Consider the following 72,089-nt stretch of genomic DNA (forward strand, 5'->3'; position numbering starts at 1 on the left):
GGTGCTGGGACTCTAACAGATCAATACAACCCATAAAAAAAGAAGTCGACTTTTATAAGAAAAACGAAGTTGCTCCGTTGAAACTGTTTTGGATAAACTTAGTGAACCGGTGCTGAAGGAAGAATGTGCAAAATTTCCGCTGCCACTATCACATATTTTGTGGCGATGTCGCAAGAATAAGGCGGATGAGGGTGAATACAGAGGCATATCGAGAATCATGTTCCTCTGACTCAGTACCTGAATATAACAGAACACAGAAGCACTAATATTAATACGAAGAGCCCTCTGCCACGTTCTGTAAAGAGGCTTGCGGAGTATATATGCATATATCGATGTAGGTATAGTTGGGGAACAGCGAATGATATATAGTCAGAGATGTACTTGAGGAAAAGAAAATTATCCAAAGTCGCTCAAAGGATGCTGTACTTGTGGGGTATCTGTACGACCCCATTTACACTCATTCCTGTCCCCTCCTCTTTCCTGATGCACTTTATCGTAGGACGCCTGATAAAGCAAGCGTTTCAGCCGACTGAAAGAAAGTTCTCAGCAATCCCGAGTTAATGTAAGAGCATCGGACAAATGTACTTTACTAAATGAATATCCCGCCAATTTCAGTTTATTGTAAGAGGGCGTGCTGAAAAGCAGTGATTCCTAATTATTTATATGAAAACTGTTAAAGCATTTTAAATAAAAGAAACATTATTCATATTCGACATCTTTGATGTTCATGTCTACATATTTATTTCTCAACATAGTCACACTAACGATGACAACATTTCCCAACGAGAGACCACTTTGTTGATATCGTCAGCATAGAATGATTGACATTGTTGACGGAGTCACAACCTCGCCTCTGCTTCCACCGCCTCATCATTATCAAAGTGAAGTACTCGAAAGTGTTCTTTAAGTTACGGAAACAGATGAAAATCGTGGAGGATGATCGAAGACACTGAACCCAAGGCGTCGGATTGTTGTAGATGTCGCAGCACACGTGTTTGATATGGCTTTGTCATGCTCAAAGGGAGAGTGCTCCATGCGTGGACGAACTTATTATTCGATTTAGAAATCGAAATTTGGCAGAAAACCCAGTAGCTTCTGGTCGTATGTGAAGTATGTTAGCGGCAAGAAACAATCAATGCCCTCTCTGCGCGATAGCAATGCTGCCAAAGCAGAGTTACTAAACACAGCCTTCCGAAATGCCTTCACAAAAGAAGAATAAGTAAATATTCCAGAATTCGAATCGAGAACAGCTGCCAACATGAGTAAAGTAGAAGTAAATATCCTCGGAGTAGTGAAGCAACTGAAATCACTAAATAAAAGCAAGTCTTCTGGTCCATATTGTATACCAATTAGGCTCCTTTCGGAGCATGCTGTGGCATTAGCTCCATACTTAAAAATCATATACAACCGTTCGCTCGACGAAAGATCCGTAACCAAAGACTGGAAAGTGGCATAGGTCACACCAATATTCAAGAAAGGTAGTAGGAGTAATCCACTAAATTACAGGCCCATATCGTTGATATACAGCAGGATTTTGGAACATATATTGTGTTCGAACATTATGAATTACCTCGAAGAAAACGGTCTATTGACTCACAGTCAAAATGCGTTTAGAAAATATCGTTCCTGTGAAACACAACTAGCTCTTTATTCACATGAAGTGTTGAGTGCTACTGACAAGGGATTTCCGATCGATTCCGTATTTCTGGATTTCCGGAAGGCTTTTGACACTGTACCACCCAAGCGGCTCGTAGTGAAGTTGCGTGCTTATGGAATATCGTCTCAGTTATGTGTTTGGATTAGTAATTTCCTTTCAGAGAGGTCACAGTTCTTAGTAATTGACGGAAAGTCATCGAGTAAAACAAAAGTGATGTCTGACGTTCCCTAAGGTAGTGTTATAGGCCCTTTGCTGTTCCTTTTCTATATAAACGATTTGGGAAACCATCTGAGCAGCCGTCTTCAGTTGTTTGCAGATGACGCTGTCGTTTATCGACTAATAAAGTTATCAGAAGAACAAAACAAAATGCAAAACGATTTAGAAAAGATATCTGAATGGTGCGAAAAGTGGCAGTTGACCCTAAATACCGGAAAGTGCGAGGTCATCCACATGAGTGCTAAAAGGAACTCGTTAAACTACGGTTACACGATAAATCAGTCTAATCTAAAAGCCGTAAATTCAACTAAATACCTAGGTATTACAATTACGAACAACTTAAATTGGAAGGAACACACAGAAAATGTTGCGGGGAAGGCTAACCAAAGACTGTATTATATTGGCAGGACACTTAGAAAATGTAACAGACCTGCTAAGGATACTGCCTACACTACTCTTGTCCGTCCTATTTGAGAATACTGCTGCTCGATGTGGGATCCTTACCAGATAAGACTGACGGAATACATCGAAAAAGTTCAAAGAAAGGCAGGACGTTTTGTATTGTCGCGAATTATGGGAGAGAGTGTCACCGAAATGATACAGGATTAGGGCTGGAAATCATTAAAAGAAAGGCATTTTCGTTGCTATGGAATCTTCTCACGAAATTCCAATCACCAACTTTCTCCTCCGAATGCGGACATATTTTGTTGACACCGACCTACATAGGGAGGAACGATTACCACGATAAAATACGGAAAGATATAGATGTTCGTTCTTTCCATGCTCTATACGAGACTGAATAATAGAGAGTTGTGAAGGTGGTTCGATGAATCCTATGCCAGGCACTAAAATATGATTTGCAGAGTATCCATGTAGATGTATATGAAATCTGATTATAATGCGCTGTCCTTGACGCACCGACATAGTAAGATTACACACCGTCATATTACAGGCTACAGTTTGGAACCCTCTTGCGGAATAGGGTTGCAAATGTGTAGATATGAAATATAAAGATGTAGAAGTTAGTAAGGTTAGTTTTATTTAAAAATGGCTCTGAGCACTATGGGACTCAACTACTGAGGTCATTAGTCCCCTAGAACTTAGAACTAGTTAAACCTAACTAACCTAAGGACATCACAAACATCCATACCCGAGGCAGGATTCGAACCTGCGACCGTAGCGGTCTTGCGGTTCCAGACTGCAGCGCCTTTAATCGCACGGCCACTTCGGCCGGCTGTTTTATTTAAAAAGCATTCAGATTTTTCACACAAAAATGTCGGATGCATTACTTTTGAGGAAGTCCTCGTAGGATCATGAAACATGTTCTAATAACTAAACTCCACCCGAAGAGGCCATGAAGGCCTAACGGTACTGACCGGCCGCCGTGTCTTCCTCAGCCCACAAGCGTCACTGAATGAGGATATGGAGGGGCATGTGGTCAGCACACCGCTCTCCAGGCCGTATATCAGTTTACGAGACCGGAGCCGCTACGTGTCAGTCATGTAGCTCCTCAATTTGCATCACAAGGGCTGAGTGCACCCCGCTTGGAAAAAGCGCTCGTTAGACTGGATGGTCACCCATCCAAGTGCTAGCCCAGGCGACAGTGCGTAACTGCGGTGATCTGACGGAAACCGGTGTTACCACTTCGGCAAGGCCGCTGGCAATGGAAGGTGTTCTACGTTCGAATATCATAACCATTTTGGAGCAGATATATCTCTTCTTAAGAATCATCATCGATTCCACAAACAGCGGCCGTTTGAAACAGTCTCCTCGGCTTGACCATGACCGCCAGAAGGCATTAGACAGCAGATGCCTACTTCCTCGACTAAGAGGCGTTTTATTAGGCCGATACTGATCATGTTATATATAAATAAACTGAAGAAGACTTCCGTAGCTCCATATGGCGCATAGTGTGGCTGTATGTAGCAAGTCCAGCTCCAGATGGTTATAGCGAAGTGCAGGAAAAACTTCAGAGAATTGATGAATCATGCAGGGAAGGGGAGCTGACCCTAAATATGAAACAGTGTAGCGTATGTTGCGTAAATAGGCGGAAAGATTAAATCCTGATTATACGAGTACTAAGCAGTCATTGTTAAGTACACATTGTGTAACATACATTCAAAAAGGAACGAGCCACATGCTGTAAAATGAAAACTGCAAAAGGGAAGAGAGTGTGATCGTTACCAGAGCACTGAGGCTCATAACTCGCCTCTAGAAGGATATTGGCACACACACAGTTGTCGACAGAGCTATTACGTGCTGACGTCGACCCTCGAGCTTAATACGAGGAACTGGAAGTTTCAAAAGAAGAGTAAAGGGGTGTGGTGTGTTCCTTGACAGCGGAAGGAGTGCGGGGAACGGAAATTCATTATGGAGTGGTACAAGTATACGAAGAGCACTGCATGTCCGTTAGAAACGCTAATGTATGGCACAAGCGATTGAAGAAAGCACGGACGTCGTTGGCGATGACGAACGATCTGGCAGGCCACACTGCATTGATGATACCATTGCCTAGCAGATGGATGCCCTCATTAATGAAGACACGGGAGTTAACGGTGGTAACCATTGCCCCAGAGGTCAGACTGAACACCGGAAATGCAAGGGAATGTCCAAATGTGTGTGAATTCCTAAGGGATCAAACTGCTTAGGTCATCGGTTCCTAGAGTTACACACTGCTTAAAGTAACTTAAATTAACTTATCTTAAGAACAACACACACACACACACACACACACACACACACACACATGCCCGAGGGAGGACTCGAACCTCCGGCGGGAGGTGCCGAATTGCAAGGGACATGTGTTGCTGTCCATACACTTGTACCATTATTTTCAGCACTATCGAGCGGAGTGGACGGTCGACCCGTGTACGTGCTCGCTCTCTCGTCTCGTGGGTGTGCGGCCATGGCCCTCTAGCAGTGAGTTTGAGGTCTCAGTGCTCTTATAGGGACCACACCGTCAACCGTAGGCAGTGGTGTTAGGATTCCGTTAGTAGTTTTCTTTGTTACAAACTTTCGGCATGCTACAGTTCTCCAATGCCTGTCCTGTGTGGCCTACTTACTGTAGTTGAGTCGGCCGTAGTGCCGCTTTGATATTCAGTGTTGGGTCAGTTTTTGTACAAAGACTTTCACCTGTAATGTCACACTTACGATACGGATGGTTAGGAAACACACATAGGTGTTCGAAACTATACTTTTTAATGAAACTTGCGACGGAGATACAAGCATTTATTTCATTTTTCATTTTACTGCCTCCAGCACCTTACATGTTTCATACTCATTTGAAAAGTATCGATAAGAAACAAGGAAGTATAATCTTTCGTTGTAAGTGAGGTCAAGCTCATTTAAACTATAGTTGTATGATGATGATAGAGTTTTACTGTTTCCATACAACGCATTTTTGGTCGATAGAGACGGAATAAAAACTCGATTTGGAAAACAGGACAAAACGTCAGACATCACCTCTTCAATGAAGCTGCCCTACCATTCACAGTAGGTTACTTACAAAAATGATGGAACACATATGCCTGTATGACCATACGCTGAGTTGAAATCTGTTCGTTCTGAATGCAAGTCTGGTGCTCTGAACACTAGTTAAGACTCTCAGTATGGAAGTGTGGAGTAAAAGTAATTGAATGGTTCGTCTGAGGTCCAAGAACTGACTAAAAAGATGATTAGATATTTACTTTCTAGATTTACGCCTGTCTGTAACTTCTCTAGTATGATCACTCTACTTGTACACATCATAATGGTTTAAGCTATTCGCCGTTTCTTCTAACATACTTTACTTTCCATTTGACTTCACCATACGTACCAAAAAATACCGCCAGGATCATTTCTGAATTGTCAGGACGTTTTCCTATGACCTATGCTCAAAGACAGTTGTTTCCTTAATGACCACAATAAGTTTTTCTGCCTTGAACTAGTGTTGGGAATGGGCTTGTACGGGATGAAAGATACCTACATTTATGACAAGTCTCTCTCGTAAGAATATCGCAGCTGACGATGGAGAGCTTATTAAGAAGTTACCAATATCTAAAATGTCTTTCGGAGTTGTGCTGCGTCCGTAACAACTTCTATATACATCAGGAGTTGCTAGTAATGCCCCTACATAACTCATTTTCTTTTGATAACTTCCAGAACATCATCGTGTATCTGATACCGAGAGCTGAAAGGCTGTTAACGTGAGGTAAATAAAGATTGGGGTTGGCATTTCAGAAAATAGATCTCTGGGTCGTTAGAGGTAACAGATTCAGTTTTTAAGTGAAGCAATCGTAAGGATAAACTACCTCCACAAGCGCTACTCGTGCAACTTAAAATTTTGATGCCACGCCCGTAGGCCATATGCTAGTAATCTGATGGTCAGCCATAATGAACTGCATGTTGAGGATTACATGCTAAACGTGGGACTTTGTGAACATAGTCATTCTTCAGGCGTGTACGGCTTCATAATTCCTTCTCATTAAATTAATTACCTTATTCTCAGTAGGTAATACAATCTAGTCAAGCAAGTTGTTATAAAAGAACCAGGTGATTTATATGGTTTCAGCAACAGCATTTCCCCATAGTTGAAAAATTGTTACTGTACATCGCTGTGCATTGGCATCTGAAGTCTTTCTGCACTTGTATTCATGAATACAAACCCGAACGCTCTACACAAATTTTGTCTGCGTTTTAGATTTCATCTCCTATAGCATAGAAGAGGAAGTAGTAGGTTATATTGGAGAGGAGAATCTACACATTGAGAATGAACGCAACGACGAAGCTTAGATACCACTGAGAGTCGTTTCTGAGAGCTTTAATTAATTTCATAGGCTCTTCGATTGGTAATGTCCACATATGGATTCAGAACAACCAAAAGAATTGGGAATTGTAGGCGATGGCCCTTCAACCGAACATCACAAGTCTACTGAAGTGATATAAGAATGAGATATATTTCTTGCAAAACTATGTGTTCAATAATTTGCATTTGTTTCAAGGTAAAATGTTAATCAGCTTTCATCAGAGAAAATTAGCGGTATTGTGCGGAATAGTGCCTTATACAGGAAATCTGTACGCTTCACCGTGTCCCTCAACAGAACCAGTAGTGCACGATGTCTTTTTGTTAGTCCTAATTCCGAGCTCTGTAGGAAGACCAGAGTCACGTTGCTTTAGTCAAGAAATGTGGAACGAAAGGGCTTTTCTGCCCATTGTGGAGCAGAGGCGAGTGGGTATCCAATCCCAGACCACCATACGGCACGCAATTAAAATTCACTTTCCCAAAAATAATAGCTACTTATATTGCCTCTGCCTGCTGTAACACGCTGCAGTCCCCCGAAAACCGGGAGATATATTGAGCCAATTTACTTAAAATCCTAACTGCAGTCCATTTTGGCTCCACATGCCGTCATTCCGTCCTGCTACCGTCTCTTCCCCCTCCCTCCCTATCTCTGTCTCTCTCTCTCCCTATTTCTCTCTCTCTCTCTCGTTTCTTCCCATTCTCCAGTTAGCTGCTCTTTTCCTTTATTTTCACTGAGTTAGAAATAAATTTATGTGGTTTCGTCAGAACGAAAAAGAAATATTTTCGTTAATAGCAGTTAAAATAAGTTATTTGCTAACAGTATGAAATGAATAAATGTGCAGTGAGTTGTGGAGAAAGAGGAACATAATATTAGGTGAGGTAAATTCCCTAGACCTGCCACGTTAGTGACGTACTTCACGACGCAAGCATCGGCAGTAGTAGCAATAAACAGCAGGCTGCAACATTTTTGTGTTTTGTATCAGCAGTAATATTTATAACTGGAAGAACCGTTTAACTCTTCTTGGCTTTAATTCACAAAATAAGCAAAATAAACATAGCTGATTATCTTTTGGACAAAACCAGCCAGAACTATTATTAATTTGTGGTTGCCCGTTGTAGTTAAAATCGCGTTACAGTCTCACGAGAACAATTTTTTATTTCTGAGTGTAAGTCGCGCATTCCATGTAAATAAATTTTTGTTATTATTATTTTCAAAACCACCATAATTTTTTAAGCTGTTCTTCTGATGTAAGTCGTTGAAACCTAGGTACTGTTCATCAGTAAACTCAGGAGAAGTAATTCAGCTGTCGATATCCGGAAGATGTGTAGGAAGGTATCGTTTATCTAGCAACTCAGCAAAAGTTTCTACAGCCATCAAATGAAAAAAAAACTAAGGGGCTGACGTGTTACTTGACGGTGCATTCAGGTCTCTTGGACAAATATGTATCTTCCTGAATTTAGCATTGCCTCCACTGTAGTTCCACGTTCAAAATCTAGCACTCCGAAAAGGTCGTCGTTGGCACCAATACTACGCACCACTTTAAATACTGCACGGAACAATAATTCCCTTCTAATGGTGTATTACTAGCTCCAGATTAGCGATCATCATCAGGTAAAATTCAATACATAAACTACAAATTAAAAATATATAAACGAACTAAAACTAATGAATCTTTGGGAAAATCGCTGTTTCTGTAAACCAGTCCACTCAGTAATGCACAAAGTTGCTATTCATGTTGCCCTCAACACTTAATAGCTGAAAATGAGTTTTCTATCATCTGGTACACAAACCACGGCCGGCCGGAGTGGCCGAGCGGTTCTAGGCGCTACAGTCTGGAACTGCGCGACCGCTACGGTCGCAGGTTCGAATCTTGCCTCGGACATGGATGTGTGTGATGTCCTTAGGTTAGTTAGGTTTAAGTAGTTCTAAGTTCTAGGGGACTGATGACCTCAGCAGTTAAGTCCCATAGTGCCCAGAGCCATTTGAGCCAAACCACCAAATCTGACGTTTATCCAATGTGTCATTCAACAACAAAGACTGCGGTAACTTCAGTGGTGTCTAAAACGCTGTGGGCCTCTCTGTACTACAAGTAAAATCCTAACTCGTCCTAAGATATTACGTTTTGGCACTCAGAATACCACCTTTGGCGTATACGTGCCAATTACAACATAAAAACAGTTTTGGTCACTGGGCCGATGGGCAGTGGAAGGTGACCCATTGTCACTAGTTCAACCCACGCCGCACAGGGTTGAACCGTCTGTAACGACTGGTCGACGCTGTTTGCAGTACTCAAGTGTAGAGCCAAAACTGTGGGTGAAATAGTACGGCCCAATACAGATATGTGGACTTAACGATGGCCATCCTTTTGGTGTTGTGGCACTGTGTGGTCCAGTACTCATTTGTCACTGTGCAAGACACTATTCTATCCACTGTTTCCATCCGCCCCCCTTCGCCCTCCCTTCCCCCCCCCCCCCCCCCCCCCCACACACACACACACACAATCACCTCCCACTGTGGTTCTGAACTCTGAAGACTAGCATCTTAAAGATCTACATTTATTAGAGGCTGATACATACCGGAAGCTTAGTTGCAGTCCAATAATGGCCATCGCCAGAAAAGCTGGGATGGTGTTATAGGGCTCTGGTATGCCAGACGAAGTGCTTAAGAAACAAATGCCATGTGCTGCCAGACCTCTCAAATACACAAGGATGGAGTCTCTCTTGGGTCCATTGTTAGCGCAATCAGTTCTGCCACCTACAGATTGGCACAACATCTGGTATGGTTGTTAGTACCCAAATTAGGACGTTGTGAACACCACATTGTTAACTCGCAAACCTTGGTTGAGACACTCAAGAAAATGAGGATAGGCCAAAACAACACCATGGTTAGTTTGCATATAGTATCAGTTTTTACGAGGGTGCCAGTATAAGACATGCTGGAACGTTAGACACAACAGTTTCCACTCGGTATTGTCAAGTTGTTCCATTATGCCCCAACGACGACGTACTTCTTGTACCACCACGAATATTATGAGCTGATAGATGGCACGCAGATGAGGTGACAACTTTCTCTGGTCAACTTCTTTATGGAGTACTTTGAGGAACATGCTCTGAATTCTGCGACGTTGTGTCCGTTTTCCTTCCTACTGTATGTCAACGGCACTTTCATGGTGTAAATACACTGCAACAGTTCGTCGATCACATGAACGGCGTCCATAGCAGCATTAAATTTACTATTGTGACGGCGACTGAAGTTAAGCTACCGTTATTGGATGTTTTAGTTAGGCAGAAGGCAGGAGGCTAGTTTGGTTATTCGGTGTGCAGGGGACCAAGGTGCACTACCTGATAGTTGGACGCCAATAGTATTCAACATTCTGTACACAAGAAAAATGGCACTAAAAACGATAATACAAAGTGCAAACATTGTTTATGACGACATCCACAGTATGAATTGCAACATTTGAGATTCGAGTTCAGAGAGAATAGTTAAAACAATGGAGACACTGCACATGATTTCAGTTGCCACAGACAAAAAAAGCCTCGTGAATCGCCCGAACAGGCCAAGTTGGTTGCGTTCCTGCCATACTCTTGGGCAACGAGCAGCATGTTATAACGTGAGCTGCAGAGACATAAGCTGAGACCAGTGTCCTGTCCCGCCTCTGTTACGCCCTCTTAATGATGATATAGTTCTTCGAGTGCTCCGTGAGGATGGTGTCTCCTGCGAATGCAGCGGTAGCTATAGAGATCAAACTATTCGTGCTGTTGTTGAATGTTTTACTGAGCACAGGTAACATTTTAGAAGAAGAGAGCTCGAGAAGTCGGCCATAACTGAATATTACCAGAAAACTGATATGAAACGGAATTTGAAAATACGATAGCCTTGGCCCGTTGTGTCACCTCATTGGAATTCCATTATAAAGGAGGGAATTGAGGTTAGAATAAACCGCAACAATTTTAATAGAGCGATCGGGGGTTCAGCATTCGCTTACTGTGCACAGGCTTTCCGACCCTGGAGCTCCTGATCTGGGGGCTGGTAAACGCCGCCAGTCCTCTGTCACCGTAAGCTCTGGGCATGCTTCGGCGACCAGTGTACGGTGCGGCAGGGGAACGATGTGTTCCACAGGAAATGGGGATCTTGACGTGACAGCCAGGATCGTGAGGATGGTAAAAACCCCTACAAAAAAAAACGTCAATCTCAAGGTGGGCTGCTCACCGATGACATGCGTGGCTATTAAGGTGGAACTGTCGTTAGCGCGCAACCTCGAGGGAAACTGTCGCACCCCGGTTGTATAATGATTTCCTATGCATGCGTGACTCCGTCTAGGTTGACCCATATTTTCGTAACTAGTCATTGGACTAAGATGGAACCCTCAACATTTTCTCCTCCTCCTCTCAGGGGAGTGGGTGGGCCACTGGTGGCTACCAACACACAGTCTAACAAGAGGCCTTGTTTAGCCATTCCTCCTGATTCACAGATTATTCAGATTTATTCAGTTTATTTTAACAGGACTCATGCTGCTGCGCAGATTGTGTTTTTGATTGGTAGAAGGAAAGTAGACGGCTTCGAGAAAGTTTCCCCCTTTTATATTCAAGAAGGTTTAGAGGGCATTGTTCGTGCTTTAAAATCAGTCAAGCGATTGCGAAGTGGAACACTGTTGCTTGAAATGTCTAGTTCCCAACAACCAAAAAATCGCTAGGAAACGAAATACATCAGGAAATATCCAATCGAAACGGAGCTCCACAACACGTTCAACTACAGCGAAGGTGTTGTGTCATGCAGGGATCTTGTATAAAATTATTTGTTTTTGCTTTAAAATTTTCGCATATTGGTACTATATTTTCTGTAGATGTAAAGTAATAAATACTGTACTGGAGTCTGAAGTTCTTTGCGTTGTGTGTGAGTTATGTATGAAAAATACTATCTAAATTGTTTATTGTGTTAAATAATTTTCTGATGACATTTTGTATTTAAAAATATTTGTGTGTAGAAACTGTGCATGATGATGTAAATTTGACAATTTAGAAATGGTCACGCATAGGAACAATGGAAGAAATAGGTCTTATATAAGAGCCAATGTGCTTTTGTTTGGAAAGAAAGTGGCTCTGGGGAGAGGAAAAGGTGGCAACGGCAAATTGACGCGCTACCTACACAGTCTGTGGGCAGCAGTGATTGAGGAAACATCCTTGTGGAGCAGGAGAAGCTTCGCCTGCAAATTTGCTCAAACATTGCCTTGGATGAAGACTGAAAATGGCTTACAGCATACCTGCGTGTTGTTAACTACTGTATGTAAAATTGAACGACGCCAAGAAGAGAAATTAAGCCCATACAGCAAGATACTTGCAGGCCGTACTGTGGGTAGTGAAGCCGTCATAATTGTTCGCCATACCCAAGCCTACAGCCACCAGATAAGACTTTTTTTATATTTTACTCTTGTACAGCGTGAACCATTAATTTGAAATCTGTTTTAATAGCCATTCTTGAACTTTAAAGAAACTAGTTCACCCTGTTACTTCATCCTAATCATACACCTACATAGGGGTCCTTGTTGGTGTTTCATTAATCCAAGTATCCTGTTTTACAGAATTATGAAGCGTCAAGTTAATATAAAGAGGTACCATTTTAATTGTTTCTTTGTACAAACAACGAAAAAATTTTCTTAACTATTGCAAAGTGTATTAGTAAAAGTTTGCTTACGTAAAATTCAATCAGAGTGAAGCCTAGTTACTAGAATGTGTTAAATGACTAAACATAGTTAGTTCAAAGAATAATAGCTTCTGAAAGTAAATTACAGTAATAAAGAGGTTTTCTTGAAGTGAAATTTTCAGCATTAAAAGTGTGAGCTTTGGTATCTAAGTATTTTAGTATTTAAGTTTGTTTATTATGGAAAGTGCTTTTCTAAAGCTCCCCCCTTGCCAAATTGTTTTAGCTTCCTTGAAGTTATCTACTGGGCTTTTTCTCTTTCAAAAACGTAACGTGTAATGGAGTAGTCCAACACTGTTTACGTGGAATAATATCTATTTGAAGAAGTAACTTAAACAGTAGCAAGAAAGGAGGCAAAATTCGTACTTCGGCTTTCCAATACTTCACTTTTCATTGCCTGGATAGGCTGGCGACCATTAGTACTTGTTTTAAACCACTAAATGAACTTGGAAATGAGTTGTCCTAGCTTCAGTATAATATTATTCATACTGGTTTGTCTCTAACCGCTGGGTAAGATCTTAGGAAAAGAAGTGAATAGTCTGATTTACTTATCCATTAGGCGCAACACATGGTCAAATACTGTAAACAGGATAACTCTATCGATTAGCTTTTCCTATTAACATAACTACCCTCCCACAGTGTACTTTATTTGGAAAATAAACGAAATTTAGTAAGAGGGTTATATGTGGCAATAAAGAGGCAGAGTTTTCTGTTATTTAGGTAAAAGCGTACTAAATTATAATAGTAGTAGTAGGGTTATACTTGCTGACATTCCCAAAGTAGAACTGAAAGATGAGTGGGCTCAAGAGGTATTGTCGACGTGCAGAATGTCATAAAAAGTGTGGATGGGAATCTGGTAAAATCCGACTGCTTTATCCTTACTTCCAATAGCATGAAACTCCCAGAGCCTACCACATACAGCCCTATGGCCCCAATCCTATGTGCTGCTTTAAATGCCAGTATTTTAGGCGCTCGACTCTAGGATGTGAGGGGGAAGCAGCTTGTGGAAAATTTGGTAAGGCCACCTAAGGAGGTGTCATTTGTTCACCCCCCTCCCCCCAAAAATGTGTCAATTGCTTTCGGCACCACCCTGTCTGGAATAGAGACTGCAGCATCTATCGTGACGAGCGGAACACACAAGAGATTGAAACAATAAAATGTATTCCACATGGAGAGGCCATCCAGCCTCTCAGATTCATGCATCTTCCGCTTCAGACCTCAAAAAGTCTATGCCGACAGCTGATCGCTTTACGCAGACTGACACTGCCAGTATCAGCACCACTACTGCGTCAGCCACTGCAAAAGTGGCAGTTGTTTCAGAGCCTATATCTGCCCCACCCCCCTCCCTCCTCCCAAGAACTGCAGATAAAACCACAGTTGCCAGCATCGGGAATCTCTTGGCACCTCCAGAGGCAGAGTCTTGTAAATAATCCAGCAGTGCCTCTACTGCTGCTGCAGTAGTTCCCACAAATCTACCCAAGAAGAAAAATGCAAGCAAGAAGCTTCCAGCGCAGGCAAAACCGCGCAGTAAGCCGTCAGATCGTGTCGATGTCGCTCGATCTGAAGATTCTACTGCTTCTGCTTCACAGTCAATGGAATGTGAAGGCTGCTCGGGCCAACCATCTTGTTCCAATACTTAACATCCACCAGATGCAGGCTTCCCACTCCAGTAGAGATATAGGGTGAAAGTGCAACCCCTATGATAAATGGCTCCTGTACTACAGTGGAACATGCATTCAGGATTCATGTGGAGGAACTGAAACTCCTAACACGGGCACATGCCCTGTTCTTGTATTTTCATGAAATTCATTCTAAAGCCACTGATGCCCTTGTGCTACTGGGCTATAAAGCACACCACTCCTCTGCTCTTTCCATGGTTTCTGATCTATGAGCAGTAACTGCTGAAGTGCATGTGAAGCACAAGATCGCTATCTGCTCACTGTCTTTACCTCCCTTGGCAGCCACAGACTCTGAGGCTCTCACAGGTGTTACCGACTAACTTCCTTGCCCATTTCTCCTACGAGATGACTTCAATGCCTGCAATGTATTATGGGACTCGAACTCAACTTGCGCTAGGGCTCGGATTTTGTAGAGCCTCATTATGTCTCAGGAGCTGTGTATCCTCAACACAGGCAATCCTACTCATCTTTTAGCTGGTGCTGGTTCACCCTCAGTCATAGATCTCTCTTTCTGCTCTCCAGCCCTCCCAGACTCTGCTCAGTGGGAAGCAACTGATGAGCTTCCTCCCACTGACCACCTCCCACTGAGGATCCACTCAGTGGATGTAGCATTAACTGAAAGGCAGCCACCGAACTCGATGGTCAGCAGGGCTATGCCTGGTGAAAAGTTGTTTTGTTATATATTTTATCGCACTGTATAGCGAGTTCCCACAACCAGGGAAACTGCGACCAAGAATGAAAACAAAATATCACTGACAATTACCAAAATGACAGAAGTGTTACATCTTTAACAGCCATTTATTACATAGAAAGAGTTTATGAACAATATCAATATTTTAATCTGGACGTAAAAGTTGGAGCGCAATGAAATAAAAGAAATCGAAGTTCTCCAGTTCTTCCAAGGATGATGTGGGCTAAGTGGTCCTATGTTGTGTATATTAATGTACCGACATTAGAGGAGTAGGTAGAAGAGAATAAATTTTCACATATTTCTGTGTTCTTTCGCACTATGAGGGCGAACTCTAAACAATTTATATAACTTTTCGCTTTGCGTCCGCAGAAAGTTGACGTAAAAGAGGTTCTGAGTATAGCATTTCCATTATTATGTTGTCATGTAAATATTTCTCATTTTAAGGCATTCCCTGGACCCACGTCATGTTTTCTTCTTCTTCTTCTTCTTCTTTAAACAGTCCGCCCCATTAGCTGAATGGTCAGCGGGTTGGATTGCCACGCACGAGGCCCCGGGTTCTATTCCCGGCTGGCGAAGAGATTTTCTCCTCTCTGGGACTGGGTGTTGTGCTGTCGTCTTCATCATTTCATCCCCATTGTCAACGCGCAGGTCGCGTCGTACTCAATAAGACCTGCACTTGGCGGCCGAACTTCCCGACTGGGAAATCCCGGCCACTGACGCCATACGCTCATTTCCGTTCTTCTTTAAACACAGTAACAAAGTCAATGCTAGGACTGCTTTGTGTGCATTTCTGGTCATTCTCACTACCGTCAACATACTGACACGAAGAGCGACTGCTTCAAGATGAGATTAAACTGACAAACTTTATTTGTACGTGTACAGGCTTGTTTGACATAACTGCAGCTAGGCAATGGCTCATTTGAAAAACACGTTTGCTCGTTTACGGGAGCCTTTAGCATCACTGCGTATGCTTGTGTGTGTGTGTGTGTGTGTCTGTGTGTGTGTGTGTTGTTTTTGGTGACGTTTTCGTGTGTGAGAAACACGAAATATAAGGGCCAGACCCAGAATTCGGGCTCCAAACACACCAAGAAAGATAGCAAGACAAGGAATTGGAAGTAAACTGACTAACTTTTGTGGCACTTTGGCAATGGCAAACGGTCCGCACAAGAAGTTGAGCACTTGGATTGGAGGAAACCAAGTAAAACGCGTAAAGTGTTAACTGTGAAGTAATTTTAATAGGATTATAGTTACGATCGCAGCTCAGTTCACTAGCGTTTAATGAATAAGCGGTGGGATTTCACAACGAACCCAGCATCGAACATGACTCAAATGACCCTCCCGTTACCAAAAATCACAATTGCTTCGAAGTTTTTTCAACTGCAGATTATTATTACTTAGAGTCTGTGAACGAGTATCTCGCAAACGGCGAAACTGGTCGAATGTTCACGTGCTGCTGTCTTGAGTTTCTACGCAAAGAGGTAGAAGGACAGTGAAACTAGCACTATAGTTGGAGTCGCGAACGATGGTGGTCGAGTTTAGGCTTGTTCTGCGCACCTAACGTCACGTATGCTCCGACAGCCACTTAACGTTCGTTATGTTCTGAGCTCTCCGCTGTGAATACCATAGCTAATGGGAGCTTTAAACGTGATCGTAGCGAGTTGTTTAGTGAATTTCGATTCCATTTGTAGCGAGTTGTCATCGCTGATTGTGGTGTTAAGTGATAAATTCTGCCTAATTAACAGAGAGACATACGAGGGCTATTCGGAAAGTAAGGAACGATAGGTCGTGAAATGGAAACCACAGTGAATATCCGATGAAGTTTTACACAGTTGTGTTGGGCAGTGGCTCTAATATGACCGTCGATCGCGTTTCGGCGTTCTTTTTAGTTCTGAGCACACAGGGAGCACATAAAAATACCTAGAACAATAGTGTCTCCCCCCAAGTACGAGGGCATGGTGAGAAAACTCGAATGAAACAATGCTACCAACTTTACTTAACTGTCGTGCGGTTTCTTCTTCAAGACAATCCTCAACCACATTCTGCAGAGGCAATGAAGATTCTCCTGCATCGTTTTCAGTTGGAAATGTTTGATTACCCACAATACAGCCCGTAATTGTCTCCCTCTGAGCTTCATCTCTGCTCACATGAACCGCTGGCTCTGAAGACAACATTTTGTCACAGACAAAGAGCTGTAGGCCAGCGTAGAGAATTGGCGTAAAGCACTGGCGGCTGCCTTCTATTATGAGGGTATTGGAAAGTTGGTACAACGCTACGACAAACGTCTAAGTCGGATCGGCGATTATGGAGATAAGTAGCTGGAAGTTGTAGCTAACTGTTTCAAATAAAACAGTTTTGATTGTCACTGTGGTTTCCATTTCGCGATCTATCGTTCTTCAAGTGGAAAACACGCGCGTGCGCGTACCGTACCTGTCGCCTGAAATCGCAAAAATGTAATCCTCGCCATTCCTCGACATGTGCGAACCGCCATCGTTCATGGATCGGACTATAGGCGCTACATGGTTGGACGTCCACGACTCTTCACAGAACGTAGGGTGCTCTGTAAAGCAAGACATATGGTGGTCTGTGGCATCTAGGCCGAAAGAGCACAATGCTGGTGCACTCACAAGTGTTTCGAAGCACACCGTTCAGTATATTCCCTAGCAGAGAAATCCTGCATGTTCATACATTGACCCAACGACGTATCAGCTACCATTGCAGTAGGCGGGGAACCATTAGAATTAGACCGTCGATCAATGGAAACATGTCGGCTCTTAGTGTGAATCACATTTCTGTTACACTAGGTCTATGGACGTTTCCACAAACTCCGTCACCGAACCCTGCAGCGCGCTACGGATGCAGGCTGGTGGGAGCAATATTATGCTATGGAAGACACTCTTGTGCCCTTGCGTGGGACCCGTGGTAGTAATCGAAGACAGGCTGGCAGCTGCAAACCTGCATCCCTTCATGTTTGATGTACTTTACCGACAGCGATGTCATCTTTAAGCAGCATAGTTACCCGTGTCTCTGAGCCGGTACTATACCACATCGGTTTGAGGAGCATTATAGTGAACTCACTTTGATGTGTCCGCGACCAAATTCGCCTAAAGTCAATCCTATGGAACCCATCAACAGCGGAGAAAACGGATTTCTGGCGCAATCTTGATATCAAATTAATTACGCAAATAGTTTAATTGATCAGTTAATTAACCCACCACCCATTGATAACATCATGTGTTTACCCAAGGTGACGCGTGACCCTTCCTCCACAACCCCTCCCCCCAGCCTGGAAATGGGGCGAAATTCGCATTTTGGCGGGAAAATCAGAAAATATTTGAAAATTCTAATTTATTGGTGGGAAAACCAAGTTTTTTCTGTTCACGTTGAGATTCGGAGACCAACTGGCATAGTTCACAGCTACACCAGCTCCGCCACCAGAGAGCACTGTTGGTATGTGAGAGGCTCTAAAATGTTGGCCCACAATGCTTAAAAGAAACACTATAGAGCTCGCCTCTCAACTCGCCTACCCACCATATTCTCATGAATCTTCCAGCCTTTGACATATAGCATTTGAATCCACCTGATTTCGATGAGTAAGAGATGACCCCTGCCAAGTTACACACCCTTGCTGGTAATTCTTTCGAAATCTCATCACGTTCCGACACAACTGTTCCATTCTCTAGGAGGCTGACGGGTAGGAAGCTATCATAACAAGAAAAATAGCACACTTTCGTGCAGGAAAAATTAACTACCACGCAGCTTATACAGAGGGAGTGTTTCTTATTGATAAAAATGTGGAAGGCATCACAATATATAGAAACTGGAAGAGTTTCCGGTACTGTGGGGCGTTTATAAACAGCTGCCCAAAAGTGAGAACCTCTACATTTAATCTCATCTTTCACAGTGACAGGGTGTCAGTTATCTAAGCATTCCATTTCATAGAGACCAAGAGCACTGATACCTTACATTGCAGCCAATAAATGAAATCACTGTTTCGGTGCTGGCAATATGCGGAAGGTGCTGCTTCCATCAAGACTCTTTCCATCTGAAACAAGTGGTGTCAGTCAATCATTATATGGTAATCAACAGTGTTCCAGTGAACGGATGGGATGGAAATGACACTGTCGATGTGGGAAAATGTACTGTAATAAGCACCACAATTGATAGTGCGATCAATTTTAGCAATTTTATCAGTTTATCCATAACTCCAACGCTGACAAATGACATGGCAGAGTGCTTCTCAATATGTGTTTCTGGCAGTGGTAGTAGACTCAAAAAGCTACCAAAGTAACAAATTATCTAATACCACACATATTTCAAACAAACAGTGTATTAACAAAAACCGGAAAACTATTTCGGTATAACCAGAAAAACATGTTTTAACAAGAGTGTGAAGACGCAGTTTCTTAAATATGTTACCTTTATGTCAAGGGGAGAGTAAACCAAGATTGCAAGAAGTTTTAAGGTGGAGAACTCTGGAAGATTGCAGCTTCACTAGGGAGCAAAATGAGGAGAGAAGTTGAAAACCGTGTGAAACAAGACTCATCCGACCAAATGATTTTCTTCCATTGCTCCACTGTCCAGGCTGTATGACTTCAGTGCCACATTTTTCTCTTATGGAAATTAGCATCGCTGATAAGTGGATTTGGAGTTGCAGCTCGCACGGCAATTCACTTCTTACTGAGCTTCCTTCCTGTGCTTTTGGTGCTAACAACCTTAATGAATGCGACATTCAGATTTGCAGTGACTTTTGCCACTTCCGTCCTCATATTCTTCGTCACAGTTCTCTTCAAAGACGATCTGTACGATCAATCGACATAGATTTTAGTCCACGTTGTGACTTAGATGGTGATATCTTTCCGTTCTCCCTGAACGCGGTATAATATTCTATACGGTGCCTCTTGAAACACACAACACTTCGCCGTCGACTACAAGCGCCAACAAACTGTCTGCTTTTGAATTAATTTAGCTCCGACATTATGATCTAAAAACCAAATGGAACACTGTCCTGAGCACGAATAACACTTGCAGCATATTAACCACACTACACAGGCGCCGTTCGTGGTCAAATATTACATCGCAACCTGCAGGATTAGTTATGTGCATTTACACTATGTGATCAAAAGTATCCGGACACCTGGCTGAAAATGACTTACAAGTTCAGTGACGCGGTTCGGCTTTTGTTCACATTGTTGGGGACATTTAATCTCTGGTGTCCTTACGGAAGCAAGAACTAAGTTTGATCTCAAAATTTTTAATATATGTTATCAACCTCATTGCATCTAAAACCGTTGACTTACTAACTTTCGAAGTTTTCAAGTTGTTTCTCGGTGATATCTTGATTTACTACCCCCTTGATAGAGAGGCAAAAAGTTTAAGAAACTGAAACTTGGCACCCTTGTTAAAATGTGTTATTCTGCTTAACCGAGATAGTTTTCAGATTTTTGTGAATACACCGGTTGTTTGAAACATGTGTGGCATTACGAAATTTGTTAATTCTTTTTTCTTTTGGGTCTACAGTCACTTCCAGAAACACATATTTTAACATGTGGATTTGGAGTTGCAGCTAGGGCAGTTGGGTAGGACATGGGACTTCACGTAGATGAAGACGACATTGAGGCCAAGAGTGCTGAGTTTCGGCCATGCTCGTATTACGGATACCATTTGTTTTATTAAGCTAGGCTTTAGTCATGAGATTATCATGATAAGATGTAATTCATTTGTATTAGAAAAGTATATATTTTTGCAAAGATTCTTATTGGTTTATTGAATATAACAGAGTCGTGTAAGAGAAAAATTAGTCATTAACAGTATATTCTCTCACATTAAGCTACAACAGTCTGATAATGCTTAGATAATTTTCAGATTCCACGCCTTTTCGGAGAAAAATATTTTCTCAATGGAAGTACATTTTCGTCCACAAAGAAAATTTTTTGATGGTAGTTCCGTATGGAGCGAGAAAATTACGCGTTTCATGGCGAAAGAATAAATGTGGTAGGGATTGCTTTCCACCTATGCTCTTCTATACGTTCTGCAGTGAAATCACCAGGGTGCAGACGGGCGTTCTCGTCCAGCAGCAGCTCCTGATGCAGTTTCATTAGTCGCTTTTCTTTTATGGCGACCGTATTTGTAGGAAATAGGTGCCACCTATGATGGACAAACCCCTGGAACACAGTTCTGAACAACTTCTTTGTGCCAGCAGAGGCATAAAATCACATTTTTCGCACTCACACTGCCCCTTTGCTTCTGATTTTTTGTTTTCTTCTTCTTTTTATGAAATTAATCTGTAGTTTTACAAATGTCCATCTGTCATGTTGATTTAAGTTTTCCGTTATTTCCTTAAATCGATTAAGAGAAATAATGGGGTATTTACTGACGCAATCAAATTGCTTCTCCACCCTTCCTGTCTTTGCTTCCGCTTCTTCCCTTATGACCTCGTCGTTGGTGGGATGAATAACGTTAATCATCCTTCCTTTCATTTTTACCTGCCATTTCCCTCTGAATTCAGGTGTCTCATGACGGTTAAATGCAGTTTTTCACACCAGTGATTGGGTAAATCATAGCTGTAAGCCGTAATAGGTTCATTCGGCAAAGCCCGTTGGTTTTCTTAAACGTGGAATATAATTCTCCTCGAAATGGTCTTAACTGAAACGAAAAAAACGACATATATTTTATTGCGCAATGCTTGCCACCAGACTACTAATCAGTACAAGACCACAGCAACTTAAATGCAAAGCAATACTTTATACAGAAACGTCCGTGTACTACCGTTTTGCCAGTTGTGCAGATGGCCGTTTCGTTATTTTATTTCAGTTTTTACAAGATCAGGTCCAAAATACACATTAGGTAGACAAGGCTGTCGGTGGATGTCGATGCAGACGAACAAGGAAATGAAAGTTTTGTACAGGCTACAATTCACTTCCTGGGAGTCAAAACTCTTATCCTACGTGAGTACTGTTCATAACGAGAAAATCATTTGCCAGTCATATGTCTAATCTGTTCGAATGGTTCTAGCTTTTTAAGTTGTGAGTTCGATTTACTCTTCAGATAACGATTTTTAACAATCATGAAAAGACCCAGTTCACCCCTGGTGACGCCATCTGAACATCATAAGTTTGCACCGTTGTCTTAAACCCACATTAAACAAGATGTCCGTTCCCTACCAACTTCATTGGAGTTAGTGTAGGCTGGGAAAAGACAGAAGCGGAAGTCACGGCAAGCATAATCTCTCTCTCCAGTAAGCATTCTCAAACGAAAAATTTTATGTTACAATGAACCAGTTGTAGTGTAAAGTAACAAGGCATTTAACTCTTCTTGTTGAAAATATTGGTGCTCGACTGGGATTCGAACTCATATCTCCCCTTTCGCTGGATCTGATCTCTTCGGGATTAGATTAGATTATATTAGATTAGTACTTGTTCCATAGATCATGAATACGACAATTCGTAATGATGTGGAACGTGTCAGGTTAATAAAAGGTGTCTATACAAGATAGTACATTAGACAAAATATTACATGACACTCAATTTTTTTTTTTTTTTTTTTGTGGAGGTTGGGAAGTTACCCACTTACTATAACCAAAAATTCATCTAATGAGTAGAAGGAGTTGCCATTAAGAAATTCTTTTAATTTCCTTTTAAATGCTATATGGCTCTCTGTCAGACTTTTGATGCTATTAGGTAAGTGACCAAAGACTATATCCTTTCTCCTAGTGTTGTAGCCATGTGCACTGCTATTACTTTTGTCCGCAGCTCGAGGTCGTGCGGTAGCGTTCTGGCTTCCCGCGCCCGGGTTCCCGGGTTCGATTCCCGGCGGGGTCAGGGATTTTCTCTGCCTCGTGATGACTGGGCGTTGTGTGATGTCCTTAGGTTAGTTATGTTTAAGTAGTTCTAAGTTGTAGGGGACTCATGACCATAGATGTTAAGTCCCAGAGTGCTCACAGCCATTTGAACCATTGCTATTACTTTTTAATTCGTTCGGATTGTTAATAAAAAATTTCATAAGTGAATATATATATATATATATATATATATATATATATATATATATATATATATATATATATATTGTGAGGTTACAGTGAAGATTTCTAGCTCTGTAAATAGGTGTCTGCAGGATGATCTTGGATGAGCTCCAGCAATTATTCTGATTACACGCTTTTGTGCAATATACACTCTTTTACTCAATGATGAGTTACCCCAGAATATGATGCCGTACGAAAGCAGAGAATGAAAATTGGCGTGGTAAGCTAATTTACTCAGATATATATCGCCAAAATTTGCAATGACCCTAATAGCATAAGTAGCTGAACTCAAACGTTTCAGTAGATCCTCAGCGTGTTTTTTCCAGTTCAACCCCTCATCAATGCATACACCTAGAAATTTTGAATATTCTACCTTAGCTACCAATTTCTGATCGAAGTCTATGTTTATTAATGGGGTCATTCCATTTACTGTGTGGAACTATATGTACTGTGATTTGTCAATGTTTAATGAGAGCCCATTTGCAGAGAACCACTTAATGATTTTCTGAAAAACATCGTTTACAATTTCACCAGTTAATTCTTGTGTGTCGGGTGTGGTAGCTATACTTGTATCATCGGCAATAAGTACCAGACGATACAGTTCCATTATTTAGTTGTTTCCCCAAGACTTAAAACTCCTCTAGGTCTTCCAATGGTACGTGTCAGTATTTGAGTGCTGGTCTGACACAAAGCCTTTCTTCATGACATTTTAATCTGTAATAAGTCCACATCAGATTATGACTGGAAAATAGTTATGATTTTTGACGTTTCTCTGTGCGTTGCCAACAAAAATTGTTGGTGCCTTTTCCGACTACCAGTCAGCACAGAACTATTCATTGCGTTATTTCGAGCTCAAACACACGCACACCTTACTTCCAGTGAAATTCACCAGTACTTTAAGTTTGTTCGTGACTGGAGAAACAACAGCGATAGGTGCCGGATTCGAGCACCGGCGAGGCAAAGCTTTTTCGTGTGGTCACTTCTGTTTCAATCATCTCGCTACTGGTAAAAAACTTCGGATTCCGACAGCTGCTTCTGCTTCGATGACAATCGATTAGGTTGTTAGTGGTGATTGAAACCATATTTAAGATACTATGTGGTTAATTAACAGGGAGAATAGTTACTAGACAGGACTCTCAACTCCTGAGTACAAAATTTTGGTCGAGTAATTTCAAGTTGAACCTTTCTTGTTCAAACGTTATTTATTGTAATAAATCTAAGTTTACAAGTGTTAAAGAGTGTGTCATTTTCATCCTGATATTTTGATTATCGTGGCATTAATTTTCACATAGGCTGGTTATCATATAGAGCGAAGTTCTCTAGTGGTTCTCTTGTAGTACCTAGTTTGAATAGTCAAATGGCTTTACCTAAAAAGAGTTTAGAAGACCTGCTAGACGTATTATGCATAAAAATCATGAGAATTGCAATTCTGTTCGTTCGGATACTTTTGAGTGTGATAGTACATACATGTGTTCATGGCCTTCTAAGACTGCGTTCCAAGTTAAATAACCATACACATTCTCAGCTAATAGAGACGTATTGGTTTGGCATGCTCACAACTGTTTCTTCAACATATTATTACCTCAACGAATGTTACCTTATGTCAATTTATTCCAGCTTCAGTGTAAACATTGAACAATGTGGGAGGAAGACTGAACTACTACAAATCTCGCTTCACAGTTTATTGTTCTGGCGAACCGCTTTCTCATTCTTTCAGTGTTGGCGAATTACTTTCCTCTGTCTCTAATAAAGCTCAATTTGCGATACAGTATCTTTGAAGACATTTCCTAAGTGAAGAGAGCCTTCAAAATTTTATTTGTTTGATTTAGAATTTTTTGTTTGCACGATACACGTACGATAGTTATAGGTACTATGGTTTCTCCGGCCATCACAAACGGTCATGAATTTGTGTATACGAATACGTGTGTGCTGAAAAACACTAGACGATCGTTCCATATATATTTGTGACTGTCTTTTCCCAGAACAAGCGATTACCAGACCATGTTTCTGATAAATTTAGCCAAGGATAAACAGCTGATTCCCTTTTGGTGTTGAAGAATAGGAGCTCCGGAAGGAGCATCCTTAGCATTTTTGGTTTGCAGATCTGAAACAAGCGTGTGTCTGTCATCCAAATACAATAACGGGGTCTACGATATCTACAGCATTTCCCCCACCATTTTTTTATTTTCTGATAGCTGTTTCTACATCTGAGGCAGTGACAAAGAATAGGGAATTCTCGAAAGGTGCCATATATTTCGGATCTCGGTCGAGGATCCAATTTGGTGTTCTTTGTTGAGTGTCCGATTGAAGCACTTAGCGATTCCTTGTTTTTTTAGTTTCTTTTTTACTGACCTATCATCCGTTGTATCGGGACCTCAGGGCCGCGCACCGAACGCGGGCAGGGAATGGCTCCGAGTGGGTGGGGGAAGAGGGGCGAGGGTGGAGAGTCGGTAGGCAGGCTGCAGCCGTCGCATCCCAGCGCCGGCCCCTTCCCAGACACTTCCTAAGGTTTATGGCGGCTCACTTCGACCCTCGCTCTTTCACAAAATAATTTATTGCCCCTGTAATCTTTCGCGCGTTAAAATTCCATTTCTAAGTTAAAAGTTTCCCTCTGAAATATGTCCGTGAATGTTCAAAGGGTCTCGTGCTGAGTCGGCAGGCATAGTGAACGCATTTCATGCTCCCACACTTTTAATATCGGCCTTACTCAGTTCCTGATTTATTTGCGCTGGCGGAGGCAGCGCTTCCCACATGGCACTCGGCAACGAGCGTTTTCATAGACATTTGTGATATCGATACGTGTGCGCTCTTCCACTTCTTTCAGTAGTTGGTAACACAGTCTACAAAGATTTTGAATTAATTCCGCCCTTAGCCTATACTTGAGGTTACCTTCAGTTGATACATAGCACTTCACGAGTGGATTTATTTTCTGTAGCAACTCGACGTGCTCGTGCAGCACAGCACGTCCAATGCATGTTTCTGCAAAAGTGGAGGAGAGCAAATCAGCAATCTTATCTCTCTACAAATAACTATCTGAATTCAATCTGTACATTTCTGCTCTCTGGGAGTGGTTTCTATTTGGTATTGCACACGGACTTGCGATAAATCTCTTCGACCACAGCATAATATCCCGGAAGATTTTATTAATTGTGACAGTTCCGGCCGTACAGTATACATTTTACAGGTTCAGATATCGGCTTCCAAAACAATGTCTGCTCTCAGAAATATTTTTTAAAATCTATGTTGCCTAATGATAATCTCTATTGTGCACAGCATTGGAGATATTTAAAAAATAGACGAGAACTGACTATTATTTAAAAACCCTCTTCAACTACATTCTGCAACGTTCGATGTAGTATTCGCATCCTCGCATTGAGAGAAAAGCAGTAAACACATCAGGCATTTAAAACGAAAATAAACTTTATGTACCATTTCATTTAACGTGAAAATAGTGACGTGAACTGTTTTAAATTTATAATTAAACATTTTCGTACAACAATGTTTAAGAACATACACTGAAGATCCTTTTAAGTAAATGCGTCATTCTCACACACATGTGTTTTTAAACACGCAAACGACAACTGTGTTAATTACAAATGACACACGTTTACTGAAAATACACCAGAGATTTATTTATTTTTTATTTATAGTATAGCAATACATATACAAAGATAACAACACGTCAGAATTTAAGCGCAGCTCTCCAGCATAAAATAATACAAATCACACCGACTATATATGGATATCAAGGTCCTCTATGTATTTTATAACATCACTCATCGTTGTTAGGAAATCTTCGAAAGGACGCTTACAGGCACTTACGGGACATATCGATACAACATAGGAACTCTCTGTCGTTCCGCACCACTGCCACACTATGGTGGTGAATATTTGCTCCACTTGGTGAGAGTGTCAGCACATCGTCCATGGCACGTTCGGATACGGTTCAAGATACTCCAACTTGACCGAGGCTGGTCGAATCCAGGGGATTTCTCCCGAATGCACGGGAGCTGTAGGCATTGTGGAGGACAGTTCTGTTGCCAGCAGCGTTCCCATTCATCAGTGGTATTGAATTCAGTTTGTCGCTCCTCAGGGAATATGTCGTCCGTTACTGGAAGGTCGGTGTTATTAGCAAGCTTCTGGTATTGACGCAGTAGTGCCCAGTTCCGTCTGATATCAGGAGGTGTAACGCGGCTCAAAATAGGCAGCCCATTTGTGGTAGCAGATCGTGTTGACCCACTAAAAATACGCATGGCCTCGTTAAGATGTACGTCTATCTTTTTTACGTGTGGAGTAGTAAATCAGACAGGCGCGCAGTACTCTGTTGCTGAGTATACCAATCCGAGAACTGATACAAGAAAAGTGTCTGCTGACGATCCCCAACAAGAGTCACAGAGCTTATGGAGAATGTTGTTTCTGGTTTTGAGATTACCAGATGTTCGTTACAAGTGCTCCTTAAAAGAAAGCGTCCTATCTAACGTGATTCCAAGGCATTTTGGATGCATATTATGATTAAGTTCGTCTCCCTCAAAACAGACATCGACGGATCAGTGTGCCAATCTATTAGAAAGGTGAAAAAATGAAACTTCTGTTTTATTCGAGTTCGGTTGTAACCTCCATTTACGGAAATAATGGCTTAAGATGTCTAGATAAGAAGTTAGGATTTCTTCAGTTGTTTCAGAGGTCTTGTGTTTGGTAGCTGTTTCCCAGTCGTCTGCATAGTCAAACTTGCTGGACAGTGTTGGGCGAATATCAGATATATATACAAATTAAACAGGAGAGGAGCAAGGACGGATCCTTGTGTAAGCCATTATTCAATACTTTTGGGGAGCTAGTGTCTTTTTCTGTAGTTACTATAAATGTCCTTCCACCTAACATCTTGTTAGTAAGTTTTGTTGTCCGTTTTCATGAGTCAAGTTGTAATAAATTATCAAGGAAGTCCATGCCTCCAAACCCTGACATATGCTGCACTTAGGTCACCGAAAGAAATTGATGTTTGCTGCTTATTTGGTATCGACCTTCAATAAATGATGCTAAAGATAACACTTGATCAGCGCAACTCCGCCCTAGTCGGAATCCAGCTTGCTCAATAGGAAGTTTCTGAAAGATTATTGAGCTAATCCAATTGTATAGAGTTATTTCAAGGAACTTATAAAGCGCACTCAAGAGTGCGATTGGGCGATAGTTCTTAGGGTGGTCTGATACCTTGCCGGGTTTGCCACACCATAACTCACAAGTGTCCAGTGGATGAAGCTAGAGAACAGTCACTTCAAGGCAAATATCTAAGGCCAAGAAGCAGAGGCAGCCAGATGTTATGTAATGTTAACTGGGGACCTAGAAACGACGGAGAGGCTCCGTCCCCGCCGCAGCCGCAGTGGTCCGCAACCCCAGGACGACTACCGCAGTCCACTTCACCCCTCCGCCACCCCACACCGAAACCAGGGATATTGTGCAGTTCAGCCCTCGGTGGACCCCCCAGGGAACGTCTCACACCAGACGAGTGTAACCCCTATGTTTGTGTGGTGGAGTAATGGTGGTGCACGCGTACGTGGAGAACTTGTTTGCGCAGCAATCGCCGGCATAGTGTAGCTGAGGCGGAATAAGGGGAACCACCCCGCATTCGCCGAGGCAGATGGAAAACCGCCTAAAATCCATCCACAGACTGGCCGGCACACCGGACCTCGACACAAATCCGCCGGGCGGATTCGTGCCGAATCTGAACACAAAAATCCTCTCAGGGCGCGTCCTACGTAAGCGACAGGAGCGACCGACAGCGCGCGACAGCTTCATACGACGAAACATCACAGCAGGTACGGTTACGGAAGTGTCCTACGCGCTTCAGTCTGGAACCGCGCGACCGCTACGGTCGCAGGTTCGAAGCCTGCCTCGGACATGGATGTGTGTAATGTCCATAGGTTAGCTAGGTTTAAGTAGTTCTAAGTTCTAGGGGACTGATGACCTCAGCTGTTAAGTCCCATAGTGCTCAGAGCTATTTGAACCATTTTTGAAGTGTCCTACGTGGGCGACGTCCGTGGCGTAGCCTATTCTCTGCTATAACTAGCGACGTTTGAATTCAAACGTGTTTGAATCTTGTTTCTGCAGCACGCGAACAGTGAGAGCGACAGCCACGCGTCTTCTCGGCAAAGCAGTGGAGCGGACGCGCCGGCAGCTATAAAATACTTATCATCCGATTTTAAGAAAACTATTTGGTGACAAAATTTCATTCTTCCGCATCTTACAGCCTGATATATTTGCTCTATAAAGATCTGAAAATATTTTCGTTATTTGTCATAACTACTGTGCTGCACGAAACTGAATACTCGGCTGCACGAAATTGTTAACAGTTTGCGGAGGTAAAATCTTATTGCGTAGACTTTCCATATAGTTCATTTTAGGTTATCTATTATTGCGTCTGAAATGTAACTAATATATCTAAATTATATTTGAAGTTTAGAGCGGAATGATATCTCTTTTCATTCTTGAGATATTGGTTGTTATATCCGCGGACGGGTCGCTCGCACCGCGTCTGAATTCTTTTAAGCGGTTTGGGAATCAAGTGGTGGTAATAATCGTCTTATCTCATAAACGGTTAAAATATCGAACCGACGGTTTTTGGAAATGACAGCACGCACAAAAGGCTAATGTATCATATGAATAACACTCGATACGTTTTTGTCAAACGTGTGAGCATAGCGAAAACAAGACTCCCTATAAATTACACCATGAGGTTTTTTTCAGAATTTTCATAGCCATTCAAATAGAGATAAACAAGCAAACGGGCTATCAAAGCCAGCAGCGTGAGATCTAGTTTTGCATAAAAATATTAAATTGCTTGAAAGTAATCAGGGTAATTAAAGATAACTTAATTACTGAGCTGAAGAAAAACTGAAATATTTCACGAAAAGCTGCTGCAAAGGTATGTAAATACCAAAAAGTTCATCTGTTCATGGCCAAGCTAGTTTGCACATAAAACGATTTGTTGGTGCGGTATTTAAATGTCCAAAAGGCTACCTTTGAATCAAGTACCAAAGTTAGGATTTTCGAGACCAGAAGACGTTAGGAAGGCAAATGAGGTGTCAGTAAGATCATGCTTTCTGAATAAAACTTAAAAATAGAGAAGGAAAAAAATCGGTCAAACATTCTGTGAAATCATTTGTGTAAAAGAAATAAATAGATCAGATATACATTCTATGGGCCTTTGAATGGTGCTCGAAATCATGAACAGAAAATGAGGTGCAATAACCTTTCTCTAATATTTTTTATTTCATACTTTTATACAATTCATTTCGCAAAACGTTTGACTTTAGTTTCAGAAATTTTGTATGCTATGCTTTTACAGACTATTTGGATTAACTGGAACGCTTAGTCTTCACATTGACTTTATTAGTTATTTAATGTGTGGGATATACTGGGATATGTGTATATACGCTTAAAGATCAAGCACTTTGGCAAGACCTTAAAAATACACTTAGCCATGCATTGTAAACAGTATACAAAAAAAAACTTAGTGTACAGAATTTTAGCTGAGTCACTTAAAATATATGAAGTATCCTCGACCAAACCCAATTTCTTCTATTAATTACGATTTCTAATCGGTGACGCTACTGTTAAACCACCGCTAATTAACCAACGCTTAGTTCAATCTTTATTTTTACACTAGCCAATCATTCTTCCTCATTTATCTACTGTTAAAAGTTCCTTATCATTTAAAGAAACATTCGTCTTTAATTTATTGACAAGGTAGTCGAATACTCCTCTGCGCATTCACCTGTATTCGAAGAATTTGGCTGGTGATCTTCGCAGTTGATGATTTAAATTATAATGTTCTCCATGAAGATTCCTTCCCTTGTAAATATCATGCAGAGCGTTCCTTCTCGCTTTATTTTCCTAATTAAAGCAATTTTTGTGGCCTTACTCTCCAGGTACAGTATTCTGCAGTTTAAGGGCGTCGTTTTATAGAAACAGCCGGTCGACTATAAGCAGCCATCTTGCACCGGGAGATTGCCGCTCGCACAGGACACCCGAGCTTTTCACCCGATGCTGTTGCTTGTTGCTGGAGTGTCGCGTATGCAGACGTCGCTCGCTGTCGGTCGCTTCTGACACTTACTTATGACACGGCCTTATAGGCAGTATATAAAGGGCTGTCAAATGAAAGCAGGATATATGGAAAAATAAGTAAATTGTTTGTTATTTCAAAGGGAATCGCCATGATGGTTGATAAGGTTATCTCACAAGCAAAACTTCCGCAGCATAGTCGAAACAACCTTGGCAACATGTGGTGGGTAGTATCCTGTAACTGAATGATGCCATCCGACAACATTACTGGGTGTTTGGGTCCGATGGCGCTCTTCTATTTTTGAAAAGTGCGCACATGCCGCTTGAGCTGTGGGGGGCTCGAGATCGATTTCTCGTGGCTTCATTTCGGGCATTATTCACTAGTTCTACTACTAGAAGCGCGACTCGGTTGTAGCTTGTCGCTGGTTATCTCTGGCAGAGCGAGTCCTAAAGTAGACCTTGAGCACCGTTGGTGGGGCAGTAAGATTCAGACAGCAAGTGACAGCGGACAAGAATGCATCACGGACCGAGTTCTGGACGTAGTGGTTCAGTCGGCCGTTAGCTCTGTTTATGTCAGGACTTGATGCAACTGGTGAAGTCAGTATCACGACACTGAACTGAGTACGGCGTCCTTCTGTCTGCGCCTGCTGATTTGTCCGGCCTCGATATTCCATGCTGTGGACTGGGTGCTGGGAGCTGCACTCGGTATTTCCAGGAGTATCAAATATCTGCCGCATCGTGCACATATGGTCAATATTTCTCACACTACGATACGACCACCACTATTGCCTGAGCGTGGTGGCTGGTTCAGAGGCCGGCCGGAGTGGCCGTGCGGTTCTAGGCGCTACAGTCCAGAGCCGAGCGACCGCTACGGTCGCAGGTTCGAATCCTGCCTGGGACATGGATGTGTGTGATGTCCTTAGGTTAGTTTGGTTTAATTAGTTCTAAGTTCTAGGCGACTGATGACCCCAGAAGTTAAGTCGCATAGTTCTCGGAGCCATTTGATTTTTTTTGAGCTGGTTCAGATTATTTATACAGGGTCTTTCCGTAAGAGCGTGCAAAGGTGTGAGAGGACATAGAGACTGCTCCATTGAACAATTTGAGGCAGGGAACCTGTGGTTGGAGAAGCCAGCTTAGGGAGATATGGAAAAAAATATTTCTACTACTTTGTCTAGCATTACTATTTTCCAGCTTATTTACAACTAACATGCGTACAAGTTTACACGTACTGTACTATTCATTCACATGTACTGTACTTTCTTTATTACCTGCAAGGCCGGCCGCTGTGGCCGAGCGGTTCTAGGCGCTTCAGTCCGAAACCGCGCTGCTGCTACGGTGGCAGGTTCGAATCCTGCCTCGGGCATGGAAGTGTGTGATGTCATTAGGTTGGTTAGGTTTAAGTAATTCTAAGTTTAGGGGACTGATGACCTCAGATGTTAAGTCCCATAGTGCTCAGACCAATTTGAACCATTTTTTACCTGCAAGGAAACAAGGAGGAAGAGCCTGATTGCCACGAAGTCATGATGCAGGTTTTGTTTGCTTTACTTGTCCATAAGGTGTGTCTATTGTATCGTATTTACATTGCGCCATCACAGAACGTGCTATGATTCAACGACAGTGCTATTCAGAGGCGTACAGTACAGTACGATGGAGCAGTACCGGTACAGTACTTCCTAGCCGCTGGATTGGAAGGGGATGCCCTATTCCATAGCCTACGAGGTCACCTGACTGACTGAATCCCCTTGATCATTTCCTATGTGCATATCTAAAGTCACTTATGTACAAGACCCCAGTTGATATGGAGATGGAATTAGTTGCCAGAATTTTAGATGCCTGTGATGTGATTCGAAATACAACGGGGATATTTGTCAGAGTGCGTCAGAAACTTGTTCGCCGATGTCACGCTTGCACTGAGGTTGATGGCGACAGTTTCAGCTCATTTTGTAAGGTACAGCACAAACGGTACGTCCACTGTGTCAGTGATGGTATTTGCAGTTAACTATAGCTAATGTAAGTAAAAAAAGTACACAGTAATGTGATTTTATTTCTATTATCCCCAGGTTCCCTACCTAAAATTGTTCAATGGAGCTTCTTCTATGTCCTGTCAAATTTTTGCACCGTCTTTCGCAAACACTTTGTATTTCTGATCAGTCGAATATTTGGTTGTATACGTAATTGTGCCTGTATGCGAGATTTCTGTGTACCACTGAGGTCTTCATTGTAGGGTATCTGTGTTGCCTATACGCAGTGTGAAAGACTAAATTTAGTTGTTAACCTCAGTGTTAGAGTTTCCAATTTAGATGGCCGTCAGCTTTCTTGTGACATAGTATTCTGGGAAGCAGTTTTGGCAATTAGCCGCAGCAAAAATGTTGTAGGTTAAATTGTTATCTTGAGCGTTTTTAAGGACTTTGCACATAATCTTTTACTTTATATTTTGTTTTGCTTTATTAGAAATTTTCTGTATTTAATATATGTGTTAAAACTGTGTTTTAGATTTCCATACCTAACTACCACAGAAGGAAACATTGCTTGTAAGATATAATTATTAAATACCATCTCGTAGAGGCAAGCTTGTCATTTTCCTTACATAACTTGTTCAAGCAAGGTTCCCTGTCATGTGGTTTGGCTAAATTAGTGTCAGATCTTATTCCATGGGCATTTATTAAGTTTTCCTGTACCAAATTTTCTTCAGCCAAATGGTTTAAGACACATTAACTTCGCCACTACCGCCACTACTATGCATTCTTGATATTTTGTGAGCTTGGTTAAAGATACATTTTTAAAATTTGGTAGCTTATTAAGAGGCATTATGGCGACCATTTCTCGATAAGGTTACCATTGATATTTGCTTAACTTGTTCGTTTGACCTCTGTTTCATCCATCTGGTGTTCGTTAACAGTCCTACTTAGTCTTCTATGCTCCGCGGTCAGTCTTTCACCAGCTGGCGGCTGTAGGGGCTTTTGTTGCTGTTATGCACCGCCTTGGTGTTTATTGGCTGCCTACGAGGTGCGCCCGCGATTGCCTTAGCGCACTGCTTCATGCTTCCTGCTAAAAAAAATTATGTTGAGTTGTAGCTATATCACTTAGTGGTCTGATCTATGGAATTTCCTTCAAAGTTTTATTTGAAGTTGTATATATCCTTGGGAATATGCTCATATTGCCCAAGTTATGAATTTCGGCTAACTAACTTTTTTCTAAATTTGTTTAAGCACAAGGTACTGACTTGAATATTATGTTAAGCAAATATTTCCAAACAAATTAACCATAATTACTGGCCTGAGCCTAAAGTGGGACTGTACTTGCCTCACGTGTGGACAACCTTAATCTATTTTACTGTTTTGGCACTGGATAAAATTTTGAGCAGATTTTATGCTGATTTTAGGAGCGTGGTTCAAATGGCTCTGAGCACTATGGGACTCAACATCTGAGGTCATCAGTCCCCTACAACTTAGAACTACTTAAACCTAACTAACTTAAGGAAATCACACACATCCATGCCCGAGGCAGGATTCGAACCTGCGACCGTAGCGGTCGCGCCGTTCCAGACTGAAGCGCCTAGAACCGCTCGGCCACTCCGGCCGGCTTGAGCAGCGTGTTTGCCTTCTTCTGTGTTAAGAGCCTGTTTCATTTAAAAAATTAATTACTTTTCACAAAATACTTTGAAGGCCTTAAGTGACCTTTTCTTAAATTGTTTAAAAAATATCTTTGCTGTTGCTCTTTGAGCAGCTTCTGTTTCTTTTACAAAAATTCTACTGCGTTATATTTATTCTGGCACTGTGTTTTGTGGCTTGTTGAGGTAAAATTTTTTGAAGGCGATTACTATTGTAATCATCTAATGATCCACACCCTGTCACTCATAATTATTTGCGATTCTTGTATTTATTTATTCATGCTATTACCTTGTTGTTAAATAAACGTAACCATTCAAACGACAAATGACACTGTTGTTCTGGGTTCGCCCTTCCGTGCTTTCTTTGTTCTACCCTATCCTGTGTTTAGTGTGCGTTAACTATGACGCCGTGTTCTAGGAAGTCAGTGAGCAACGACCCATTGCTGTGGAAGAAAAAGAACATCATCATGACAGTCGGAACTGGCGTTTCTGTTGTTTCGACTAATCCGCAGAAGTTTCGCCGTGAAACCATTGCACATCCTCCACAGACTCTGATCTCTCTCCATGCGAGTTCCGTATTTCTGTGGCCGTGAAGTAACACCTTTGTCGCCGTCGATTTGCTGGAGACGAAGAGGTATATGCCTAGGTACAACCGCAAATATTTTTCCATGAAGGCAATGACGGTCTTGCCTCACAGTCGGATAAATATATCAACCATTATGGCCAGTACTTTTGAAATAATAAACAGTTTACATACCTTCTTTCCATCTATGTCGTTTTCATTTGACTGTCTGCTATACATCTACATACATCTTCATTTGCAACTTATGTAAACAGCATTGGTACTATAGAAGCAAACAATTCTCTTTAAGGCTATTAAAACTTTATAATTCATGTTTATTCACTTTGTCACGTTCCTCATTGTGCAGTGAGGACGATGTTCAAAGAACACCACTAAGCATTTTGTGTGTGTGTGTGTGTGTGTGTGTGTGTGTGGGGAGGGGGGGGGGGGCAAAGGCTAGTACTGTGTTTTATATTACCCTGTAGCTTACAGTCAGTTGCCTTTTTTTTTTTTTTCACCTCTCACTCGGTGTTCCTGTTCGCTGCATCTAAGTAACAGTGTCATATATAATGAGAATATCTGGTTATCATAAGTATACCCCTGACTGGATGGCTATTCTCAATTTTTAGCTCTGAAGAGAAATTATACGCTAAATGTTTTTTCTTCACTTCTGTAACATGCGGAAAAATTTTTCTTTCATTGTGGGTGATATCAGTGGAAGCAAAATACAGAAGTAATAGCACTGTCCACGGATTTGAGATCTAAAGACTTTTAATTCATTTAAATCTACAAGTTTCATGTAAAACACGGAACTTATTCCGCAGTATTCCTCGTCGTCTGACGTTCCCTTGTGGCTGTTTCTTTCCTAAAAAGAGTGAGCAGAGAAAAACTTCGTGGGAGCGTCTTTTGCCTGCTTAGAAATCGGATTAAGCGAGATAAGCGCTGCTCCTTTACGTCGGTTCTTTGAGGGGCGCGCGGCCGACATCTGAGGGTTCCGCTTCTGTATATCTGCCCCCTGAGCGCACCTGTGAGCACACCAAATACCGCCATCCTTCTCGCACAGCTCGCTCTGTACCGCCCATTAGCTTGTCTCTTCGAGCGTGAAGTGTTCTCTGCTTGTACCGAGCATCGCGCCCTCGTGTCATCGCCGTGCGAGAGAAATACGAGGCGAGTACGCTCCTCAAACCGAGCAAATCTTTCGCGAACATGATAAGCGGACTCTTCCAAACTCTTGGAAACTCTTTCTGCTTTCTGTGTCGCAACGCGGAAGGTTGTTACGAGCTGTAGGACACACACACACACACACACACACACACACACACACACACACACAAATGTGAGGGCAGATCAAAAAGAAATGCCTCTAGTGTCATACAACATTTAATAATGAACATATAACAGCGCAATTAGTACTCGTCAGGGTCTCAACTGTCCTCTACTAAACATTGATGTTCTGCATATACATCTATACTCCGCAAGCTATCCTACATTGTGTGACCAAGGGTACTTTGCTTATCAGTGTCATTTCCCCCTTTTACCTTTCCAGTCGTGTATGGTTCGCGGGAAAAACGATTGCTGATAAGCTTCTGTGTGGGCTCGAGTCCCCCAAATTCTGTTATCATCGTCATTTCACCTTATATGCATAGGAGAAAGTAATATGTTGGTTGAATCTTCTAGGAACGTACGCTCTCGGAACGTTAACACTAAACCACTCCATTAAGCAAAACGCCTCTCTTGCAGCGTCTGCACTGGAGTTGGCTAGTTATCTCTGTGACGCTTTCACGCTTATTAAATTAATCAATAACGAAACGTGCGGCTCTTCTGTGGGTCACCTGTACTTTCTGTATCATTCTTAAATGGTTCAAATGGCTCTGAGCACTATGGGACTTAACTGCTGTGGTCATCAGTCCCCTAGAACTTAGAACTACTTAAACCTAACTAACCTAAGGACATCACACACATCCATGCCCGAGGCAGGATTCGAACCTGCGACCGTAGCGGTCGCGTGCGGTTCCAGACTGTAGCGCCTAGAACCGCTCGGCCACTGTGGCCGGCTATCATTCTTATCTGGTATGGGTCCCAGGCTGACGAGCAATTTTCAAGTATTGGTCGAACGAGTGTTTTGTAAGCTACTTCCTTTGACAACGGACTGCATTTCCTGAGCATTTTTCCAACGAATCTCAGTATGGTGTGTGCATTACACGCAATTAATTTTATGTGGTCGTTCCTCTTCAAAACGCTCCACATGCATATTCCTAGATATTTTATGGAGGAAACTGCTGCCAGTGATTGTCATGCAATCGTGAAATCATACACTAAATGGTCTTTATATGTGCTCGAAATACGATACATTTGCTTAAATTGAGGGTCAGTGGCCATTCACTGCACCAAACGTCGATCCTGGTGGTGATGGTAAGTTCATATGGAACCAAACTGTTGAGGTCATTGGTTCATAGGTTTACACACTACTTAATCTAACTGAAACTAACATAAACTAAGAACAACACACACACACATGCCCGAGGAAGAATTCTAACCTCTAACGGGTGGATGAGGAGGGGGGGGGGGGGGGGGCGGAGGGAGCCACGCGAACCGTGGCAAGGCGTACACTCTCCGCTACCCCGCGCGGCGAACGTCGATACTCTGCTGGTCTGCCCCAACTTTATATAAGAGGTCATCTATATACTGTAAAAAGTAATGGTACTGTAGCACTCCCTCGGAGCACCCCCGAAGATACTTTTACGTTGTAAGACTACTCACCCAGTCCGGCCACACCAGGGGTTTGACACTCCATAAGTGCGCAACTGTACTGAAAGCCTTCCAGAAGTCAACAGACACAGCATCTTCCTGGGTGCCCTTGTCAACTGCTTTCCCAGTCTCCAGGACGAAGATAGTGAGGTGGGTTTATACAAAGGTTGTTTTCGGACCCCATGTTGAATCCTACAGAGAAGATTTTCGCTCGCCTGAAATGTCATACTATGCGAGCATAAAATACACTATGTGAACAAAAGTATCCGAATACCTGGCTGAAAATGACTTACAAGTTCGTGACGCCCTCCATCTGCAATGCTGGAATTCAATATGATGTTGGCCCACCCTTAGCCTTGATGACAGCTTCCACTCTCGCAGGCATACGTTCAATCAGGTGCTAGAAGGTTTCTTGGGGAATGGCAGCCCATTCTTCACGGAGTGCTGCACTGAGGAGAGATATCGATGTCGATCGGTGAGGCCTGGCACAAAGTCGGCGTTCCAAAACATCCCAAAGGTGATCTGTGGGATTCAGATCAGGACTCTGTGCAGGCTAGTTCATTACACGGATGTTATTGTCGTGTAACCACTCCGCCACAGGCCGTGCATAATGAACAGGGGCTCGATCGTGTTGAATGATACAATCGCCGTCTCCGAATAGCTCTTCAACAGTGGGAAGCAAGAAGATGCTTAAAACATAAATGTAGGCGTATGCAGTTATAGTACCACGCAAAACAACAACGGGTGCAAGCTCCCTCTACGAAAAACACGATCACACCATAACACCACCGCCTCCGAATTTTACTGTTGGCACTACACACGCTATCACATGACGTTCAACGGGCATTCGCCATACCCACATCCTACCATCGGATCGCCACGTTGTGTACGGTGATTCGTCATTCCATACAATGTTTTCCCACTGTTCAATCGTCCAATGTCAACGCTCCTTACAACAAGTGAGGCATCGTTTGGCATTTACCGGCGTGATGTGTGGCTTATGAGCACCCTCTCGGCCATGAAATCCAAGTTTTCTCACCTCCCGCCTAACTGTCATAGTACTTGCAGTGGATCCTGATGCAGTTTGGAATTACTGTGTGATGGTCTGGATAGATTTCTGCCAATTACTCATTAACACCCTCTTCAACTGTCTGCGGTCTCTGTCAGTCAACAGACGAGGTTGGCCTGTACGCTTTGGTACTGTACGTGTCCCTTCACGTTTCCACTTCACTATCACATCGGAAAAAGTGGGCCTAGGGATGTTTAGGAGAGAGAAAATCTCACGTACAGACGTATGACGCAAGTGACACCCAATCACCTGACCACAATCGAAGTCCGTGAATACCGCGGAGCGCCCCATTCTGCTCTCTCATGATGTCTAATGACTACTAAGGTCGCTGATACGGAGTACCTGGCAGTAGATGGCAGCAGAATGCACCTGATGTGAAAAACGTATGTTTTTCGGGTGTCCGGATACTTTTGATCACATATTATATGTTCCAAAATTTTAGAACAGACCAACATCAATGATAAAGCGCGATATAGTTTTGGGCGTCTGTTCAATTCTTCTTGCAAATGGGAATGGCTCATGCTTTTTTTCAATCATTATGGACGCTTCGCTCCTCAAGAAACCTACGCTACGCTGCTGCTTGAAGAGAGGCAAGCTCTTTCGCATACACTGTGTACAATCGAAAAGGTATACCATCAGGTTCAGTGACATTTCCTCTGCTGAGCGATTTCAGCTGCTTTCATATCGCTGGTGCCATCATTAGACCACAGGCATCAAAACCTATTGGGAAACATTCAGGGTTCTGTTCCTTAAGGTTTTTAAAATGTGGTTACATAGGTTTCACTGTTGGTTGTGTGTCCTCGAATCCGTTCATCAACTTGTCCTCGATTGGCATCTGTGACGGATGTCAATCGCCAGGCACTGCGCGGTTTATCTGCAATGTCCGTTTCTCCTTACCAAACGTCTTCACCTAGCGCAACACAATGTTTGATGTCCAGTGCAGCGACTTCACGTGCTTTCTTCATCGACGACGTTAAAACAGCTTTAAAATCATGGATCCAGAAGACAAAGCCTACATTTTTCCAAACTGGTTTTGAAGCCTGGGTTCAGGCATTGCGTAAATGTGTACAAATGACTATGTAGAGAGGACAGTTTAGAATACGATCTCTACTAGTTCCGCTATAATATGATAATTATTAAATTTTTTATGACGCAGGAAGCATTAATTTTCGATCCATCCTCGCATGTATATCATCGAAAAGGTGACTCTGTCTGTCTCATGATACTCCGAAAAGTAACAAGGCGGCTGAGAGAGCTTTAGCCAGCCACGCCGAAATCTAGGGTAGGAGCAGTCGGCAGTGCACCATCCCTAGAGTTCTTGAGTCGTTAAGTATCCATACTGCCTTGCCCGTAAGGCAATAGAATGTCAGCGCCGATACAGAAATCATTAGAATATACACGAAAAGTGGTAAAATCAGCTCCAGAATAAAAACAGCAATTGTAATTACATCTTTGAACTCATAAGAAAATGATGATGCTAATAAATTTCTCACCACCATTGTTGTACCAATATTTGCAACGTCATTAATGTTTGTATGTAAACTGATTATAGCAAAATCATTCACGACTATAGGCACGCCTTCCAGTTTATTCACACACTACTCACGTAGTACCACCACATGTCCGAAAGAACAGACACCACATATTAGGTTGGTGCATAAGTTCGTAGAGTTTATCCACAAGTTTAATAAACACCAAAGATACACGTAACAGTTGGTTTAGTCAACAATAATATATTCTCTTCCTGCTCTGTTTACAGCAGTCTGCCAATGCTGGGGTAACTTCTCGATTCCACAACTGAAGAAATTACGTGGTTTTGAGGCGAAGAACTCGTCGAGCCGTGTTCGGAGCGTATTTTCATCCATCAACAGAAAGACTCTTTTATTGTCAACAACAAGCAATGAGGTGCAATGGGACTGGGGTGAAAGCTTGTTCTTTATACTAGGTGTGACTGAATCGAAGATTTAACACCAAGGTTGGAGCACGTATCCCCCTTGACTCCAAACGATACACAGAATTACTGCAGATGTTACAAATTTCAAGAAAGATTGCGCTCAAATTAAAACATTTTAGATGTGTATCACCGTTTTAATGTAGTGTACACCGATAGTTCAAAATTAGAGGACTTACTTTTCCGTTTAGCAATATTCCCTGCCACTTCCTTAGGATTCTCCTTTGCAGTAAATACACTGTATTAATCGGAGAGCTCTATGCAGTCCTGAAGGCAGTCTCCAGGGCAAAACTCTTCTTATCTGCTCGGATTCCTTTAGTGCTCTCCAAACTTTACATTAAATGTACCCAGGAAAGAAAATGATACAAACAATGCGAAAAACCAGTTCCTTCTTCAACACAGGAGAGGGAGTGATCCGCTGAGTACAAGGGCACTTGGGAATTTGGGGAAATTAGCAAGCAGACCAAGCAGCCAAGCAACGTGAGAGGACATGACAGTAAACAACGTGCCATTCCTCTCCAGGCTGCTATTTCGCTGTTGAGCCAGAGAGCCATGCAACTGCGGAAGGACAACAAGCTGCGCTCGGTGAGGCCAACTAACCGTCAGTGGCGTTCTCCATACCGGACACTCCAGTGGGACGAGATAACCCCGATCCGCTTCTGCGCTGAGCACCGTCCCCTAACATATGGCTTCATACTCCGGCGCCAGGACCTGTGAGGTCTGTGGCCCGCAGATCACTATTCATCATGTGTTAACTGAGTGAGCTCCATATTGCTATGAGAGGGTGGAAGCAAATTTAGATGGGGATCTGCCCTCCGTATTAGCGGTTGATGAAACAAGTGTATTCGAGATTCCAAAATTTTTTTAGGCGTCTGGACTCCACCCTAAACTTGAAGGTGGGAGATTTTGCAGTGTTACAGAGTAGTTGACTCTTCCTTTGTATTCCAGCCACAGCTACCTGCTTCGCTATTTTAATTCTTTCCACTTATTTTCCTTTTTTTGCTATAAGTTTCAGATATGATGAAATCCGTGGTTTTCGAAGTTTTTGTGTGTGTGCATATGTGTGTGAGTTTATGAGTGTATGTGCATGTGCGTATAAATGTGTGTGTGTTTTGTGTGTGTGTGTGTGTGTGTGTGTGTATGTGTGTGTGTGAGGGTGAGTGGGTGGGTACGTGTGTGTGTGTGGTGTGAGTATGCATCTTTACGGTGTTTTTATATTTTTAATTGTGGTAAAAGTTCCATTATTCTGCGTCTTTTATCGATATTCGCCTCATAAAATTTTAGAGTGAGCATTAAACCCTTTGAAGTCGTGTACCCATACCAACAGATTATCATTATTATCATCGTTCTTATCATCAAACATTTCTCTACAATCCAGATTGATTTTTACTGAGGTAAGCTTGTATCAGTACTTCCACACCAGTGTGAGTAGCTCGTGTTATTATTTTACAACTATGACTAATGAAGCTAAAGATATGGAAATAAACATTGCAATACCTACCTTGTTTGAAACTAAGATTATCACATTTTATTTTAGGTCTGAAGGGTTTCACCATTCGTTCAAAATGGTTCAAATGGCTCTGAGCAGTATGGGACTTCAGTCCCCTAGAACGTAGAACTACTTAAACCTAACTGACCTAAGGGCATCACACACTTCCATGCCCGAGGCAGGATTCGAACCTGCGACCGTAGCAGTCGCTCGGTTCCGGACTGAAGCGCCTAGAACCGCTCTGCCACCGCTTCCGGCGTCACCTTTCGTGTGTATCTTGTATACCAAATGGAATAATTTTATCATAGTAATTCCGCAGATGACACGGCGGTTTCTGATCCTCATCTGCACTGCCACCAGGAAGAAACCAGGCTTGCTTTAATCTGTCAATAGATGTGCTGGTTAATTTATATTTGATTTTTACAGCGAAAAAATTCGATAAAAGTGGAAGCACTTCATAAGCACCTGCATGTGATTGTGTGAATACAATCCTTACTTAATCAGTTCTAATGAAAACCTGACCTGTAATTTTAAGATTCTTGTGAACGAAAGAAGTTTCCTTTGCCTTGTGCGAGTCCACTACTTACCGTATCTAATCCATCGATAACCTAGCTTATAGTTTTAAGATATATGTCAGCAAAAAAAGTTTCCTTGGTCAGTGGGAACACACTCAGCTTTCAGATGATTCGATCTTTTCTTCAGTTCGAAGCCCAAAGTTGGAAGTTCAGTATCCAACCCTATATGAAAGTCCTGGAAGTAGTCTTCAGTTACCTTTAGTTTAGCACCATATAACATGTCCTTCACTGTAGAATTCATTCCACTTCGCAAGCGATAACGAAGGTCGACTAGAATAATAAACCACGCGTTACTTAATTTGACTGCAAAATTGACAAATATGGTGCTCTTCAGCGTACGGTGAAACCTCAAAATTTTTGCATTTTTGTATGGGTAGAACACAGTTGTTCTTGTTAGTTTATATATAGAAATTTTTGGCAAGGCTCGGAAAGTTTTATATTGAAACTGTGTTTGCTTGATCTGTAATTATGTGTTACGGTGTTAAAAATCTCGTTCTCCTGGAATGAAAATATGCTGTTGGTACTATCCCTGCCTCAATGTTTCGAAGAAGCACAACTTCTGTACTACTGATGAATCTATCTGTACAGCTTAAACAGTTAGAAAATTCATTGGAGGCTGACAGAGGACCTATTATGTCAGCATATTTCACCTGAAAACATTCATCAAAAATGGAGAATTTTCCAGTATGTGTTTGTACGCCATGTAATATTGCCCTTTTGACAAGCCTTAGTCCATTGTTCCACATCCTTCTCTAAGTTGGACCAAATAAATTTGGGTGATACGAGCTTCAGTAAAGATCTTGCACTTCACCAATGTGATAATGGTTAAAAATTAAATTATTAATTGTTTGGCTACGTATGGATGAATGACTTCAGTAGACACGTCTCAGAAAACTTTTAATCTGCTAGGGGCAATAAACTGCCCAAATTTCAGAAAATGTAGCATTCTGACTTGAAATATTGAAATTCTCCTACTATTCCTTGAGAAATAACTACATCATAGCCCACCATCTCAGTTCTGCCTAAATAGACGACCAGCTCTTACATTTTCTGTCCGAGAAGAATGACATAAATCATCTGTGCACTGAGAAATGTATTAGAAATAAAGGATTTGCAGTGTTGAAGTCTTCCCAGTGTTCTATTCGAAAGCCAAAGTCAGTGGAGTACTACCAGTGTAGACACAACATGAGCTTCCTTCGATTAAATATTTGAAGTATGTTATCACTATGTAAACATTGCTAAGTTTCCTGTCGTAAGCTGAGTAATTTTTGTGAGTAAAAGAAACCTTCTTCGGAAAGGTACCAGTAGGCTTTCAAACAGTATGCTGTTCCTATTCTAGGGCTCTCCTAAAGGCGGAACTTGATATATTAACAAAAAATGCAAGTTCGTGTTCCACACTTGGGAAGTCCAGTAGTGCAACTACGGCTAGATTTTTCCTTGCATTATTAAAACTTTTGTGTTTCTTCTGAAATCCAGTCGATTTTCCTTTCGTCATTCTTCTTACTTCCCTTCAGTCAGTCACTTACACTACAGAGCCAAAGAAACTGGTACGCCTGCCCAGTATCGTGTAGCACCCCCGCGAGCACGCAGAAGTGCCGCAACACGACATGGCATTGACTCGACTAATGTTTGAAGTAGTGCTGGGGGGAACTGACACCATGAATCCTGCAGGACTGTCCACAAATCCGTAAGAGCACAAGGGGATAGAGATCTCTCCTGAACAGCACGTTCTAGGCATCCCAGACATACTCAATAATGTTCGTGTCTGGGGAGTTTAGTGCGCAGAGGAAGTGTTTAAACTCAGAGGAGCGTTCCTGGAGCCACTGTGTAGCAATTGTGGATGTGTAAGGAGTCGCATTATCCTGCTGGAGCTGCTCAAGTCCGTTGGAAAGCACAATGGACATGAATGGATGCAGGTGATCAGACAGGATGCTTAGGCTTACGTACGTGTCACTGCAGAGTCGTACCTAGACGTATCATGGGTCCATATCCGTCCATCTGCACACGCCCCACACCATTACAGAGGCTCCACTAGCTTCAACAGTCCCCAGCTGACATGCAGGGTCCATGGATTCATAAGGTAGTCTCCATAACCGCACATGTCCAACCACTCGATACAATTTGAAACGAGACTCGTCCGACCAGGCATGATGTTTCCAGTCAACAGTAGTCCAATGTCGGTTTTGATGGGCCCAGGCGAGGCGTAAAGCTTTGTGTCGTGGTGTCGTGCAGTCATCAAGGGTACACAAAAGGGCCTTCTGCTCCGAAAGCCCATATCGATGATGTTTCGTTCAATGGTTCGCAATCTGGCAGTTGTTGACGGCCCAGCATTGAAATCTGCAGCAATTTGAGGAAGGGTTGCATTTCAGTCACGTTGAACGATTCCCTTCAGTCGTCGTTGGTCCTTTTCTTGCAGGATCTTTTTCCGGCCGTAGCGATGTCAGAGATATGATGTTTTACGGATTCCTGATATTCACGGTACACTCGTGAAATGGTCGTACTGGAAAATCGTCACTTCAAGCTACCTTGGATTTTATGTCTCCTTTCGTTGGTGCGCCGTCTGTAACACAACGTTGAAACTCATTTAAATCTTGATAACGTGCCATTGTAGCTGCAGTAACCTATCTAACAACTGCGCCAGGCATTTGCCGTCTTATGTAGGCGTTGTCAACCACAGTGCCGTATTCTGCCTGTTTACGTATCTCGGTATTTGGATATGAATGCCTGTACCAATTTCCTTGGCGCTTTAGTGTAGAAGAGTTTGGTCTAGTGCAACATGTGCAAAGTAATGGCTATAGAAGTTGAGTGTACCGAGAAATGCTTGTAATTGTTTCACAATTTCTCGACGTGGTATCTTTGCAATGGCTGTTATTATTTCCCAGCCCATTTTAGTCGTGTTGATGTAATGATGTATCAAGCAAAATCGATATCCTTAGTGCCAAACATTGACTGCACGATATTAGTTCCCAGACTACACTTACAAACAAGTTTGAAAAGCTGTGTTAGATGCTGAAAGTGGTCTTCTTCAGAGGCAATCACAATATCATCTGTGTGGACTACACTGAAGTTGAGTCCTAGGTGTAGAGGAGACCGGGATAGTTGGCACACAGTTTGTATTTCCTGCCACCGTGTAGCTATAGCACTGTAACCGTGTTAACAAGTATTGCGTGTAAAGGTGCACCATCCATCATAACATCATTAGTCTTGGAAGCATCACGAAGAAAAGATCAGCCGGTTCTAGGCACTTCAGTCTGAAAGCGCGTGACCGCTATGGTCGCAGGTTCGAATCCTGCCTCGGGCATGGATGTGTGTGATGTCCTTAGGTTAGTTGGGTTTAAGTAGTTCTCAGTTCTAGGGGACTGATGACCACAGATGTTAAGTCCCGTACTGCTCGGAGCCGTTTGAACTATTTTTGAAGGAAAGACCCCTGGTTCCTTGTTTCTGTGACTGTCTAGTAAGTATTTGCATCGTTTTTTCTTCTGAACCTGTCTACCTAGCTAAGGCGCTACTGACGACCGTTTTAGAAATAGTAAGTAACCATTTTAGTATGCATGTATCACAGTCTTGTGTTTCTGAAGTTTGAGATTGGGTGTTATCCATTCCGTTTTTGATAATCCCATATGTTATGTGTGGGGTCAGTTGACATACCTATGACAACTCGCCCCACCCCTATGCCAGCTAGCCCCTCCCTTACCGTTCATTAATAATGAAAAGTTTTTGCAAAATATGAGCAAATACTCATCACCCCAGAAGAAATTTAACCTTTCCACACAGCCGGACCACCATGGCCAAAAAAGAGGGTTTATTATTATAACAGACACTCCCATTAACGATAGAATGGTGCCTCAAGGATCGGATGAGAAGAGAAAGCCATGTACTTTCAAGAAGGGTGACATGGCCTAGTGTTTAGAAGTTGATGAAGGGAAAATGTCCCAGGAAACGTCGATCTGAATTTGCTTTTGTGGATTCTGAAGACAGCGTGCCAGACTTTATCTATGCATAAGTAACGACAGCTGAGCCTTCGTTGAAAGTAGAGAGACTGAATAACCTTTCCATGGAGAACAGCTTTTACTCTCAGCCCGGTACCAAGCCGATGGTGAAAGTTCTCATTCGGCAGTTTCCACGAACCCCGCAGAACCTCCAAAGCTGCCAGCAGGTCACATCGATGTAAGTATGGATGAGCAAGATCAACAACGAATCCCCTACAATCTAAAGGGTCTCCTAATCACCCTGAACCCCATGGAAGTGACTTAGTTTTGGTGTAGTACCATGCTTACCAGTATCCTGAAAAGATTTTCGAAACCGGTGGCAGCGCGAATCACTTGTCCAAGATGGTAAAAATCGGAAAAACTGGAGATGGCCAGACAAGGGTGCTTCAGTTGGATATGATCAAAAACTCGCGGATATTGAACTCATCTGTTCAAATAAATGAGCGCTAAACTTCTACATTTGTAGCTGATTTAAAACATTCAACTAGTTTTGCCTAAATAGCTACTAGTAGCTATAATAATAAGCAGAATTTATTTTTCCTGGAAAGTTAATTGTTTGTGTATGCCTTTAAATTCATACTGTTGTTTACACATTCAAGAAGAGTTTATTTTCTTTCAAGTATTATTTTTTCAATGAAATTTATTTCTTGAACTGTTTATTCTTTGAAAAGTGAGATACCCCAAGTGTTCATAAAATAAAATATTTTCCGTTGGAAACTGCTGTGCTGTGCCAGGCTATTCGTATCTATATCTGTGCCAGATAGCCCATTCTTCCCTACTTCAGTACCAAGTCTCTGAAAAGTGCTTACTCAAAATACCCAAATGGAATGACAGTTGCTATTTTTTGGTTACATTCTTTCGCAATGGATATTTGACAACATGTATTTAAGAAGTCAGTTTTCAGAAATATTTTCTGGTTACGAACGATTAAACAACATCATCTACTGCTGGAAACAGATATCTGTCTGAGGGGCTGTAGTCACTTAGATGGAGACAATCTCCTCTAGCACGCCAGTCGCCATCAAAAACCATATGTTGATGGCTGGCGCTCTACGATTAGACAGTTGGATAATATTGTGGTTTTCCATGTATTGGACTCTTGCAGTATGCAGTTTGGACGTGCCTGATTTGAGACTCTTGTAGAAGACTGAAGAGCAGATAGATGGTGATATATAATGCTTAACATTACATTTTACTTCTTAGGCACAACACACCGTTTTGTAGCCCTGAAAATTTCTTTATAGCTTCAGAAAATGTATTAAAAATATGAAAGGAATAAACTGTCTTACTTGCTTCAGTACATCTGTTTCAGTTTCAATTGAGTGTTGCCGTCAATTAGAAGTTGTGAATTAGAAGATGAAAATTAAGAATATCAGCACCTAACAAGCCTTCTGAAATGACTATGACAGCAAATGGTCTTTGCAAACTACGTTTTAAATCCATATAGATTAATTGCATTCATGCTATTTCCGAAACTGTATTGGTACTCCGCACGTCATCTTATAGGGCTTGGAAATCCATATTTAGAATATCCGTCGTTTCCTTAAATCAATGAAATCAAATGCGGGGATGGTTTCTTTGAGCAGATCTCGGTCATAACTTACGAAATACAAAGACTGCGACAACTCTTAGGCAGCCGAACAGCGGGGTAATCACTTAGGATTCTAGTGCGTGATGCATGCTTTCAGTAAGCTTTTAGCTACAGCGCGAGGAGTATCGCCTGCATTTGAACTTTTCTCGATTTGAATTTGTTTTAAAGTTTGTGGGTTTTAAAATTAGGAAACAATCCACAAACTGACGGAGATACTAGGTAAGTACGCCAATCTTTGCCTAATCTTGAGATGCTCGTTTTTATTGCTGTTGAAAAGGATATATCAGCCTGTTACCAGTTGCTGGTGTTCGAAATGGCCGTACATTCTGTTTACCAGGTTATACTATGAATTACAGGATGAACAAGGAAAGTAATATTTCCACATTTTCATTTCCAAAAGACGCAAATATTCGGGCTAAGTGATGCGGGCATTCATCTCTCAAATTTCACACATGGGGAGAATTCTGTAATTTGAGCTAAGAATTTCCCAGAGAAGCACATACTTGCTGAAGATAAAATGACGACAGCACATGGTCCTGCGCTAACAGTTCGGACAGTTTCCAAGTTAACTATACTTTCAATGTTTCCTGGACAATCACCCTACACGTCTGTTCATCTTTCTGCTGAAAGGAAATCACCACGGAAAGACAAGTAATACGACGTCGAGAGGAACGAAAGTTTAGTACAAGGTGCAGGTAGGACGAGATTATAAACTATGATAATTTCAAGAATAAAGAAAAATAAATACGTTTAAGAGACTTTTCCTGTAAGATTACCACGGATTTAGTATTATTTTACAGTCCTCGTATCAAAAACATCCCATTTATTCTCTGTTCTATGAAATTTTTATGCGTTTTCAGTGTAGAAATATGTCCGAATATCTGTTAGTTGCCTTGCAGAAACTGCGGTTGCATATTGGGTGATATCCTTTACACCAGGAACTCTACGTTAAGGAATTTGCTTTGCCTTATGAATAGTTTTCAGAGTGATGAATGTGTGGATATTATGATCAAATTGGACCATATTTGTTCTACAATGGATCAGTAGATTATTGACTTAAAAAGTGTTGCTGGTAAGTTTTTACTAGCAAGATACAGTTTGTGAAGGAGAAAATTGGAAATAATATACGTAATTGACCACGATACACTCCAGAGACTCTCCTGTGGCCTTGATCAGTGCTTTTTTTTTTATTTCCTGGTGCTTGCAACTACATTATGAATTCGTGCGTGTTATTACTACTCCATCCGTCGTAATCGAGAAAACTTTCAGTTGACATGAAGAGTCGAATCGGACTACAAGCGGGCCAGATCGCGTATTTAAGAGAGGAATGCAGTCCGTTACATCCACATGAGAAACCTGCGAATGTCCTTTCAGCTGAAATACATATTTTGCCAAAGGTTACGCACAGAGGTGACACTTTAAGAGAATTTGAGAAAACGTTGAACATTCTGCCAAGATACAGGCAAATATGCTGACTTCACTGGCATTTTTCCATCAACGACGCTTTGACCAGATGAGTTCAAAGATCTTACTCTTAAGATCATAAGAACACTAAAAGATGTGGTATACATCATTTTGTCATTGATTAATGATAACAGAGTTAGCTGTAAATTATTTTGAGTTATTTGTGGTGAGACTATAAAGAATTTCATACTTAATCCATTTAATCCGACAGAGAAAATATTTTTGAATTTTAACCGTCTTCATTGTTTTAAAGGTATACATGCTAACTATTTAATCAATGTGATTTTCTTATTTTCGCGGTTAATCTAAAGTTTTAGCTGCTACTTTGAAAGATTTAAAGATATTTCATCATTCAGAAGAGGTTAATTAATCCATTTAGCATTATCAAGTTCGTAGATGGCATTGCATCCCTCAAATGTTCAACGCCAAAATGTTTCGTTGGCAGTGTGACTTTTTGATGAAAATAAAGTGTCAACTGTACACTCATTTTATTGAAAGAGCTATGTTCCGTAGACAGTGCAGAATTTCCTCAGATTACACTGTCATGATGGAATAATGCGAATGATGATTCTCCTAAGACTGGTTGTTGCCTCACGGACCAGTTCCTAGAACCAATACGCTGTACGGTGACGCCAGTATCCACTATTTAAAAGTTTTTGCCATCTTTCTATTGCACTGTGGTGCATGTTATCATATGCCAGTTTCGCAGGTCTTAGACTCAGAAACGAAACTAGAAATAATATGCGTCTTAGACATGAGATCTCTGTTGTATTCGTCTTCCGTGTAAACGATTTGACACATTACTGCAGGAACACCTGATGAACAAATTCCTATAGGAATTTACAGAACATTCACGAACATGCAAATTAAATAGTAACCTCCCAGAAGGATTCAAGTGTTTTACTCTATGAGGGCATGCTGAAAAGTAATGCCTCCGAAATTTTTATTCTGCGCCTGAAACGTGAGGTACTACATGTCATGTAGATTACTCGACCGACTTTCCCGCTTTGCTGATACAAGTGTCAACCATCTGCCGCAAGAGGGCTCCGAATTGTAACGTGTAGAGTGATGGCGACTGTCGTAACTATGTCGGTGCTTGAGAAACAGCGTGCTGTAATTCAGTTTCTAACGGCAGAAAGCGTGCCTCCAATTGAAATCCATAGAAGAATGAAAGCTGTGTGTGGTAATGATGATGCCAGAACACACTCGAACTCTGCGACTTCCGTGTACTGACACCTCGGTTTCAACGTCATCGATCATCCTCCATACAGTCCAGACTTGGCACCATCTGATTTCAATATGTTTCCAAAACTTAAAGAATATCTTCGACGACTTCACTTTGACAGCGATGAAGCCGTGCAAGCAGATGTGAAATTGTGGCTCCGTCAACAAATTGAAACACTCTATAGTGACAGTACCAAGAAAGTGATCTCTCTCGTTCCGATAAACGTGTTCGTCTCCAGGGACACTATGTCGAGAAATAAACATTTAACATGAAGAATAAATATGTTTACTATTAATAAAGTTTAATTTATTTAAAAAGCTTTAAGAGTTCTCACATAAGAATTCGGAGGAATTATTTTTTTGCGCAGCGTCTTATACTGAAATTTACGTGTCTTACTGCTCACTGAAAGTTGTAAGTGGATGTGATAAACGTAAAACACTTATTGTTATAGCCAATGAGTTCACGGCAAGTGCGATAAACAGTGAGGTAACCTGAACTTGCTCAGTTTGTGAAGAGATGCCTTAAAACAACCATTTTATTCCCTACGCGTATTTTAAATTGTCGTTGAAGGATAAAAATGGTTTGAAACGCTTATATACAGGGGGGTCCATTGATAGTGACCGGGCCAAATATCTCACGAAATAAGCATCAAACGAAAAAAACTACAAAGAACGAAACTCATCTAGCTTGAAGGGGAAACCAGATGGCGCGATGGTTGGCCCGCTAGATGGCGCTGCCATAGGTCAAACGGATATCAACTGCGTTTTTTTAAAAATAAGAACCCCCAATTCTTATTACATATTCGTGTAGTACGTAAAGAAATATGAATATTTTAGTTGGACCACTTTTTTCGCTTTGTGATAGATGGCGCAAACGTATAAGTACGAGGTATCACGTAACATTCCGCCAGTGCGGACGGTATTTGCTTCATGATACCTTATTCGTGTTAAAATGGACCGTTTACCAATTGCGAAAAGGTTGATATCGTGTTGATGTATGGCTATTGTGATCAAATTGCCCAACGGGCGTGTGCTATGTATGCTGCTTGGTATCCTGGACGACATCATCCAAATGTCCGAATCGTTCGCCGAATAGATACGTTATTTGAGGAAACAGGAATTGTTCAGCCACATGTGGAACGTCAACCACGACCTGCAATAAATGATGATGCCCAACTAGGTGTTTTAGCTGCTGTAGCGGCTAATCCGCACATCAGTAGCAGACAAATTGCGCGACAATCGGGAATCTCAAAAACGTCTCTGTTGGGAATGTTACAGCAACATCGATTGCACCCGTACCATATTTCTGTGCACCAGGAATTGTATGGCTACGACTTTCAACGTCGTATAGAGTTCTGCCACTGGGCACAGGAGAAATTACGGGACGATGACAGATTTTTTGCACGCGTTCTGTTTAGCGATGAAGCGTCATTCACCAACAGCGGTGACGTAAACCGGCATAATATGCACTATTGGGCAACGGAAAATACGCGATGGTTGCGACAAGTGGATCATCAGCGACCTTGCTGGGTTAATGAATGGCGCTGCATTATGGGAGGAAAAATAATTGGCCCTCATTTTATCGATGGCAATCTAAATGGTGCAATGTATGCTGATTTCCTACGTAATGTACTACCGATGTTACTACAAGATGTTTCACTGCATGACAGAATGAAATGTACTTCCAACATGATGGATTTCCGGGACATAGCTCGCGTGCGGTTGTAGCGGTATTGAATAGCATATTTCATGACAGGTGGATTGGTCGTCGAAGCACCATACCATGGCCCGCATGAACACCGGATCTGACGTTCCCGGATTTCTTTCTGTGGGGAAAGTTGGAGGATATTTGCTATTGTGATCCACCGACAACGCCTGACAACATACGTCAGCACATTGTCAGTGCATGTACAAACATTACCGAAGGCAAACTACTCGCTGCTAAGATGAATGTCCTTACACGTATTGCCAAATGCATTGAGGTTTACGGACATCATTTTGAGCATTTATTGCATTAATGTGGTATTTACAGGTAATCACGCTGAAACCACATGCGTTCTCAAAAATGATAAGTTCACAAAGGTACATGTATCACGTTGGAACAACCGAAATAAAATGTTCAAACGTACCTATGTTCTGTACTTTAATTCAAAATACCTACCTGTTACCAACTGTTCGTCTAAAATTGTGAGCCATATGTTTGTGACTATAAGAGCGCCATCTACCACAAAGCGAAAAAAGTGGTCCAACTAAAACATTCATATTTCTTTACGTACTACACGAATATGTAATAAAAATGGGGGCTCCTATTTAAAAAAACGCAGTTGATATCTATTTGACCTATGGCAGCGCCATCTAGTGCGCCAACCATAGCGCCATCTGGTTTCTCCCTTCAAGCTAGACAAGTTTCGTTGTTTGTAATTTTTTCGTTTGACGCTTATTTCGTGAGATATTTGGCCCGGTCACGATCAATGGACCACCCTGTATAGTGACGTTGAATGTTTGTTCCTTAAGAGCACAAATCACATGGTAGTATTCAGACAGTTGCTGGAGTGGCAGCTGACTGTTCCTCGCTTTTCGGGAGCATGCACTTGTGGTAGTGATGTGAAAGATGCCATTTTCAAGTAAATGTCACATTTGGGAACTACTTTCACAAATAATTTATCTAAAATGAGGAATAACCGCCTTGTAAACAACGATAGACCTAAGTACTTCAGTTTTCCAAAAAATTGCAGATACCTGTGCAGTGGTTTGTGTTTTCTTTTCAGTCTCTTCGTTTTGAATATTTGTTTACCTGTGCCGCGTGATTTAAAGACTGTATTTTTGACATTAGATCAAGTTGAAGGATTGCATACTTCAGAAAAGCTTCAAACTGAATCAAATATTTAAGAAATCGCATTTGAGCTAAATTGTACTGATGCTACTAATAGTGGTTATAATTTTAAATCCGCTTTATCATTTCATCTGCAGCTGTTACATCACCTGTTTGCACCAAAATTTCACACTAGAAATAGCACAGCGAACTGCTAGTCCAATAGTCTGTGCCAGAGCGTTGCACGTGCGCAGTGACGTAACTAGAGGTAGTCGCATGTCTCCCTTAGAGAAGCTCTTCACATAGACCACCGCCCAGCTGCTCTGCTTGCCTATACCTCCCCATCCAGTTACTGTGCCGTCCGTAGCTATCGATGTTGGTATGTTACTGTTACAGCATAAAGTCCGCGCCGGCACGCCAGTCGGGACAGACAGAGAAGAGACGGCTGTGAGAAGAGGTCAGCCAATCGCATACTGTCCGACCTCCCTCCAGGATGACAAGGCTACAGCAGCAGCCCGTAAGTGAAGAGGATATAAGCGCCGAGCCCGACTGGTGGCACCCGCTTCGATAGCAGCTTCAATGTTAGCCACTTCGTTAGCAGACACATCGTAGCCTCTATTACTAGTATTCTCTATGTAGCACAGACTTGTGTTTGGCTATTCTGAAGAAGACTGATTATTTTGTATTGTCGCCCTCTGCGTGCGACATGTATCAGAGTTAAGTATTGTATGTGTCTTGTTGTATTAAAACTCATTAATACGAGTTGTTTGATTGTTTGTCTAGTGAACCGAGTATGCAGAATTCCTAGACTCAACAGCTACACTCACATTTTCCTTGGATACTTTGGATACAAATATTATTTCTCGCCTTAGAACAAACTTCTAGGTGCACTCAGCCTCGTGATGTCAATTGAGGAGCTACTCGAATGAATAGTAGCGGCTCCAGTCACAGAAAATCATCGTAACGACCGCGAGACCGGTGTGCCCACCACACGGCCCTCCGACCCGCATCCTCAGCTGAGGATGACACAGCGGTCGGATGGTCCCGATGGGCCGCTTGTGGCCTGAAGACGGAGTGCTGTGTTTTAGAACAAACGACATTTTGTCTACGGAGAAAGGTGATTGACAAACACAAACTACTTTTTTCTTCAAGACAATCACGGAACACGTTTCAGATCGCAACTACTTTCGGCAACACTTTCGACTTTGTTCACCATATTGCTAGTAGACGATGAATCCTTTATCAAAAATTTTTTCATTCATTTAGTCACCAAGAAATATCAATAAGTGTAGAATTTTCCCATTTTTCAGTATCATTCACGGATGTTGTACAGACTGAACGACTGTCGGGAAACCACCATATCAGTTCCAGTGTTTTTTGATACTCCTGTCATTATCGTTTAGTGAGGCAATGCAGGAGGATGTAATTAGTTTTCTTTATTCTTCTTGGAACATACGCTGTCAGAATTTCAACTCTAAAATAGTGTCTACTACTGGAATTTCATGAACATGTCTACGACATAATGAATCTGCGATGAAATGCTCCGTTCGTCTTTGGACTTCCACATTAGTCCTATCATGTAATGATCCGAGACAGAAAAGAAACGCTCAAGAATCTGTCGGACAACGGTTTTATAAGCTACCTCTTCGGTAGGTTACTTCCTGTTTCTTATAATTCTTTTAATGAATATAGCATTGCCATTTCTTACAAGTAATTCCATGAGGCCCTTCCGTTTTAAGTCGTTTCGGAAGCATACGCCTAGACATTTTACAGTTAATGCTCGGGAGATCATTGATCTCCAACAGTTTCTCTCACAGTATCATTTGTTATGTGTCAAACCTGCATATGGTTCCATGCAGGTAACAGGGCCTAAAATATCACATTGCAGATTATGCTCATTTTATTACGAACAAACCGTCCTCTTGTTCCATTGAGTATGTGTGTATATGGAACAAAGCGTATGAAACTATTAGAATTCTTTTGATTACCTTTTTTGTTGACAATTCATACATAGTCTATTTTTTATTAAGAGTCCTCCCATAAATGACACACTGTTTGCTTATCAAGTAAGTGTGTCTGCCAAAAAAGCGGAATCATACCACGTATGTCCTATTACCACCTTTCTTTTAAAAAAATGTACCAATCCTCCAAGATGTATGATAGCACCATACTTATTCTTTACATCTAACTTTTAAGCCAAACTGATCAAAACACTGAAATTACTCATAGAACTTAGGCTTCAAGGCTGTTATTTACGTTGTTGTTGGTATTTGGTTTATGGACATAAAGATGAGGTCCTAGGTATAATTCTCTACCTAACGTTTCGTTTTCCACTGCGGGAGACATCATCAGCGGCTTTAACGACTCAGAAAGCTGTTACAGAATCAAACAACCTCAGCGAGTCGAAATTTTTAAATGCATCCACCCAACGGTTTGTTCGAGACGTCATCAACACGACTGACTAAGGCCCCCGTACGCATGCCTGACCCATTCGCCTGTGTGTGGACGATGGGTCCACGGTCGTGTTCGTGGTCCTGGTCCGTCGGTTCTACTGGCGGATATCTACTTGCTTGGCCCGACCGCTACAAGCCAGCCCACATTGTGTCAGCGCAGGGTACGTGGAGTCCGCCAAGCGGTCACCTGTGTCCACACACAGTGTGACGGGTCGGCGAGGAGGTCGACGCATGGGTCGGTGGACCAATCGGGCTGTGAATTGGTGCCTTAAGATCACCGAGTCATGCAGACGTATGCTGTAGAGCATTTAGGATGAAGCGTTGACGCTGATGGTTCTATTTAGATTTAAGGTCCAAAGCTTATCTATACTTCTGGCCATTAAAATTGCTACACCACGAAGATGACGTGCTACAGACGAGAAATTAAACCGACAGGAAGAAGATGCTGTGATATGCAAACGATTAGCTTTTCAGAGCATTCACACAAGGTTGGCGCCGGTGGCAACATGAGGAAAGTTTCCAACCGATTTCTCATACACAAACAGCAGTTGACCGGCGTTGCCTGGTGAAACGTTGTGATGCCTCATGTAAGGAGCAGAAATGCGTACCATCACGTTTCCGACTTTGATAAAGGTCGGATTGTAGCCTATCGCGATTGCGGTTTGTCGTATCGCGACATTGGTGCTCGCGTTGGTCGAGATCCAATGACTGTTAGCAGAATATGGAATCGGTGGGTTCAGGAGGGTAATACGGAACGCCATGCTGGATCCCAACGGCCTCCTATCACTAGCAGTCGAGATGACAGGCATCTTATCCGCATGGCTGTAACGGATCGTGCAGCCACGTCTCGATCCCTGAGCCAACAGATGGGGACGTTTTCAAGACAACAACCATCTGCACGAACAGTTCGAAGACGTTTGCAGCAGCATGGACTATCAGCTCGGAGACCATGGCTGCGATTACCCTTGACACTGCATAACAGACAGGAGCGCCTGCGATGGTATACTCAACGACCAACCTGGGTGCACGAATGGCAAAACGTCATTTTTTCGGGTGAATCCAGGTTCTGTGTACAGCATCATGATGGTCGCATCCGTGTTTGGTGACATCGCGGTGAACGCACATTGGATGCGTGTATTCGTCATCGCCATACTGGCTTATCACCCGGCATGATGGTATGGGGTGCCATTGGTTAAACGTCTCGGTCACCTCTTGTTCGCATTGACGGCACTTTAAACAGTGGACGTTACATTTCAGATGTGTTACGACCCGTGGCTCTAACCTTCATTCGATCCCTGCAAAACCCTACATTTCAGCAGGATAATGCACGACCGCATGTTGCAGGTCCTGTACGGGCCTTTCTGGATACAGAAAATGTTTGACTGCTGCCCTGGCCAGCACTTTCTCCAGATCTCTCACCAACTGAAAACGTCTGGTCAATGGTGGCCGAGCAACTGACTCGTCACAATACGCCAGTCACTACTCTTGAAGAACTGTGGTATCGTGTTGAAGCTGCATGGGCAGCTGTACCTGTACACGCCATCCAAGTTCTGTTTGACTCAGCGTATCAAGGCCGTTATTACGGCCAGAGGGGGTTGTTCTGGGTACTGATTTCTCGGGATCTATGCACCCAAATGGCGTGGAAATGTAATCACATGTCAGTTCTAGTATAGTATATTTGTCCAATGAATACCCGTTTTATCATCTGCATTTCTTCTTGGTGTAGCAATTTTAATGGCCAGTAGTGTATTTGCAGTCCTGTTACATTTTTTTTCGTGCTTTTGAATTTCTGAGTCCTCTCTGTACATCCTATTAGATCGTGCTAAAGTTACAGTCTCAGATGAACGATTTGGTGGTTTCCCAGTCCTAGCGAATGGTCCACTGCTCTTTATTCATCCGTCTTACTCATTCTACAATATCTCTTGTGTTAATTAAGGTTGGTGTCCATTTTTTTTACAAAAAGAAGCATTAACAGCAGCAGCATACAAAATGTCTCACACATGCGACGAGGTATACATGGGTAGTACAAAAAGAAGCAATAGTACCCGCCTAAAGGAACACATAAGGTATTGTCACCTGGGCGGGCCCGATATATCAGCTGTAGCACATCATGTACTGGGAATGGGAAACAACTGTATAGGTTTCTTCGACATTGCGGGTTTTGCGAGATTTAGTAATTACTACGCTAGGTTGTACAGAGAGGCCACAGAAATTTGTTGTGAGCCTTAATGCTAAATAAAACAAACACGGTCAACTCTTTCCCGTCCGCCCCAGTAGCTGAGTGGTCAGCGTGACGGATTGCCGTCCTCTGGGCCCGGGTTCGATTCCCGGCTGGGTCGGAGATTTTCTCCGCTCAGGGACTGGGTGTTGTGTTGTGTTCATCATCATTTCATCCCCATCCGGCGTGCAGGTCGCCCAATGTGGCGCCGAATGTAATAAGACCTGCGATATGGCGGCCGGACCTGCCCCGCGAGGGGCCTCCCGGCCAATGACGCCAAACGCTCATCATCATCATCAACTCTTTTCCCACTACAAGCTCCATAACGGATACATATAAGCGATTTGGATTGCTAAGCGTATTTGAATCTGTATTAGTTTTCTGAGTCGTTAAAGTCTTTACTATATTTCCAGCAATGGAAGACGATATGTTAGACAGAGATTTATGCCTTGGATTACGGCATTAAGTCAAAAAATCAGATATCAGCAATAACTCAAATTACTATTTGAAGATACTCTGAAAGTACTTTAAATTAGAACTGTTGTGATTTTGTAGGAATACACATATCTCATTCATTTTATTTCCACTTGATGTAATGCATGATTGCCTTGAATGTAAATAAACAGAAAAATATGCGCCTGACACAAGATATGTAGTCTGGCAGTATACATAAATTTAGATAACATTTTTGGGAAACAGCGATCTGTCAGATAAGGTTTTTATTAATTTTACTGACAGTATACGTTAAATGTTGTTGCTGTGCTCTGCAGTCCCAAGACTGATTGTATGCAACTCTTCACCCCGATCCATCCTATGCAAGTCTCTTCATCTCTGTTACCTACATCGAAATCTTCCTTGGCTTCCCTCTACAATTTTTACCTGACATACTTCTTCGTTATTACCAAACTGGCAGTTTCTTAATGTCATAGAATGTGTCGTACTCTTTGTTTTAGTCAAGATGTTCTATAAATTTATTTTCTACTCAGCACCCCTCCTCACTAACTACACGATATACCCAACCGATACTCAGCTTTCTTCAGTAGCACAACATTTCGGAAGTTTCTATTCTCTTCTTATCTCAACAGTTTATCGCCCACGTTTCACTTTCGTACAAGGCTACATCGTACACAAAATCCTTTAGAAAAGACGTCTTGACACTTAAATTTATATTTGTAATTAATACAAGTCGCTTATTAAGAGGCGCTTTTCTTGCTATTGCCAGTCTGCATTTAATATCCTCTCTAGTTCTGCCATCATCTGTTAATTTGCTGCCCAAATGTCACAACTCATCTAATGCTTTTAGTGCTCCTTCAGATTTTCCTAATTCAGTTCGACTACACTGCAGTACCCTTCTTTCAGTTTTGTTCATGTTCATATTATTACCACGTTTCAACACATTATTTATTCCGTTCAACTAATCTGCCAAATCTTTTGCTGTCTCTGACAGAATTACATTGTCATCAGCAAACTTTGATGTTTATATTTCTTCTCCCTGAACTTTAATATCTCCTTTCATAATTCATCTTCGTCGAAAATGTAAAACTGCAGCGTGTTATGAAATCAACGTGAAGCCATATGCCCTCCAGTAGCTGCCTTTGTTACTTATTTTCAAAGATAGTAGGAGGGCAAGGGTATATCACCAATAGAATCCTACCTGGTAAAGCACAGTCGTCTTCGAAACATTCTCCGTATTGAGGAGAGCTTCACCTTACTCTCAGTACTACGCTGGAGTACACCAATATATCTCATTTAATAAATAAATAAAAAAATAAAAAAAGGCACATGTATTGGGTTTTTCAGACTTTGGAGGCAAGTTCCTTACATCAAAACAAGAAAACAACTTCATACGTATACACATACGTCCGAAAGTCTTTTGTTTTCGAATTATTCAAATGGTTCAAATGGCTCTGAGCACTATGGGACTTAACATCTATGGTCATCAGTCCCCTAGAACTTAGAACTACTTAAACCTAACTAACCTAAGGACAGCACACAACACCCAGCCATCACGAGGCAGAGAAAATCCCTGACCCCGCCGGGAATCGAACCCGGGAACCCGGGCGTGGGAAGCGAGAACGCTATCGCACGACCACGAGATGCGGGCGTTTTCGAGTTATTAATGAAAGATGATACTCAATGGCTTTCCAACTACAATCCAAATACTTCACTTACCTATGCACCCGTTTGACTCATTATATTCTAGATGGCGTCGTGTTGCCAGGGAAAGTGGTTTACATTCGTCGTGTGTTCGTCTTCAGTGCGTCCATTGTTTACGTGTACAAGAGGTAGAGAGTCAAGTGAAAGTGATCCGTTCAAAGACGGCAAGATATTCATTTTGTCAGCATGCAGACGTGACTTTTATGTACAAGTGCTTGAATCGTAACGGATACGAGCCTGCACGACTGTATCAGACGGTGTTTCCAACCCAGGGACAGCCTAGTCATCCAACCTTTGGTGCTGTGTATCAGCACGTAGCCTAGACAGGATCCGTAACACCACTGACTACGGATTGAGGAAGACGATATGTAGGTCGTACACTGGACCGCGAAGAGCACATTCTGTAGGCTGTCGAAGAAGAATCGGCTATCAGCACAAGACAAGTGGCTTGGCATGTGGTACGTCCCCAGGTTCAGCATGGCAGATACTTCACGAGCGACTAGTGTATTCGTATTATCTTCAACCCACGCAGGACCTCACGCCTGCCAATCACTCACCACGGGAGAACTTGAGCCGATGATCTATTGCATAAACTGCCAATCCGTTGTTTGTCTTTACAGTTTTATTCACAGACGAGGCAACGTTCGGAAGAGGTGCAATGACAAATTTCGACAATGAACACACATCTACTGATCGCAATCCTCATGCTACAGTACAGGCTAGACATCAGCATCACATTAAGATTAACTTGTGGGCTGGAATTGTAGATGACTGGTAGGGCACATGTTCCCTCAGCACGTCTTTCAGGTGCTGTCTACAGGGACTTCAGTCAGAGTACCCTCCAGGACCACCTAGAAGATTTGCCTTTGAAAATAAGAAGAAACATCTGGTTTGTGCTTGATGAAGCTCCAGCACATTTCAGTCTCAATGTTGGAGACGCACTGTCTGGTACCTACCACGACAGATGGAAAGGTAGAGGAGAAACAGTTCCATGCCTCGCATGTTCTCCCCACTTTCGTCCTATGGATTGTTATCTCTGAGAGCTTCTTAAACAAGTGGCCTGTGTAGCAGACCACACGGATGCAGAAACTCGTCGTCGACGTGTCACGGAAGCCTGGGAAACCATTCGATACCGTCGGGGATTATTTGACAGTTTGCAACAGTCCATGAGTCGACGAGTGCATGCGTGTATAGAACCAAGAGGAGGACATTTAGAGTTTCTGCGTTGATGAGCTCGAATCACCTAATTGTAAACCTTCATCAATAACTCGAAAACGAAGGATTTTTGGACATGTTTATGTGAACTTTTTATCTCGTTTTGGTGAAAGGGATCTGTCCGAAGACATAGTAAAAATATTTTTGAAACACACTGTATATGTCGACACAGATTCATTTTGTTAATATTGGACTTAGAGCAATGTATCACTGATACTTATGAGATAAATAAATATACACTATCTGATCGAAAGTATCCGGACACCACGATGTAATGCATAATTGACCATTAGATGTCTTGAGATGCGGAAATGGCAATATAAAATGAGGCGGGGAATGCTGTGTTGTGAGTAGAGAGAAGCAGCAGCAGCAGAGTGGGCCTCTCTGTAGAGTTCCAGTGACTTCGAACATAGACTAGTCATTCGATGTCACTTGAATCACAGGTCTATCAGGGACATTTCAACATTTCAAACCACCTAAAGTTGCCCAAGATGACTGTTGGTGATGTGAGTGTGAAGTGGAAATGTGAAGAAAAAACCACAGCTAACCCAATACCAGGCAGACATCATGTACTGACTGGCAAGGACAATCGGGCATTGCGGAGGTCAGTTGGTGTAAGTCGCATAAAATCTGTTGAAGGAATCACTCTTGAGCAGCATGGTGCTACTGGCAGTCCAACCAGCACAAGTAATGTGCGTAGAGAGTTAGAAGAATGGGTTAGCCGCGCGGGGTAGCCGCACGGTCTGCAGCTTCTTTCCACGGTCCGCGCGGCTTCCCCCGTCGGAGGTTCGAGTCCTCCCTCGGGCATAGGTGTGTGTGTTGTCCCTAGCGTAAGTTAGTTTAAGTTAGATTAAATTGCGTGTAAGCTTAGGGACCGATGACCTCAGCAGCCCTACGGCCGCAGGTTCGAATCCTGCCTCGGGCATGGATGTGTGTGATGTCCTTAGGTTAGTTAGGTTTAAGTAGTTCTAGGTTCTAGGGGGCTGATAACCTCAGAAGTTAAGTCCCATAGTGCTAAGAGCCATTTGAACCATTGGAACCTCAGCAGTTTGGCCCCATAAGTCCTTACCACTAATTTCCAAAGAATGAGGTACAAAGGTCGAGCAGCTCCTCACAAGCTACACAGTTCTGTAGTCAACACTAAGCGACGCTTTACGTAGTGTAAAGAGCGATGCCACCGCACAGTGGAGGTTTTAACAATGGAAAATTGTACTGAAATGCAGGAGGATCTGCAGCGAATTGACGCATGGTGCAGGGAATGGCAACTGAATCTCAATGTAGACAAGTGTAATGTGCTGCGAATACACAGAAAGAAAGATCCCACATCATTTAGATACAATATAGCAGGTCAGCAACTGGAAGCAGTTAATTCCATAAATTATCTGGGAGTACGCATTAGGAGTGATTTAAAGTGGAATGATCATATAAAGTTGATCGTCGGTAAAGCAGATGCCAGACTGAGATTCATTGGAAGAATCCTAAGGAAATGCAATCCGAAAACAAAGGAAGTAGGTTACAGTACGCTTGTTCGCTTACTGCTTGAATACTGCTCAGCAGTGTGGAATCCGTACCAGATAGGGTTGATAGAAGAGATAGAGAAGATTCAACGGAGAGCAGCGCGCTTCGTTACAGGATCATTTAGTAATCGCGAAAGCGTTACGGAGATGATAGATAAACTACAGTGGAAGACTCTGCAGGAGAGACGCTCAGTAGCTCGGTACGGGCTTTTGTTGAAGTTTCGAGAACATACCTTCACCGAGGAGTCAAGCAGTATATTGCTCCCTCCTACGTATATCTCGCGGAGAGACCATGAGAATAAAATCAGAGAGATTAGAGCCCACACAGAGGCATACCGACAATCCTTCTTTCCACGAACAATACGTGACTGGAGTAGAAGGGAAAACCGATAGAGGTACTCAAGGTACCCTCCGCCACACACCGTCAGGTGGCTTGCGGAGTATGGATGTAGATGGATGTAGATGTAGATCACTGGAAACAAGTGACTTGGAGTGAATCATACTATGCCTTATAGCATTGCAATGAAAGCGTATGGATTTGGTGAATACCTGGAGAATGTCATCTGCCACTGTGTACAGTACCAACAATGGAACAGGTGGTGTTACAGTACAGGATGTTTTTCGTGGTCCGCTTATTGCGCTTCAGAAAACGCTGAAAGTAAAATGCATCGCATACTGCGTACAGCCGGAAACTTCAAAGACGAAGATAATATGAGAATGACAGTACACTATGTCATAAAGCAGCCTGTGTGAGGCAGTGGTTTTAGGATAGCACCGTCCAAGATTTGCTTGCCCAGAGTCCGGACCTGAACTCAATGAAACATCTTTAGGATCAGTTAGAACATCGACTTCGCTCCAGACCCCAACTTCTCTGTTTTCGACCTTAACGATGAATGGACTGCCATTGCTCCACAGATAATCAGACACTACACTGGGAGTGTCCCCAGAAGACGAGAGGCTGTCATAAAGGCGAAGGGCGGACACATCCACTTACGGTGTCCGAATACTTTTGGTCAGATCGTGTAAGGATATGCGCGGAGTTGGTGCGGTATCGAGCATCCGTTTCTTTGAGCTCTTGCAATATAAGACAGGTTATCAATGCTGTAAGTTATACGTATATCCTTGTTTCCAGAATTCTACTGAGAATGTCTGCTAGGGCTTAGAGACATGCACTAACGGAGCTTTCGCCTAAAGACATTTATGAAAAGATGTGGGAAATCTACCACGAAAAGTTTAAATAGCAGTGGATAGGGATGTTGATTGGTTACACTGCGAGGCACCCACATGCGTTGCTCATACTGTGGATCAAGCAGTCAGGCCTGCAAGATGAGTGGTCTGCCAAGCGAGTGGATTTATTCTTATTTATCGAGTAACATCAATGACTGATTATGAGCTCTAGTACCCACAATTAAGCTACAAATTATTCTCCTGTTTGAATATTACGCAACGGAAACTGATAACGAACATCTGACTATTAGTAATTTACACAACTCTGATTGTTCACTACGCTCTGGCAATACCACACTTTCTTTCTTACCCAACGGCTTTGATCAACGCGTGGCCATCGCGATGAATATGAATGGCGCACACATTTTAAATTCGGGATATCATGACAACATATTATTCGAAGAAAAAGGCCACCGATCTTTTTCTTTTCACTATCTTTTTTATTCCGAAAAATTCTATAACCTAAATACACCATTACATTTTATACAACAATTACACATGAGAAACTCCGCTTTGGTGATTCTCTATCTTATGGTCTCGTAATTGTCTAACACTACAGTGCACTTTCTGGATAGGAGGGTGGATCTTTTGCTATATCTCACACTTCGACTCTCACACCCATCATCACGAAAGTTTCCTCCAGACCGAGCGGTACAAAAAGGAACATGCATAACCAACTGCCTCTGAACCTATCTTGCTACTCTCTCATGCAAACCACACATACTTAAATTACATGAAATACATCACACTGGCAACATACAATAAATCACAAAGAATAGTCACAACGTTAGAATCACTTCACTTTCAGCTTTCCCACTTCAATTAGTATTCATCCCAGTTTCACACGGCACAGCCCCACTTCGTAACTTTTCTTTCCAATACGAACTCTGGAGGATATATGCACGTCTTCCTGTGCAGTGCAAGCCAAGTGGCGTTGCTGGATAGACGGCTGACTCACCTTGCTTCTCTCTCAGAGTATTAGAGTTTGAATCCAGCGTCACACGGAAACATAACACACAAAGTAATATTGTGAACATATTCGTCTCACACGCGAGTCCTCGACTGATACCTTGGACGAGCACTCCTCTTTATCCTTTGTCTCATACCCAGATTGAGACTCACGCAGTACTCACCACGTGGAAGTGCTCGTCTCTAATTTCAAGTCCTGCACACGCCATTTCTTAAATATTTCCAACTTATAGTACACACGCACGTAATTCAGATTAACTTTAGCACTCGGAGGTATTTCAGGTTAGTACTAGCGCTCGCAAGTATTTCAACTTATTGCTACACGTCGTTTCACTGTGACCGTTGGTCATTTCCAAAGATTACTACGATCCCCTTAATATTACCTGCCTGTCATTTAATTCTCCCCCCCCCCCCCAAAAGTTCCTGAAGTAGAGAAATAATTATTCCAAACTACTCTTAAGCATTTCACATGTATACCATCTCTCCACTCTTCTGTCTTTACGGAGCACACCTAAGACAGGTCTTACCAACACAAGATCCAGCGCCAGAGTGCTGAAACATGGCCGTTCTTCAGGTCATCTCGCACCTCCCTCAAGGTGGGGGAGGAACATGCTACCGTATTCGCCAGCCACATTTCTGGCGCTCAAAGCTCAGGTAAATTTCATCTCTTTGGTTCCACCAAAGGTGACCAAAGGACCGTCTCAAAGATGATCATATATTGCACATTCACTATCTGTGGTCAGCAGACGACCATACATTCATTCATTTCGCAGATCTCACCAAATTGGATATAGGGATTTATTTTGTGGGAGTGCTCATGTGATCCATTAAATAAATAAATTGTCCTTCTTTCCTACACTGGTATCCGGCTTCGGTCTATTAAGTGAAATTGAGTTATTATTACAAAAAATATGTTGTTCTGACAAGAATAACGATGAATGTTGTACCTATTTTCAATGTCGGGCGGTACTGTAACCTTTCAACACATGCAGCAGCAATTCGTAACACTTATTCCTGAAATTCGTGGTTCTCAAGCACACTAAACGGGACACCGAAAACTGTCATATTTCCTTATGCTGAGATATACGACTCCTAAGTGTCACACGTAAGCACTGATTAATAGCCTGTGACTTATCTAACGTTATTATCACAATGATTGTTCTTCTTATCCTTCTCTAGACATAGCAGAAAGTTCGCATTTCATCTGTATGAGTAATTCCCTTTCACGCCACTAACTCTGACTGCATTACAGTTTCAGGTTCACCAAACTGTTCTTAGTTTATCTGGTCTGATTCTTGAGCCAGGCGAAGTACACTTGGTTTCATTTATTGTACATTAGATGCCACGTTTCGTTGGCCTTTCCAGCGTCACGTAACGAGTAACTTCCAGATGGATGTCGACCCAGGCAACAACGTTTTCGCTTTTCGTCTGCGGCGCATTTATCTGCTCGTAATCTGAAGACTGAATTACCTATCATGAAATCCTGCCAGGGTCGAGGGGTGTGAGCAAAGGAAACAGAGTTGGCTGTACGCTGCTGGCAGCGGGTCTGAACATGTTGGATGTAGCACTTGACCCTGCTCCCTGTGACAGGTATCCCCTGGAGATCCTCACGCTAAGGTACGCAGTGGCAGCACGAGCATCATCGCAGCAATGTCGCGCAAACCTGTCCAGTAACTCGCGTGCCGGCAGCCGCAATTAGCTTTGACTTCTGCAATGTTAGAACTTGTGGAGACTCTCATTCGATCTGGTCGACGAATCGCAATCAACAACTTCGCTGCTCAGCTGGACACACTAGTTCGCCAGATGGGTTACTCAAAGACCTGTGTTCGCTTGGTTCCTCGTTTGTAAAGCATCCGTGTTAGTGTTTTGCAACCATGTCTTATTAAACTGTTAGTTCGGTATAAATCCTCTATATACTTCTTCCAACTTTCTACTTTCCGTTCTTTGCCTAGAACTGGTTTTCCATCTGAGCTCTTGATGTTCATAATAAACGATTCTCTTTTCTCCCAAGGTCTCTTTAATTTTCCTATAGGCAATATCTTTCTTATCTCTAGTGATATATGCCTTTACATCCTTACGTTTGTCCTCTAGCCATCCCTGCTTCGCCATTTTGCACTTCCTGTCGATCTCATTTTGAGACGTTTGTGTTCCTTTCCGCCTGCTTCATTTCCTGCATCTTTATGTTTCCTCATTTCATCAATTAAATTCGGAATCTCTTCTGTTACCCAAGGATATCTACTAGCCCCTTGTCTTTTTGCCTACTTGATCCTCTGCTGCCTTCACTTTTTCATCTCTCAAAACTACCCATTCTTCTTCTACTGTACATCTTTCCCCTGTTCTTATCAGTCGTTCCCTAATGCTCTCTCTGAAACTCTCTACAGCATCTGATTCTGTCCGTTTATCCATGTAACATCTCCTTAAATTTCCACCTTTTTGCAGTTTCTGCAGTTTTAATCTACAGTCCATAACCAATAGATTATGGTCAGAGTCCACATCTGCCCCTGGAAATGTCTTACAGTTTAAAACATAGTACCTAAACTCTGTCTTACTATTATATAATGTAACTGAAACCTTCCAGTGTCCCCAGGCTCCTTCCACGTATACAAATTTCTTTCATGATTCTTAAACAAAGTATTAGCTATGATTAAGTTACGCTCTGTGCAGAATTCTACCAGGCGGCTTCCTCTTTCATTCCTTACCTCCCATTCCATATACACATACTACTTTTCCCTCTCTTCCTTTTCCTGTTATCGAATTCCAGTCCCCCATGGCTATTAAATTTTCGTCTACCTTTACTATCTGAATAATTTCTTTTATCGCATCATGCATTTCTTCAATTTCACCATCTCCGGTGCTAGTTGGCACATAAACTTGTACTACTGGGTCATGCGTGGGCTTCGTGTCTTCCGAATGGGGGACTATTTCACCTCCGAAATATTTTAATCAAGAGGATGTCATTATTATTTAACCATTCAGTAAAGCTGTCTGCACTCAGGAAAAACTACGGCTGTGGTTTCCCCCTGCTTTTAGCCGTTAGCAGTACCAGCATAGCAAAGCCGTTATGGCCAGATCAGTCAATCTTCCAGACTGTTGACCCTGCAACAACTTAAAAGGCTGCTGCCCCTCTTCAGCAGCCGCACGTTTGTCTGGTTTCTCAATAGATACCCCTCTCTTGTAGTTGCACCTACGGTACAGCTATCTGTATCGCTGAGGCTCGCAAGCCTCCTCACCAATGGCAAGGTCCATGTTTCATGCGGGTGGATGTATGTTATAAGGTGCGGTAATAACATATGAGCAGAACAGTTTTAGAAGTTTTTACGCACTACTGAGCTGGTTTTTCTAAGAGTACATCACTCGAAACAATGGTTAACGTTCGTTCAGCCTACTTCTCATTTGCAGAGTGAAGGAATGTCACAATAAAAAGAGACTGTCCCATTTAAAAAGAACATGGGAAAGAAATTTTGGTAGGCGGAAATCTGTTTTCGAAGTTAAGTGAGGTCATTTTTCGAAATTCTTGTTCCGATTTCCTAAATAATTTATGATATATTAGGGTTGACTACGTTCCATAAACCTCCAGTATTTGTTACACATCCACGAAAAATGTAAGAAGTTTAATCAAAAAAGAAATACTTCCAAGCTATTTTGTCAATAAATGATATTTTATTGGTTATATGATAAAAATGTTTTGTAGTAGCTACCAACCACAAAATAAATGACATAATTTGAAACATTTTACTGCAATGGTCCTCAACGGTTAAGCACATTTTGTTCATATTCAGACGGCTGCAAAGCACTTACATGACGAAATATTAACCAGCTGTTGACAGGTGAAAGTGCCATAATGCCCTACATTCATTTCAAGTTTTCTTTTGCGAATTGTCATACCGACAACAATCACAAAACCCACTACAATAAGTGTGGAAAACGACAGTGTGGCAAGTAGATACATCGGGCTTGGCAGTATTCTAACTTACTAACCCTGAGGACTAAGAGATAAAGTGCGTAACGATCACCTCTGTAGTCCCGTTGAAAAATGCATTCATTCCTTAACGCTGTGAGCGTAAAGCATCTCCCCGTTTAACTGATTACCTCACTTGTTTTCCACCATACAATTCAACATTCTTTCAGTCTTATTGTTATGAGGTTTAAGATCTTACCTACCAACAAAAAATAGCTAAGTATCAATTGCTCAAGCATGTAATCGCATAAGCCAGTGGCCGAAACCGCAGGCGTTCGACCGCAACAGTTTACGCGGAAACAGTAAACGCATATAATGGCGACTGCGAAAGCACTCAGTACGTTATTAGGCAGCATCGGACTGCGGTCTTCTGTCCTTGGAGCATACGTGTTCCCAGCAATTGTCCGACAATGACATAATGGCGGCGTTCAAATTATTTCTTTTTGTTCCACTCACGGTGATAAACCCGAAATTATTCCTATAGCAAGATAAGGCCATTATGACATACGCAGGAAAGTGAAACGTTATTTCCTCTGTGAGAACTGGTGAACTGATTATAATTTAATAGTCGCATTATCGTGGTTAAAATAAGCACGTTTTTTGATCAACACACTCTACAACGCCGTAGGTAATATAGATCCTTCAAAAAAATTTGGCGAGATGTGAAATGATGTTATCACTTATTGAGATGGATTTTCTCTGATACGCAGCATAGAAGGCTTCAGCTAGTAAGTTTGTTCCAGGTGATTAAACAAAGTTCATGTATTTGAGTCTTTTTAGGAACTACGTATTGCGGTTTCTATATGCTCTAAATCGGAAAAAATTGTGTTCTTTAATGAGAAGTGTTTGATGTTGTGGTGAAAGATAATCGAAGGAAGAATAATTTTTTAAAATTCTACTTTCTGATATATGGGAAAATAGCTCACCATTTTAGCACTGCTGTATAATGACTATACTACTCTTGATGGGTTTAATTTCTAGGACGAAAATAAATTCTACGGCAATTTAATGTTACATTATCAAGCATAGTTGTTAATATATGTTATACAAATCTGATATGTAACCACGAACTTTAAATTTAGGTAGGGCAATTAGATACACTAAAATGGTGAAAAGTTAAAATGTGTAAAAGAAACCTTAGGCTGAAATTATAATTTCCCTATAATACAATGGCTGTCTTCAACACACTTGCATTTAGGTGCCGGTACCTCTGCGTCACCAGAGCGGAGTACTATCCTGTCTTCTAGTCACATGAACAGAAAGTGAAATGCAATCAGGAACTTTATATTCTCATTGCTTGTTACCCCGCTGTCACTTTCAAACCGGTCGAACACATTTTCAGGCAATTGTACTGTTTCGAAGTATTGAAAAACACGCTAGATATCACTTGCTTTTGTAGCAGCCACATGGTTACAAGACGTATATCCCGATCGCAACCGTTCCACAGCTGGATATATATATCGCATTATGTGCCATAATAAGCGTCACTATAACGTTTCAGATACAGGTAAGACACGCACTGCCTCACGTATTATATATTCTAGAGCACTAGAGTGCATAATTCAATACTGAATGTAACAAGAAATCAGCAACACTATTGTCATTTCGTTCAAGTTGTATGTAAACATAGGAAGCAATCAAATGAGAGTATACTTGAGACAAGGTAACTTACAACGTCAACCACGATGTTCACAGAATACTTGAAAGTGGAAATGAAATTTTGAGCTATATGATTAGAATGCTTAACAAGGTGATCGCGCAAACGTTAACTAAACAGTTAAAAAGCGTTGGAAATTCAAGGCAGACAATAGTCGGCAGTCTGCAACAAAGTACGAAATAAATGTATGTGCACACTTTTATATGTGTGCGATTTCTTTCACAAAAAAAAGCTTGGTTTGCCTGTGGCACATCGGTATTCCGTGTGAAAGCATCGCTTTACCCTTCTCTCTTCTCGTGAGAGACCGATATTTAAAAGCCTCAGCGCTAGATCTAATTTCTCTTATCTAATCGATTCCATCGTTGCGTGCTGAACAGTTTGGCGGAAATAGGCTATTACCACACTGCAAAGTAGAGATCGTGGATCTCATCTTTGCTAACAAGTCCAAGCGAAACGACCCCTACCTGTCAGTCAGGCGGTTGCATATTACACAACTAACACAGTGAGCGTTATATCCATTACAGTCATATTTATACGCTGAGGAAAATTGCCCTTTTTTTCTTCACAAAGGGGACCGAGCAGGGGTGTGCCTTATTACCGTTCGTCTACATAAGAATGGATGCAGGGGGAATTAGCCACTATCAGGAATGGCTGGAAGTAGAGGTATGCAGCCATAGACGACAGCATTCAGGCTGCTGTCCCGGACTGTGGTGGCGATGGGGCACCTGAGACAAATGATTTGGCGCCTCTAGTGCCTATCCCGCAGCTTGCGATTCCTGATGTTGCACTGCCTTCCGATTCTCTCGTCCTGGCTGATTGATACTCACGAGATGGT

This window comes from Schistocerca serialis, chromosome 3 (assembly GCF_023864345.2).
Source record: "Schistocerca serialis cubense isolate TAMUIC-IGC-003099 chromosome 3, iqSchSeri2.2, whole genome shotgun sequence".
Classification (NCBI taxonomy): domain Eukaryota; kingdom Metazoa; phylum Arthropoda; class Insecta; order Orthoptera; family Acrididae; genus Schistocerca; species Schistocerca serialis.